The 72,089-nt window shown below is 44.2% G+C and overlaps 1 protein-coding gene across 1 annotated transcript; it reads right to left on the reverse strand.

Annotated features, from left to right (window-relative positions):
* Positions 1-2,169: 2,169 nt before the first annotated feature.
* On the reverse strand, positions 2,170-34,107 carry HRH3 (histamine receptor H3). Its single transcript, XM_084848405.1, has 3 exons — positions 33,861-34,107; positions 17,742-17,908; positions 2,170-3,057 (listed from the first exon to the last, which is right to left on the reverse strand). Exons 1-3 carry the CDS (start codon positions 34,105-34,107, stop codon positions 2,170-2,172), a joined length of 1,302 nt encoding a protein of 433 aa, XP_084704531.1.
* Positions 34,108-72,089: the final 37,982 nt, after the last annotated feature.

Raw genomic sequence — 72,089 nt, forward strand, 5'->3', positions numbered from 1 at the left:
CCCACATTTCTTTATTGCATTTACCCCTACAGGCTGCTTCCAATGAGCAAAATTAAGTTGTTGTACTTTCTTAAACTGTACTATCTTTTACACAAATAAGTGCACAGAGAGAGAGCTGTAGAATGTTATGCTCCATCGCCAAGCCCACTGTGGTTGTGGGAATAGAATTGCCTGGGGCAGAAAAGGGGAAGCTGATCGATGGGAAATGGAGAATCAGTTGGAGACTGGAACAGTTATGGTTATGCTGTTTTATTGTGACAGCTCACTCTATATCATTTTTTTTTAAGTTGGCTCAAAAAGAAGTGATAAATTGTGTAGGGCTTCAAAGAAATGATGAAATGTATTATACAAGCACAGCACACACAAAAATATCCTCTAATTAATTAATTAATTAATTAAAAGAACCAGTCAGTGCAGGCTGGTGGCTCCAATATTAGTGGGGTGGTAAATGCACTCCAGGTTTCAGCCAGAACTGAAGCACCTTGGATAGCTCCTTTAGAGTTCTGACTGGTTCTGATTGAAACTTGGAGCGGATTCACCACCCCAATGATATTGGAGGCACCAGCCTCCACTGATTATATGTGGTGATGCTGTGAGAAAGGTGTTAAGTCTGGCTACCAGAGTGCCCAGTTTAAGACCTTTGCTGTCTTATAGTCAGTCAGCAAAACATCTTGGTTGAGCACCTCAACATTGCTTTCCCTTGTTTCTGGGATGGATCAATGCCTGTTTAACTACTTAGCATAAAGTGGGGATGAGCAGACTTTAGGCTTCTGGGATATACTTTTTTTTAACAAGATCGCTGAGATCCACTAACTGGAGCCACATATTTGCATAGTGGCTCAGTGGGGCAGGTATACACTTGGAATTAAAGAAGTTTGAACTGTGGTGTTGGAGAAGACTCTTACAAGTCCCCTGGACTGCAAGGAGGTCAAATCAGTCCATCCTAAAGGAAATCAACCCTGACTGCTCATTGGAAGGACAGATACCGAAACTCAAATATTTTGGCCACCTAATGCGAAGAGAAAAGTCACTGGAAAAGACCCTGATGCTGGGAAAGACTGAAGGCAAAAGGAGAAGGGGACGGCAGAGGATGAGATGGCTAGATAGCATCACGGATGCAATGAATATGAACTTGAGCACGCTCCGGGAGAGAGCGCAGGACAGGAAGGCCTGGCGTGCTATGGTCCATGGGGTCATGAAGAGTCGGACACGACTGAACGACTGAACAACAACAAAAGGTACCCCTGAGCACATTCTTGGCTTGGGACACTGATTTCATTCCCAGAACTGAGCTCTCTCTCAACCTTTTCACAAAAAAATACTGCCCTGATTTCCCTCCCCATAGAGTTTCTTTTGTTTCAGCAAGCAGAGAGAGAGAATGTTAGCTGTTGCTATTGTTAAACAGTTGGAAGTCAGAAACCCTTGGTGATCTTCGGCAAGTCACTCACAGACCTACCAGTAGATCCCAAACTACCTTTTGCCCACCCCAGGAATAAAGCTCTGTTCATAATATGTGTGGATTTGGAGAACATATACACATGCCCCAAACCAACTGAATGTAATCTTTCATTGTGTATCCACATCCCATTAGAGCTGGGCTCTCCAACATGGTGCCCGTGGGGGAAAAAATGTTCCCACAGACAGCTCTCTGGGCACCTGTCAGGCTCCTTGACCCTTCTGAATTATATTTTATTCCTCAAGATTTTATTTTATTTTTTTACTCAGAGCCTGGCATGCTCCAAGGTGAAGTTCTGCCCTCCAGCACCATCTTAATTTGGGTTCAAAAGAGTGGTTTTGTGTTTTGGAGCTCAGACCCAACCTCTGCCTTATACTTAAGCTCTTTGACAAGTTACTTTTCTTTTAGTCTCACCAGTTTGCCTTCTGGGAAATGAATGTTTTGCGACTGGCCATGCCTGCCATGGTAGCCATTTTATGAATGGGCAAGCATCTCCCTCCATGGCAGCCATTTTGTGAGAACACCCACAACACTCTATCAAAATTCCAAATGTGGGCAACAACCCAAAATGTTTTTGGGGGGGCTTCACTAGAGAGTATAACATTGGTCCCAGGTCCTAGCAGCTCTGTTGTCAAGTCTCTCAAAAGAAGCAAACTACTACACAACAACATGACAGAAGTTGTTCTTTCTAACCTGCAGTGGTTCGAACCAGCTTACTTCCAGCATTTCTGGAGAGAATTGTGAGGTTGGATCTTTAATTTCTTGGGGCACAAGAGTTTAATGAAAGCTCTCCTGAAGCTGTAGTGACAGAGTGGGTAAAGAACTGGATTGATAGCAGAATTGACCCATAGAAGCCAGAAGGACGTCTCATACCAGTACTCAGGGATACAGTGACTGTGACAAGCAGCTCGGATAATCATGAGAAGTGTGTATGGAGCCCAACAAAGGCCAAAAATGCCCACAATAACTGCCAGAGATTTGGCTACTTTTTTGTCCCTGGTGAGCCTAAAACGTGTCATGTTTTGGGAGGCCATCTTCATTGGTTTCTCTAAAGAGTGAGTGGACTCTTTATAGCTCCTTTTGCTAGAAGTCTTCAGTTTGCTGTTAAAAGGCCCAGTGCTCTCTGTGTTAGCACCCTGCAAATATTTTACATTCGTACTGTCTTTGGTGCTTTCCTCTTTGGCATCCCACTTTGGAACATCCAGGGTTTCTGCTGGATCTCTCTGCTCCCACTTACAGCATTTCATGGAGACCTTGGATTCTGGACTCATTTCTATCTCTTCCATGAAGTTCTGGCTCTGGGGCTCATGAAGTACATCCAAGCGGACCTTGGTGCGTTTCTGGATGTTCAGGTAAATGCTCAAGTTGAAAAACATCACACTGATGAAAGGGGTGAAGAACTCAATTGTGGAAGCCGTAATGAGAAAATACCAGTTGTAGAAAAATTCAGCATAGCATTCCCCATCCGGTATGATGCTTCGACCAGATACATATTCCCAGCTGATAATTGCAGGTCCATATAGCAAGAAGGCTAAGACCCAAACCATCACCATCTTGAACACGGCTTGCTTGGTGTCCCCTTGCTGAGCTCTATATGAGACCTGCAAAGGGGAAACATGGAGGTACTTTCATTAGATATTAACAAAGCACATCCACCAGGAGAATCCCAAAGACATAAAATCCAAAGATAAAGCATTGATTATTCAGTCAAACACCATTCCCGCCACCTGTGGCCTCCTGTATTGTCTTTTCACCACACTCTCAAACTTACCTGATCCCTATGCTATCCCCCGCTCTCAACCTCTAGCTGTCCTGTTCTAATCTAGAGGAACATCCTAGGACTCAACTGAAATGGACTTTGGACCCAGTTCAGTGCAAAGTGCTTTTTCTGATCCACTCTGCTGCATTCACCAGGAAAAAGCAAGCCAGGCTTTATAAATGCCTAAGGAATTATGCAGTCAGCCTGCTTATTCATATTACCTTCTTATAGTCGGGGACCTATGGCCAAGACACAGCAACTTGCCCAAAGCTACATGTAGGAACATAGGCTTATTCTCGATGTTTGGAGGATGAAGACATGGACTCTGAGAAGCAGATTTATTATATTTATTTTATTTCCACCAAAAATGGCACTCAGGGTGGCTAACAATAAGAAAATACAGGTTAAAAACAAAACCTCAATTAAAACATAACATAAAAACAGTTCCATTAAAAAAAAGCAATTATGAAATTTATATCCCAGCTTTCCACTACAAACAGTGGTCAAGGTGGCTAACAACAATAAAATATAAGATAAAGTACAACACTGGAACATAGGAAACTACCTCATATGGTCTGACTATTGATTCATCTAGCCTAGCACGGACAACACTGACTGGTAGTGGCTTTCCAGGGTTTCAGGCAAGATCTAGCCTTAACTGGAGTTGCCTGGGATTGAATCTGGTACTTTCTGCAGGGAAAGCATGTGCTCCACCACTGAGCTATGGCCCTTTCCCTTCCCCTACAAATTATAATTAAAACATAAAAGCAAATCAATAAAAAAACTCATGAATAAAAAAGAAATAAACAGTACCCACAAGTTAAACCTTATTCCAGGTTATTTATTGGAGTGGGGCAGGGTATTGCCCTCAGGTCTGACTCGGGTTGACTCCACCTCCCAGAAGACCCAGTACACAAGGAGCGCAGGAGATTATGCTCCCAGCACACTTGGAGTCTGAGGATTCCAGCCCAGAAACCACAGCCAAGCCAAAGTTCCTACAGTGCTGTCATAGAATCATAGAATAGTAGGGTTGGAAGGGGCCTACAAGGCCATTGAGTCCAACCCCCTGCTCAATGCACATAAGTTGCATTCCTCATCTTGAATGCCTCCAGTGTGGGAGAGCCCACTACCTCCCTGTCACTAAATCAGGCAAGGCCCCTTTGACTACAGAAATCTTCCCCTAGCATTGGCAGGACTACCCATCAAGACTGAGCTACAGCCTTCTTTAAGCCTAAGTCTAGAATTCTCTGTAGCTGAAGAAACCTCTGAGCTTGCTATGCTCCTGTGTCAGTGTGCGTCTCCAGCTTTTCATATGGAGCTGTCCAGGGTCCTGCCTAGACCGAAACGTTTGCCTGAATCAAAAGACTCACTTGGATCTGAACTCCTGCTGGATCCCCTGAGCTTGAACCATCATCCAGCTGTGATCACCCCCTGAAACCGAACACTGATACCAAGTCAAAGCATTTGTCCATATAGCCGCTAGATCTTCACCCAACATGGTCAGCTCTGGAGACCAAGAGTGTTGGTTAGAGTGTTGGACTGGGACTTGGGAGATTTGGATTCTAGTTCCCATTCAGTAATGAAACCCAGTGGGTGACCTTGGGCCAGTCACTGACTCTCAGCCTAATCTAACTCACAGGGTTGTTGTTAGAATAAAATGAGGAGGAGGATCATGCCTTGGGCTCCTTGGAGGAAAGGTGGGATAAAAATGTAACAAACAAACAAACAAACAAACTCTGACTAGCAGCAGCCCTCCAAGATCTCCAGAAAAGAGCTTTTCCACCACCTGCCTCCTGATCAACTGGAGATGCCAAGGGTTGAATCTGGGACCTTCTATATGCAAGGCATGCACTCTGCCACTGAACTTTGAGCCCTCCCCTAAAGGTGCAACCCTCTTCTCCCCACTTGCATGAGCTTCTCTGGGAATTAAGCCTCAGACCTTTCACACCCCAAATCATGGCTCCCTAGAGCACAATCATTTTTACACTGGGGACAGAACAGGGATATAAATGCTGGTTCCTACTGTATGTGTCCCATTGGCCCATAACTGGGGTGTTGCATGTCTGGTGACAGACATGAGCAAAGCAAATGGCTTAAAAACAGACTTGCCTATATTCTGCACTGCAGAAATCCCAGGATTTCTGGAGCATGGACTCTGCTCCAAGAATACTCATGTTTTGTACTCAAAAGAAATTATCAACACGTTGCATTTGCATAAAAGCAATGTTAATTGTATCATTGATTTTAAAAGGCTTTCAACCTCCTCTGAACTGTTACATACCATTTATTAACATTTGGCTTTTCATAACTCAGTCAATTACTTCATTAGTTCTTATGCTGAAAAGCATGATGTTTTATGTGTGTGTGCGTGTGTGAGAGTGTATCTCACCTTTTTTCCTCCAGGGAACCCAAGGCAGCTTACATGAGCTTCCTCCTCTCCATTTTATCCTCACAACACCCAGTGAGGTAGGTTAGGCTGGGAGTCAGTGACTGGCCCAAAGTCACCCAGTGAGCTTCATAACTGAGTGACGATTTGAACCCAGATCTCCCAAGTCCCAGTCCAACACTCTAACCACTACACCACACTGGTCATGTACATAAAAGAGTCATGTCTTGGGCCAAGATCACCTTACCACTACATACCCTCCCACATTTCAACAGATGCAAACCTATTTTCAGAATTATTACTCATCACTAACGTCTCTGCTCTGCCGGCTGGCTTCATTGACTCTGCAATGGCCTGACCACCACAGATCTAAAGGCTTCCAGATGGATAGCCATGTTAGTCTATTTAAGCAAAGACAACAGACTTGCAACACCTTAAAGGCTAACACATTTTTTCTGGCATAAGCTTTCATGGACTATAGCCCACTACTACAGATGCAGAAAATCTCCCCCTGTTGAACACACACACATGATGGCTAGAACACTTAGACAGAAAGTTCTCTTTGGCATCAGTGTGAAGTCTTTATCTAAAAGTACTAGTGATGCAGGGGTGATTTTCTTTCCAATCACACTAGGGAAGGAAAAGATAAGCTTCCCTTCCCTGTGCATTGCATTCCAAATAATGATCAGCCCCCCTCCCAGAATTACAATTCATTAGAGTAAAAACAAGGGATGTTGCTGCATGCTATGTATTGAGCAAACATCTTTGGACCCCAGAGAATTCAGTTCTAGAGATACTGAGGATGAGCCATGAAGAATGACACAGCTCTAGCAAATTGTAATGAAGCATCTCCCAAAGGCAAAAAATAGGGATAATGATTTATCAAAGGCTGAAGGGCTGGCCCTATCATTAAGTAGAGTGAGATAGCCACCACAGGCAGCAGATGCTGAGAGGGGCCATGAGGGAATGCAGGACAGAGCTGGCCTGCTGGCCCCTGGCACAGAAGAAAACATTGTCCCATCATGAGTGTTGAATTAAGATGCAACTACCAGTTCAATCAACTTCTGGAATGAGGGGTGGGGCTCCATCTTATCCTTCACCTCAGGTAGCAAAATGTCTTGGGAAAGCCCTGAAGGGCTGGGACTATAAAATAGTGGCTCTCCCTGGTAAATAGGAACAGTTGGAGGGTATGACCTCAAAGCAGCATTTTGCGAGAAGCAGATCACTTCTTTTTTGTTGTTCTTCTTCTTACTGCCTTTGTTGAGCTCAGTTTATACATTCAGGAGAACCAAGCTGGAAAGCATTCCTTAGGCTTTATCACTGTAGGATGCAGATGGAGGTCTGCTCATTGAATACATTCAAAAAATGTCCATGGGAATGGTTGTCCAAAAAGCAGCCATCTCCTTTTGGTTAAAGACAGCTTTTCAACTGTCCCCACCCTTGGTATTGTTAGCATATGAAAATATGGGGAGAGACTCTTGGGCAGATAAGACAAGTGTGCTTATTTTCAAGGTGGGCTTTTCTCAAACTTATTTGCTTGCAAGGAGTACGATGGTCCCCGGGAAGAGATTTGTAGAAGACTATATGATGTTGATACTCAGACTGCTGCTGGGAGCAGTTCCAATATGCTCTATAGAAGTCTTATTATTTTCCTGGGGAAAGGTGCCCCCTTATTTGTCCTCTATCAGCTCACATGAGTTGAGATGGGTTCTGGCTAAATGCAGACTGAACTCTCTACAGCTGATGGAGGTGAAGGTGCACTACAGGGTTTACCATGATGTGGAAGGATACTGGCTGTCCCAAGGTAGAGGACATGGTATGCTTTCTAATGGAATGTCCCCTGTATGCAGAGTGGAGGAAGCAATATCTTGAGCCTTTAACAGTTGGGTTCAGTAACAAATCCTCTCTAAGCATAACTCAGTTATTACTGGTTGGCACAGATTACTATACATCCTATAGGACTTCCAAGTTTGTCCAACGGGCTTTGGAGAAATGAAAGCTATCGACTAGTATAGAAGATCCAGCTTGCTAATATAATATAATATGTTAATAAATATTGCCTAGACTCTATGAAATGTTTTAATAGTCCCCTATGAAAAGTTTTAATTAGCTTTGTTATAAACCCCCTCCTTAATATTTCTTATTTTGGTGCCACTTTTTCTTTAAGAGGGGTATTTTAGTATGTTTCTGTATGCATATGGCGTGATCAGTCAGCAAGCAATAAACTGAACTGAACTAAAAAAAAATCCTGCATGAAGAAAACTATCATGTCAGAAAGAAGGCTTCTTGCTGTGAACCTTTCAGAGAGCTTAGGCTATTGGGTGGTATAGAAATGTATTAAATGGATGGATGGACGGATGGAAGGAAGGAAGGAAGGCTTCCTTTGCCTGACATGTTCTTTATCTACACACATTACATCCATGTGGAAGTAAGAACATAAGAAGAGCCCTGCTGGATCAGACCAAAGGCCTATCTAGTCCAACTTCCTGTTTCCCACAGTGACCACCCAGATGCCTCTGGGAAGCCCTCAAACAGGAGATGAGGACAATAGCAGCCTCCCACTGTTGTTTACCTGCAACTTGTATTCTGAGCCAGGTGCCTCTGATCGTGGAGGTAATATTCAAACATGCAAGCAAACCTGTAGCATAAAGTGATAAATAGGAAAAGCTCTAAACATAAAATTGGAATAGCTAAGAAAAATGGAGAAGGGAAGGCCTAATGTTCACTCACCAACTATCCAATTTCAGTCATGATGCCTTATTTTTCAGAGACGTGTCCCAGGAAGAATTTCACCCAGTTTCCAGGTGATAACTGCATTGGCCTCACCACATCCCTCTCTGGTACTTAATTAGTTATGGGGATGATCAAAACTACAATTTTTGCCTAACTTGCAGTTACGTTATAAGAGGGGGAGAGAAAAAGAAACAGTTAAAATGTGTTCTGCTGATCTTATCTTCTGAGCTTTCCTATTAAAATATTTACTGCTGCATGCAAATTAGATGCTTTTATAGTGGCTAGCTCTCTGTTCCAAACCCCCCAAAGAGGCACCAAAATTGGGGAGGGCAGGTGAAAGGTAGGGGTTTGTGTAAAGGAAGTACTTCCTTTAGCCTTATACACCCACACTATGCTAGTAAATTGAAAACAACAGCTTTTTTGACTGCTGGAATATGAAGTGGGGAGGGGGGACTTTTTTGAGTGTGCAGGAAAATGGCAGACAGTACAGCTCGTACTTGGCATGAATGGAGGATTTCTTCCCAATGCAAATACTTACTTCAGAGAAGAGATTTTCCTCAGCACTGTTACAAATGTCCTTGCTTACAACTTACCCTCTATGCAGCCACACTTTTTCTAGGTCTTTCAGGCCCAAATCCAGATGGGGTGGATGGAGTGCCTGGAACCAGCAAAGATGCCCTTCATTGTCCTGATCCTTTATTGCTTTATGAAGCATCTGAACCTTACTGTATTGCTAGAGAAATCCTCTTGTGAGTTGGACCCATGCCTGTTTGTTGCTTGTAAGCAAGTACAATTTGTGATATTGCCTAACATCATTACTCATCATGGGTCACGTCTGCTAAGGCATTAGCCTTAGCTTCCAATTTCCTGGCTTTGTGGAGCTTTGAGCCTTAAGTCTGGTCTCAAACTGGCAGCTTTTTATATATATCATTGAATTTCCTTGATTTTAAAAAAGGAAATGTATTATTACAGTGTTCTGGAAAAAGCAAAACAAAAATACAAACTTGAAAACAAAACACAAACAAGTCATTAACTGAGTAAATGTGTACAAATTAATAGATATGTCCCTCTATGTTCACAATAGCTTACTTCTGAGTAAGCCTGAGCAGGATTCCAGCATAGCTTTTTCCTTTTCCTTTTCATCTTCATCAGTTATCTGTCAGTCAGCTAGAATGATTCCCTCAGCCTTCAAATTACCTCACTTATCTGAGTTGACAGTTTCCAACTACTTCTTCCCCGCTGCCAGCATGCTGATAGGAACACTGGAATTCCTCTCAAAACACTGGAGTACTGGCAGCATTCTAGCATCATAGTGAAATTGAGCATGGCTGACATAATTTTGCCAGCAGTTGCTGCCATGGGCTTTCATGGGGAAGAAAAACTTTGATAACCAACTGCTTAAGTCTTAAACCAACCATTCTTAAGCCAGTCTTAAACCAACTGCTCAGAATTTCACTAAATCAATGAAAAGCACATCTCCTTGACAAACCTGAATAAAGTATATCAGTAGTTTCCCCCTGAACTGGAAAGAAATATATGATATGATATCATATATCATATGAGAGAGCCAGTGTAGTGTAGTGGTGAGAGTGACGGACTGGGAGCCGGGAGATCCGGGTTCTAGTCCCCACTTGGCCATGGAAGCTCACTGGGTGACTTTGGGCCAGTCACAGACTCTCAGCCCAACCTACCTCACAGGGTTGTTGTTGTGAGGATACAACGGTGAGGAGGAGGATAATGTAAGCCGCCTTGAGTTCCTTGCGAGAGGGAGAAAGGCGGGGAATAAATGCAATAAATAAATAAATAAATAAATAAAATATAGCTTGGAGTAAAAAGTTTAAATGTGTCAATTTTCAGCACAATGTAACTTGCTTATCTGTGGCAATTTGTATCAGATCAGTTTGAAATTTTGCACAATTGTAGTGCTCATCAGGTAAATTATGGATACCAAGTTTCAAGTGATTAGGTCAACAGGTGCTGTAGGCAGTAGAACTTTGAGGCTTATAATGGCATAACTATTTTTTTCAGCTCACCTTCACTGAAGGGTCCCTTCCATGCCCCTTTAATACACTTGGAGACAAACCCTCAGGATAATTTGCAAAACACATTAAAGGTCAGTCAGCTGCAATGACTGATGTGCTGGTCGTATATGTAGGAAACCCACATTTGTATCCCTCATGTGCCATTAAGTTCATCGGCTTGTATTTAGCCATGTCATTCTGCAAGAACAAAGATTCTACCACTTGCAGAAAACTCATTTTCATCCTTGCACAAGAGTCAAAAGAGTCAAACTTTGATTCTGCTTGCACAAGCTATTTCACAAGCTATTGCACTGGTTGTTGCACAAGCTGTTAGGAACATAGGAACCTGCCTCATACCAAGTCAGACCTTTGGTCCATCTAGCTCAGTATTGTCAACAACCATTATTGGCAGCAGCTCTCCAGGGTTTCAGGTAGGAGCCTTTCCTAGTCCTACCTGGAGATGCTGGGGATCAAACCTGGGACCTTCTGCTCGCAAAGCAGGGGCTCCACCACTGAGCTACAATCCCTCCCACTAACCACTTCACTAATTTCACAAACTTTTTTTACCAGCTGTTGCACAATTCATTAATACTTCATTGGGCCAGCTGTTGATTGTGCTATTTGTTCCGTTAGTGGTTGCACAAGCACTACACTAACAATGCTGCCTATTGTACTTTTTTCTGCTAGCATAGCATTGGATACAACCCATTATGTAAATCACTCATTCTCAGCCTTACTGACCTCATGGAGTTTCTCGTGAGTCTAAAATTCTGCTCTGAGCTGCTTGGCAGAAGGACATTATACAAATACAATAACTGAATAAAATCAAGTGAAAGGGAGGCATTTGATGAGATAATAGATATTTCACTGGTACATAGGTCTAGTGTGTGTGTTTGTGTGTGTGTGTGTGTGTCTGTTTTTAGATATCTCTGCTTACCTCCTAGGGAGATAAGTGACTTTGTAGCATGCGCACAGTAATTCCTCTTAAATATCATATTTGCTATTTTAAATCCTCCATCATCTTTCTCTGTACCACAGGCTTTGATTGTCTATTTAAAATTTCAGCTATGCCCTTTCCATGTTTTCCTTCTTCTTTTTTTGTTAGTTTTAATTTCAACCTGCTACTTGTTATATTAATAATATGTTCTCTACTATTGGAAATGTTTTTCTGTAGCAAAAAAAGGAAATCTGATTTTTTGCATAGAATCTAGTGGACATTCCCCTCCCCATAATACCATTAATCCCAACTGTCAGAGTTTTAAAATAACTTTCTAGTCCTCATGATCCTACAGGAAGTTCTGAAAAAGGGTAGACAGTTTCCCAAAGGCTAATAAAACCCAAGGCAGTCGTGATGGAGGGCTTATGATTAGAGGATAAGACTATCTCCATAGTTCCACTCTTTTTATTCCCCATTACAACTTTTTTCTTTCTTTTTTCTTTTTTGCTAGCTTGAATAATTTATTGGGATGGCAAGTTGTGCAGAGTGTTGGCTCATTCAGAATTCTAGACTCTGTGTGTGTGTGTGTGTGTGTGTGTGTGTGTGTCTGTCTGTCTGTCTGTCTCTCTCACACACACACACAGGCAGACTGCACATGAAGCAAATATTAAGCTTTAATTTCTGAAAGTGACCCTTCCTCCATCTCCTGAAAATCTTTCTTCTTGGAACAGGGATCACTGTTACAATATTCGGAAGAAGCTTCCTGCTGTATTCTAATAATTTTTCTTCAAGCAGATTTCCTCTGTTTGGTGAAGGAACATGTGAGAAGCAGCTAGAATTATAAGGGATTTTAAAATGTCCTTCTTAAGGAATTGTAGACCCCTCCCCCAAAGGGAAAACCTGCAAAAAGGGAGTGTATTTAGGAGGAACAGAGGAGGTGTCTTATACAGGGTCAGACCGTTGGTCCATCTAGCCCAGTATTGTCGACACTGACTGGCAGCAGCTCTCTGAGGTTCCAGGCAAGAACTAGCCTTATGTGGAGTTGCCCAGGACTGAACCTTAGACCTTCTGCATGCAAAGCATGTGCTCTAACACTGAGGTACAGCCCCTCCCAATTGAAGTGTGCATCAGCAGCAGGGGTTTATTGGGGAAGGATACTAGAACTGGTTGGGATTCCCATTAGAAGTCCCCTGGCCTGTACACTAACCACCTTGGTGATGAGCCACTTGAGGCTACGAAGTAGAAGAAGGGAGAAGAATTCCTCTCCCAGGCACCAGCAGAGAGCCACCTCCATGGCTGCCCATTAGTTCCTCTTGGCCTGGACAGGCTATAAAACAGGGGTGGGGAACTTCTTTCAACCCAAAGGCCAAATTAATTTTTGGAGAAGCTCTTGGGGGCTGCATTCTGGTGTTGGGCAGGGCCAAAGACAAAGAGAGTGGGGCCAAAGCTAAAAAGGGTAGAGCCAACATCCCCAAAATACAAGCATATTGTAGCTTAAAGCTCATATTGCCAGTAATGTAGCCTTCGGAGAGGCATTTCAGCCTTTTAGAATGGGGAAAGAACTGCACAAAAGCCAGGAAACCACCAAACAATTGGTGGCTGGGGAAAAGGAGGTGTGGCCAGGGGAAGGGACATGGCCATCTGGGGAGTCCTGGGGATATTTTAATGAACTCAGCACAATGATAAGTAAGGTCCCATAGCAAGCAACTCTAATGAGAACAGGAGTCCAAGATGTGTGGGAGCTTTTAAAAAAGGAAATTCTCAAGGCACAATTACAAACAATTCCAACAAGAAAAGAAGGCGGAAGACAACAGAAGAAGCCAGTGTGGCTTCACAAAAAGCTTAGAGATGACCTGAAAACAAAAAAGGACACATATAGGAAGTGGAAGGAAAGCCAAGCTACAAAGGAAGAGTACAGGCAGGTAGCACAGAATTGCAGGGATGGCGCCAGGAAGACTAAAGCTGAGAATGAGCTGAGGTTAGCAAGGGATGCTAAAAACAACAAAAAGGCTTTCTTCAGATACATGCACAGTAAAAGACAGAGGAAAGAAATGGTGGTTCAACTATTAAATAAGGATGGCAAAATGATAACAAATGACAAAGAAAAGGCAGAAGTGCTCAATTCCTACTTTGGCTCAGTCTTCTCCCAAAAGAGGGTCTATGAGCCCCCTGGCAAAGGCGAAGTACAGGCTGAAGGGGCAGGATTGCAGTTTGAGATTGATAGGCATATGGTCAAGGAACACCTAATCACTTTGAATGAGTTCAAATCTCCAGGGCAGATGAACTGCATCCTAGAGGAATAAAGGAACTGGCAGAAGAACTCTCAGAACCACTGTCTATTATTTTTGAGAAATCATGGAGGACGGGGGAAGGGCCAGATGATTGGAGGAGGACTAATGTTGTCCCTATCTTCAAAAAGGGTAAAAAGGAGGAACCTGGGAACTACAGACCAGTCAGTCTGACATCAATCCCTGGGAAAATTCTGGAGCAGATTATAAAGCAATCTGTCTGTAAGCATCTTGAAAACAATGCAGGGATTACTGGAAGCCAGCATGGATTTGTCAAGAACAAATCCTGCCAGACGAATCTGATCTCATTTTTTGATCAGGTTACCTCTCTTGTGGACTGTGGGAATGCTGAGGACATAATATACCTCGGCTTCAGCAAAGCTTTCAACAAAGTGCCCCATGATATCCTGATGAGCAAACTAGCTCAAAGTGGGCTAGATGAAACAATGATCAGGTGGATCCATAGTTGGCTACAGGATCGGACTCAAAGAGTGCTTATCAATGGGACCTTCTCAAACTGGGGAGAGGGAACAAGTGGGGTACCACAGGGCTCAGTCCTGGGCCCAGTGCTCTTTGACATTTTTATTAATGACTTGGAGGAGGAGGTGCAGGGAATGCTGATCAGATTTGCAGATGACACAAAATTGAGTGGGATAGCTAATACCTTGGAAGACAGAAACAAAATTCAAAGTGATCTTGATAGGCTGGAGTGCTGGGCAGAAAACAACAGAATGACATTTAATAGGGATAAATGCCCAGTTTTGCACCTAGGAAAAAGAAACCAAATGCACAGTTACAAGATGGGGGATACATGGCTCAACAACACTACAAATGAGAAGGATCTTGGAATTGTTGTAGATCACAAGGTGAATATGAGTCAACAATGTGATGTGGCTGCAAAAAAGGGAAATGCTATGTTGAGCTGCATTCATAGAAGCATAGCTTCCAAATCCCAGGAAGTACTAGTTCCCCTCTACTCAGCACTGGTTAGGCCTCATCTGGAGTACTGTGTCCAGTTCCGGGCACTGCCCTTTAAGAAGGATGCAGGCAAGCTAGAGAGGGCTCAGAGGATGGCAGCAAAGATGATCAGGGGACTGGAACAAAGCCCTATGAAGAAAGACTGAAAGAACTGGGCATGTTTAGCCTTGCGAAGAGAAGACTGAGGGGAGATATGATAGCGCTTTTCAAGTACTTGAAAGGTTGTCACAGAGAGGAAGGCCAGGATCTCTTCTCAGTCAGAGTGCAGGACATGGAATAATTGGATCAAGTTACAGGAAGCCAGATTCCGGCTGAACATCAGGAAAAATGTCCTGACTGTTAGAGCAATACAACAATGGGTTTCATGACTGAATGGGAGCTAGAATCCAATTCTCCCAAGTCCCAGTCCAACACTCTAACCAACACTCTTGGTCTCCAGAGCTGACCATGTTGGGTGAGGATCTGGCAGCTATATGGACAAATACTTTGACTTGGTATCAGTGTTCGGTTTCAGGGGGTGATCACAGCTGGATGGTGGTTCAAGCTCAGGGGATCCAGCAGGAGTTCAGATCCAAGTGAGTCTTTTGATTCAGGCAAACGTTTCGGTCTAGGCAGGACCCTGGACAGCTCCATATGAAAAGCTGAAGACTCACACAGGAGCATAGCAAGCTCAGAAGTTTCTTCAGCTGCAGAGAATTCTACTTGTTGTTGTTCAGTCGTTAAGTCGTGTCCGACTCTTCGTGACTCCATGGACCATAGCACGCCAAGCCTTCCTGTCCTCATCTCTCTCCCGGGGTGTGCTCAAGTTCATATTCATTGCATCGGTGATGCTATGTAGCCATCTCATCCTCTGCCGTCCCCTTCTCCTTTTGCCTTCAGTCTTTCCCAGCATCAGGGTCTTTTCCAGGGAGTTTTCTCTTTGCATTAGGTGGCCAAAATATTTGAGCTTCAGCTTCAGGATCTGTCCTTCCAATGAGCACTCAGGGTTGATTTCCTTTAGGATGGACTGATTTGACCTCCTTGCAGTCCAGGGGACTCCTAAGAGTCTTCTCCAGCACCACAGTTGGAAAGCATCAATTCTTCGGCGCTCAGCCTTCCTTATAGTCCAGCTCTCACAGCCATACATTACTACTGGGAAAACCATAGCTTTGATTATATGAACCTTTGTCGGCAAGGTGATGTCTCTGCTTCTTACTATGCTGTCTAGGTGTGCCATAGCTTTCCTCCCAAGGAGCAAGTGTCTTTTAATTTCATGGCTACAGAATTCTAGACTTAGGCTTAAATAAGGCTGTAACTCAGTCTTGATGGGTAGTCCTGCCAATGCTAGGGGAAGATTGTCAAAGGGGCCTTGCCTGATTTAGTGACAGGGAGGTAGTGGGCTCTCCCATGCTGGAGGCATTCAAGATGAGGCTGGACAACCCTCTGTCAGGGATGCTTTGACTTGGATTCCTGCATTGAGCAGGGGGTTGGATTTGATGGTCTTGTAGGCCCCTTCCAACCCTACTATTCTATGATTCTATTTGAAAGGGCAGATTTGGCATCCAGGCCTGAGGTTCCCCACCCTTGCTATAAAAGCTTCTAGGTCAGGCCTACATATCAGCCTGAATAATAGTTTACTTGGTCTCTTGCTTTCCAGCCTATGTTTCCTGCTCCCCTGCTCCCATTTCCTGTTACCTGACTCCTGATTGTACTTGTCACCCTTGGTTCAGGTTCCTTTCCTCCCTGGCATACACTGCTAGCTCTGCACTAGGAATGGGGAAGAAATGTATTGATTCCCATTTCAATGCAAACTTACCTAATTTCATACTTCCAAAGCAAAATTCTGTGATCCTTCCAAATTTGCACTTCTCCAAATTTTGTGATTGAGTTCTCCAATCAAAAGAATCATGTTCATTGGAGGAAACGTGCACACAGAAATGTGTACCTTTGTAAAAATAGCATTAAAATGCATTCTATTAAGGGAAATTGCTTACCAAAATGCATATATTCACTGAAATTGCACACATAGGAGAAGTGCAAACAATGCATATGGATTTTCCTGCAGTTTTTTTTTTTTAAACCTATGGAAGTGGGATGAACTGAAGTTAAGTTTGGAGAAATGAGAAACTGAGAGAAACCTAAATTGACAGATTTGCCTCTCCCTAGTCTATACTAGTATCTACCTGGCTGAAACCTCAGCTACTCCTGCTCTTGGTTTCATACTGTGGCTTGGAACTTGTCATGGATCAAAACCCTAAACCCTCATCCTCAGAGGACCCCAACCAATTGTCCTTTGAAGAAGACGCTCCATAGTAAATGGCCCAGAGAGAGGATTCAGTCATGGAAAGGTGTCATGAGGCTTCCACATCCCCAGGACTCAGTTCCCCAGAAGGATTCCAAGAGTCAGCTCCCCTGCATTCAGAGGAGGTTGCATTGCTTCTTTGGCCTCTTGAAGACTCTTGAAGACTCTGAGGACTCTGGCCGTAACAACAGTAGCATGCCACCGCCTCTCCCACATCATTGCAGCTTAAGGCTGCTAAAAAGGCCAGGCAGCTTTATGCCACCAAGCCTCAGTTAGTGTGGAGGCAGAGCCAACCAGTCAAAGGAAGCCAAACTCTTTTTTAAGGCTCAGTCTTGATCTGTTGCTTGTTGTAGCAACATGCAGACAACTCTATCTGGCATCCAGCCTGGCACTACTTGGAGCTTTCCATGGTGCTGATCAATTCCTGTCTGGCTTCCCTGTGAAATCTGGCCTACTCAGACCCCTGCTAAAGATCTGACCCCTAGTAGAACCCTGCAATCCAAGCTACAACAATGCCCAGTTGAAACCATCAGCAATGAAACTATCACCATAACTGAGGCAGCACAGGGCATCAACAGGATACATGGCCTGAAACAATACAGAACTACATTCACCTCTCTTTGCTCTCCTGCCACCTGCCCCCATGTCCCAGCCAGCTCTGCTCCCTTTCTCACTGGGGCTGATGCTTTAGCTCTCCTTGTGCTCAGTTTGCCTTTGGTCCAGCACCAATAGTGGGTTTGGTTACAGCATAGCCGGAAATGTAAATCTTCCTAGCCAAAAGCCTTTCAAATTTCACAAAGGACTCCAGAGAAGCAGGTGATAAGTTGAGTAGTTCTGGAGCAAGATTAAGGTGTGGACAGGCAAAAATGGTTTGTCAGCTCTTTTGCACAGTTGGCACTCACCGCTCTTGTCACAGAGAGGAATCTGTCATAGCTAATCAACACAATGTTGAAGACGGAAGTGGTGCACAGCAGATAATCAACCACCAACCAGAGCTTGCAAAAGCTTCTTCCAAAGGTCCATCTCCCAGTTAGTACATAGGGTACATACAATGGAATACAAAAGGCACCTGCAATGAGAGAGCTTGGTTAATGTTTTCAAGTGTTTGTCTGTTGCACTCTGGCAGCATAAAAGGGCACAGACTGAATAAAGCTCAGGGAATTTATCTCATACATGGACAATAAAGAGTGGCTGCTTACTGGAATGTTACCAATGTCAAAGGGGATGGAACAGTCATAGGATGTTGATTTATTTATTTATTTATTTATTTATTTATTTATTTATTTATTTGAAATATTTGTGTCCCATCCTATATCATTAGGATCTCAGGGTGGCATACAGATAAAATCAATTTAAACAATATAAAACAGTAAATAATTTAAACAGCTGAAAACACATTAAACCATTACACAAGCTAATACCAATTAAAATCTAAAACAATAAAACAGCTAAAACAGTGTGCTACTTTAGGGAATGCATTTAGCTTTGGTAGAAAGCCATGTTTTTACTTGGCACTGAAATGAGACCAATGTCTGTGCCAATCAGGCCTCCAAGGGGAGGGCATTCCACACCTGGGGTGCCATGGCTGAGAAGGCCCTCTCCCATGTCCCACCATACTGTATGTCTTGCACAGAGGAGGGCTCCTCCAACAGATCTCAGTCCTTGGGTAGGCATATATAATATCTGCAATTGCTGTGATGGAAGTAGAAGCTCATTTGCATTGGAGGGGAGAAAACTCTGATAGGGCTGAGAAAAAGAAATGGAGTTTCACTATTACGGTGAAGGCTAAGAAGCTAAGAGGGATAGGTGACCAAAGAACCAGGGGATTGTAGAAGAACATCTCACAGGCACTAGGATCCTTAGAAGCTATGTTCTTGTGGTAACATTCAAACCAACACAGACAGAAAAGGAAAAATATCCCAACCCAACCAACATATGCATTATAGTAATTTGCTAGCTTACAGTATTCTTTGCTCAGAGCCAGTTTGCAAAGGAAAGACAAGGTTTTCCTATTGTTCATCACTCTCATAAGTCCTTACCTCCTCCAACCTCCTAGCATGGGTGCAAAAAATGTTTGAGGAGTAGTACCTACCTCAAAACATCCATCTAGATTAAAAGAAAAAAGAGTTGGCACCCCCCCCACACACACACACACCATAATCAACACATCTCACAAATCAATAATTTAACAAGCCAAACAATATGGTAATTCAAATGCACTGAGTGTAAATCAATGCATAATAACCAGAGCAACATATAGCCAGTACCTGAGTAAACTCTGAACATTCAGATTTCACAATTATTAAAAGATCAATATGTAGCTGACTGCATCAATTAATTAATTAACCAGTCAAGTTGTGATCCCGATGACACATCAGGAGGGGGGGGAAAACCTTTCCTGAAAAATTGTATTTGTTTGGTGGAGTCAGATAGGGCTGTACTTACTTCCCCCCTCCCATTTGTTTGCATGAATTATTATGTCACTGATGTTTTTTAGCTGTTAATCTCATCTCTCCAAGATAAATGACCACTTGGTAATTCCAGATAATATATGTTTTTATGTGTTTTTTTATGCTGTATGTATGTATGTATGTATGTACAACATTATATATGTGTGTGTAGTTATATGTGTGTGTGTGTGTGAATATATGTTTAATATATGTTTTATGTTTTATGCTATATGTTTTATGGATCCCAACAGACACTAAGCTATTATTGTTCATCACTGGCGAATCCTGCAGCAAAGAAAACAAAGGATTATAAGCTCCAATCCAGTAAAAGTTGGTCCACAGAAAGGCTTACCTTGGTCTTATTTTAATGTCTTTTTGGTGCCAGGAAAAGTACTTCAAAGGTATTTTAAGGCTGCAGTCCTATGTACACTTACCAGGGAGTATGTTTGATTGAACTCAATGGGGCTTACTTCTGAGTCGGCTTGTATATGATTGCACTGTAACTGTATTTAAAATTATGAAATCATTTTAACTCATTGAAATGTTAATTGCTGTTTCTCACTGTGGTTTTGTGTTTTAGCTCCACCTGGATGTGCTATGTCTCTCTGCATTTTATTATTAGACTGTGGCTAAACGGTATGAACTCTCTTCTGATATGATTTGATATGGTTGTTTTTTGGGATAGCTGTGCAGCTGTTTGACATGTTTTACAGGATGTGTGACTTTAATTTCTTTTAATTGCTCATTACCCAGAAAACTGCTTTATGGGATGTCAGATAAATGTAATAAATAAAATTAATAAAAGTCACCATCATCATAGCTGTTTAAAGTCCCATTGTTTTCAGTGGGAGCTATAATGCAAGCATAGGCATGGTTACTCAGAAGTAAGTCCCACTGTGCTTCAAGGGACTTACTCTCAGGTAAGTTCAGACAGGATTACATTTTTAGACTGCAACCCATGCACACTTACCTAAGAGTACAGTTGAACTCAGTAGGAGTTCCTTGTAGACATGCATAGGATTTACTTCCTTGTAGACATGCATAGGATTGTTCTGTTAGGGTGCAATCCTAACTAGATAGGTGGCTGCCTCTGACCTCAGAGGCGACCGCCTATCCAAACCAAGGCAGGAAGGCATGCAGGGATCGTTCCCTCCACGCCTCTCCTGCCTTGCTATTTTTTGCTAGACAGCTGTTTTCGGCTGTCTAGTGGCGGGGGGGGGGCGACTGGGGGAGGAAGTTGCCATATGACACATTGGATGGGTCGTACACACAGCTCCACTCTCCCCACCCTGGAATGCCCCCCAGAATGCCCCTTTTCAGTCACTCCACACTCCTCTTCTTAGTGCGGAGGACTGGGCTTCTCCACACTGCCTTGGAGGCAGCATGGACGAGGGGGGAGGTCAGTTTTTTGGGAACCAACCTCAGAGCATGGGCTCTGAGGTTGGTTCCCAGAAAACAACATATCCTATGGCCCTCTAGACAGTGTCTAGTGGCCATAGGATTGCTCCCTTAGTCACATAGCTAATTTCAGTGGAATTGAAATTTCAGTTGGATTGAGGCCATGCCAATAATAAATATGAATAGAAGCTTAATGAGACAAGTATCTATCTTTTCTTAGTAGTGACCATTCCCACCTCCTCCAAATCTAGCAAGTGGTTTACGATGTAGACCATTAATATTGTTAATTAGATGAAAGCAGCAGCTTCAGAAATTAATATATTCACCAATCAATATGGTTTCAAATTAGTGTCTTCAACCATTATAAATGCAGAGGCACAGGAATGGAGCTGAGATTTGAAGATTGGCTGAGCTTGCCAATCATTTCTTTCCCAAGAAACAACACATCTTCCAAATGCTTTCTCTGGAGATCTAATAATAAATGACAGAGAGGTACAACAGAGAAGGATAAAATATGAGCAAATGCTCGGGGGTCTTAATTTTATGCAAGGAAGATGGCATCGTTAAACATTGGTAGTATGAAAGGCTTTAGCTCACTGGTAGCATGAATCACAAGAGATATTAAAGCACTCAGTTTCAGTAGAGTCTTTCTTTCTTTCTTTCTTTCTTTCTTCCAAGAAAAGCCCCATTGGATCTCATACAGAGTCCATCTAACACAGTATTCTGTTTCCAGCAGTGGTCAGCTATAACCATGTGATTAAGCAATACAATTGGGACACAGTTGGTCAGAAAGACCTTGCCTTCAAATTAATTTAAAAAGCATCCAAAAAGGATACTTTATGTACCATGTACCAGGGCACTCTAAACAGAGTGAAAAACCACAGAGGATATAGTGGTTCATGCAGTGAAAGCATTTCTTAACACAGTGCTGGAACCAAGCTATTGAGGGCATTGTAGGCAGTAACCAGCAATTCAGATTGGGCTTGAAAGCTAATTCACTGTCAGTGAACTGACTGAATATGCTTTTGTTTTTCTGCCCTGATGGAAAATGGGCTCCTGTGTTCTGTACCAACTACAGCTTCTCATCTGTCTTCAAGGGTAACCGCACATTGAGTGTACTGCAGTAATACGTCTTTGAGGTTACGTAGGCATGGCTACTTCAAATGAGTTCATCTTCAGGGCCAGATGAATTAAATCCCAGGATGAAGAAGTTATTTCAGAGCTGTTGTGTGATGTGGCTGCTAAAAAAGCCAATGCAATCTTAGGATGCATTAAGAGAAGAGAAGCATTGTATCCGGACCATGAGAAGTAATCGTTCTGTTTTATTCTGTGCCAGTCAAGATGCATCTAGAGCAGAGGTAGGAAGAAGATAGATCTCCAGATGTTTTGGACTTCAACTCACAGAAGCACCTGCCAGCATGGTCAATGGTCAGGAATGCTGGGAGTTGAAGATCTATTTTCTGCCCACCCCTGATCAAGAGCACTCTGTCCAGTTCTGGGTGCCATATTTTAAGAAGGACATTGACAAACTGGAGCATGTCCAGAGGAGGGTGACCAGGATAATGAAGGGTTTGGAAACTAAGGGCTGTATCCAATGTTAGACTTGCATAGAGTAGATCCATTGAAATAAATGATACGTAAGTCACAACTAACTTGTCCCATTCTTTTTAATGTGTTTACTCTACATAGGACTAAGATTGGATATTATCCATAGTCCTATAAAGAATGGTTGAAAAAGCTGGGTATGTTTAGCCTGGAGAAGAGACTATTAAGGAGAGACTTGATAGAGGTCTTCAAATATCTGAAGGGCTGAAGATAGAGCAGACTTGTCCTTTGTGGCTCCCAGGGGTGGCAACAGAACCAGTGGGTGGAAATTAAAAGGAAGCAAAGTTTGGCTAAACGTTAGGCGAAACCTCTGAATGGTAAGAGCTGTTTGACATTGGAACAAACAGCCTTGGAAGGTGGTGGACTCCCTCTCCTTCACTAGAGGCATTAACACAGAAGCTGGATGAACATCTGTCAGGGATGCTGTGGTCACATCCTCCATCGCAGATCCTGAACTGAGCAGGGGGTTCATAGAGCAAAGCTATGATTGTGATTTTATGGATTTTACTGCTAAATCCATTTTCTCCAGTGGCAACTATGTTACCCCACTTCCCTTTCACTGTTTAATATCTAATGCCTCAGAGCATGCATGCATAACAGGGGGTGCATTGAGCTGAACACAGCCATGTATTAGGATCTGCCCTGACAGATGCTGGGTGACACCACTGTTAGGAACATAGGAACATTGGGAGCTGCCTTACACTGAGCCAGACCACTGGTCCATCCAAGCCCTGTGTTGTTGACATTGACTGGTAGTGGCTCTCCGGGGTTTCAGGCAGGAGTTTTTCTGGTCCTATCTGGAGACGCCAGGGATTGAACCTGGGATGTTCTGCATGCAAAGCAGGTGCTCTACCACTGAGCTATGGCTCCTCCTCAAAACAGATGGGACTGTGTTTGCAGTTCTACCTGGGCAGTGTCAGCAGGAGGCTTATCAAGTCCCTGGCGCATGGCTGGTGTATTCTGTTTGGTTTCTCTTCCTCCACCATGACCACCAAAGACTAGACTGAAGGGAGATTATGCAGTTCTGCCACATAAACTAAACAGAGGTGCCCTACTAAGCTTCCTGGATGGGAGAAACTGCCTAAAGCCCCCTTCACAGGAGTAACATGTGAAGGCATGATGCCGGTAGAAAGGGGTTGCAAGGCCCTGCCTGGATCTACTGCCTTCCTGCCAGGACAACACTGGAACTACTTCTGAGAGGAGGGGGGGTCCTGTCATTAGTCCTAGTGGTTGTGAAGATCAGGGGAAGTCAGAGGATGCAGATAGCCCTCTCGAGCCCACCACTGGGAGTTATATTCCATTTTATGAGGCCCTGGCATTAGAAGAACTGAAGCATCTGGACTGATCCCATTCCCGCCCCCCCTCCGCATTCCACTCCTACCAGAATCACCCCCAGGAACCCAAGAACAAAGGTGGCAGCATGTCTGGACACCAGCCTAATGCTGAAAGTGCAGTGCCCATCTGGCAGCACATCATATATCCTTGAGTTGTACAGTGGAGGAAACATGCTTGGGATTGGGGGCTTTAATGTCAAGGAGTATGGCATCTGCTGTTGTTCAGTTGTTCAGTCGTATCCAACTCTCGTGACCCCATGGACCATAGCACACCAGGCCTTCCTGTCCTGCACTCTCTCCCGGAGCGTGCTCAAGTCCATATTCATTGCATCAGTGATGCTATCTAGCCATCTCATCCTCTGTCGTCCCCTTCTCCTTTTGCCTTCAGTCTTTCCCAGCATCAGGGTCTTTTCCAGAGAGTTTTCTCTTCACATTAGGTGGCCAAAATATTTGAGCTTCAGCTTCATTATCTGTCCTTCCAATGAGCACTCAGGGTTGATTTCCTTTAGGATGGACTGACTGATTTGACCTCCTTGCAGTCCAGGGGACTCGTAAGAGTCTTCTCCAGCACCACAGATCGAAAGCATCAATTCTTCAGCGCTCAGCCTTCCTTATAGTCCAGCTCTCACAGCCATACGTTACTACTGGGAAAACCATAGCTTTGATTAGACGGACCTTTGTCGGCAAGGTGATGTCTCTGCTCTTACTATGCTGTCTAGGTTTGCCATAGCTTTCCTCCTAAGGAGCAAGCGTCTTTTAATTTCATGGCTACAGTCACCATCTGCGGTGATCTTGGAGCCCAAGAAAATAAAATCTGTCACTGCTTCCATTTCTTCCCCTTCCATATGCCAGGAAGTGATGGGGCCAGATGCCATGATCTTAGTTTTTTTGGAGCCTAGTCCTTGCTGAAGCAGCACTTTCTTGCTGGACAGCTCCCCTGCTAGCCTGGCCTTCCAGGTAGGGATGGACGAAAGTCACTTACCTGGTCCCGCAGCTTGCTTCGTGGTGGGGGGGAGGCGCTCTGTCCCTCCCCGCCGAAATTCTGGCCGGGGGGGAGTGCCCCGCCTCTCCGGCTGCAGAAGTTCTTCTCCTGCCGGGATGCAAATGGCGGCGGCCGTAGCCGCCGCCGTTTGCGTCCCTGGCCTGCAGTCAGCCATGATAGGCTACATAAATCTTTACGTAGCCTATCACGGCTGATTTAAAAAAAAAAAAAAAGTGCTTACGCAAATGCGTTCCTTATTTTGCATTCCTTATTTTGCGTTCCTTACAGCATTGCCCTTATTTTCGCCGTAGTCTACGTAAATATTTACGTAGACTACCCGGGCCAAAATAAGGAATGCAAATGGCGGCACCCATGGGTGCCGCCATTTGCATACGGGCTTTTTTTTTTCAAAGTCAGCCGTGATAGGCTATGTAAAGATTTACGTAGCCTATCACAGTGTTTTTTGAAAATCTAGCTGTGATAGGCTACGTAAATCTTTACGTAGCCTATCACAGTGTTTTTTGAAAATCTAGCTGTGATAGGCTATGTAAATCTTTATGTAGCCTATCACGTTTGTTGTTGTTGTTGTTTTTTTACTTGGAAATGGCGGCGGCGGCAGCCGGTCGGAAGACTGGCCGCCGCCACCACACCGCTGCTGAACCGCCACCGGGAGCCGCCGCCGCCAGGGACATTCACCGAAGGTAAGTCCCATCCCGGGGGGGCGGACCGTTTCTCCACCAATTTCGGGGGGGCTGAATCCGTTGGCATTTGGCATCCCGGAGATTCGTGGAGAAACTCTCCAACATCCCTATTTCCAGGTCATTGAACCACAGGCTCCTAATAAGGCAGGAATTAGCCTGGATGGTAAGGATGGGACACCCCGATAATATGCAGCTCCCTCTGGCCTCCACCCCACTGTCCATGCATTAGCATTGGTGTTTGAGGTGTATACTTCAGATGACCACTTCAGATGCCCACACAAACATGTGGCTAGTGGGAGCAAAAGGAACTGTGCATCATCAAGGGGGCAGGGGGCCTCAAACAGCCCTTTTCTACATATGTTCCCCTTCACACAAGTAACAGGAGGCTTTGGAGCCATCTGTGTACTGCCAGGAGTGCTTTGAAAGAAAAAGAGGGCAGAAGTACATATATAACTACATAGGCCTGCAACTGACCATTTAAGAATGTTTTGACTAATCGTCCTTTTCATATAGGGATTTTGTTCGGATCTGAGGAAGCTTGACCAGTAAAAGCGAGGAAAAAGTAATAAATGAACCTGCCAAATCAGACAGGGTTGCCAGATTCGCAGCTGGAGAACATCAGTATGGCTTTCCTTACCCTGATGCAGCAGGAGATCATGCAGCTGCGGCTCCTCCTGCCTGTTTTCTTCCGGTCCTGTTAGCCATCCTCCTTTTCCCTGGTGTTTAAGATAAAATGATCTTAAGAGAAAAAGCTCTCGATCATCCCAGAGTGCAGGACCCAGAATAATGGGCTCAAGTTACATGAAGCCAGATTCCAGCTGAACATCAGGAGAAAGATCCTGACTGTTAGAGCAACACGACAATGGAACTAATTCCCTAGGGAGGTGGGGGGCTCTCCCACACTGGAGGCATTCAAGATGAGGCTGGACAGCCATCTGTCAGGGATGCTCGGACTTGGATTCCTGCATTGAGCTGGGGGTTGGACTCGATGGCCTTGTAGGCCCCTTCCAACCCTACTCTTCTATGACTCTATGATTCTATGTCTGTAATCAATCTGGGTTCCATGGATGCCACATGGCGAGTGAGGGAGGGGGCTGGACAAGAGGAGCCACAACTGTGTATCTCCTGCCACATTGGGGGATAAAAGGGTGCACATTCTCTGGTGTTGAATATGGCAACCTCAGAGCCAGTTCAAGAGTCCATTTATCTCAGTACTGCCTGTTCTGACTAGCAACCAGTGGAGGCTGGTGGCTCCGATGTCAGTGGGGCGGTGAATCCGCTCTAAGTTTCAGTCAGAACCAGCAGAACTCTAAAAGAGCTCTGCATATTGGATAGCACCTTCACAGTTCTGACTGGTTCTGGCTGAAACCCAGAGCGGATTTGCCGCCCATGACATCGGAGCCACCAGCCTCCGCCACTAGCAACACATCTCCATAGTCTCAGGCAGAGATTATATCCAGCCCTAGTGTTTAAGATAAAATGATCATAAGAGAAAAAGCTCTGAGGTTCTATGCCAAGAACTGAACCTGCTACTATGCAAAACCTATTCTTTCTCTGCCCGCGGGCTGTTGTTGTTGTTGTTGTTGTTATCCCACCTTTCCCCCAATACTGGGACACAAGGCGGCTTTACAACATTAAAACGTGTACAATTAAAACCTATAAATAGAAGTATAAATAGAAGTATACAGAAGTTTAAAATATAATTAAATCATCAATAATATTAAAATTGTATAAAACATCAAAACATTAAGAGACCACAAGAAATATAGGACCCATCCGTCTTATTCTCACAAGTCCAGACTAGCTATCCCCAAAAGCCTGCTGGAACAAAAAATAGGGCTAGGCACCCCTCCTCATACAGCTGGGTGGCTCTGCATCCCAGTTTCAGAGTCAACCACTCACCTGGAAATGGGAGTGCAAGGGGCCCTGTATTTTGCCACAAGTGTACTGTGAATTGTGATCTCTAGGCTTCCACCATGGAAGAATTCCAACCCACCCACATATTTTTATTTCATGTTTAATGTTAAAGATGTATACCCTGCCTATCAACAGCAAGGCCCCCAAGATGCCTTGCAACATTTTTTTTAAAAGTCAATATACAATACAATCACAATAACACAAGCAATAATCAGAGAGCTATAAGAAGCAGGGGTAGCAATAAAACAAACTACCACAGCAGGATAGTAAGCAAAGCAAGTGTGGCAAAACAGGAATGTCTTTACTGCTAGCCTGAATGCCGGGGGGAGGGGGGCTTTGGCTATTGGGTGGTATAGAATTGTAATAAATAAATAAATCAAAATAACCCTAACCCTAAACCAGGCTTCCCAAGGGAGAGAGTTCAAGAACCTTGGTGTCACTGCCGAGAAGGCCCTGCCATGAATCTAAGCCATCTAAGCCTATGAAGACAGAGGGGATGGAGGATGGTTTCCATGATTAATGTAGTGCATGGGAAAGCTCATAGGGGAGCAAACCATCCTTCCAGTAAATGGATCTCAAGCCATTTAAAGCTTTATAGGTAATAGCCAGCATCATGATTTGTGCCTGGAAAGACACTGGAAGCCAGTGCTGCTCACATAACACTAAAGGAATATGTTTTGCAAACCTGACGCACTGAACACTCTGGCTGCTGCATTTTGCACCAGATGAAGTTTCTGAATGCTTTTTCTGGCCAGCCCCAGGTACAGCACATTGCAGTAATCTAAGATGGATGTGACCAAGGCATGTGTAACTGTGGTGAGGTCTGCCTTCTCCAGGAAAGGATATAGCTGCCACAAAGCTGCGCAAAGGCACTCCTTGCCACAGAGGCTGCCTGAGCATCCAGGAGCAACACCCCCAAGCTACACACATGATCCCTTGAGGGTAAGTATATCCCCATCTAGAACAGGCTGCACACTCAGCACTGAATTAGCTTTCCTGGTAACCAACAGCAGCTTTGTTTAGTCTGGATTAATGCTCAGTTTATTTGCTCATATTCAGCCCATTTGAAAAATGGAATGGTAGAAAGCTTATAATGCTGAAAATTGTGTCCACAAAGGACTAGGGTTATTAACCTTTTGCTGATTAGAATACTACTTCCAGGAATAAAAAAAAACAATATTCTAATAAGTAATCCTCTATGTTCCAAAATCAGCTGGGTGTATCTGGACATTTTCCCAGGGAGGCATCCCCCTGTCAGCCTGATGATAGATAATGCTTGGGCGGGCAGGAGATTTGGACAGAAAAAGCAGTTCACTGGACGCAAGCTTTTCTAGTTGAAAATGAAGAAGGGAAAGACACTGTGTCTGGCTGAAGATACTGAAGAAGATAAGTTTCTCTTAGAATCAAATCGCGATCCTTCCAGTAAACATAAAGTGGCCTTGAGTTTTCTAATATGAAGTGTATACATAGAGTGGTGTAAAAAAATAGGTAAAGCCCAGTGTTTATCTCTTTATAAGAGAAGTAGGAAAAGACATTCTTGCATAATTAGGCTTCTTAAATCACAACAGGATTAAGAATGGTGAAATGAGTCTCTGCAACATTTCCGTTCGCTTATATTTCCAGTCAGCTCTCTGATTGCACATTGACCGGTTTTCTCTGTAAACTGTTAAATAGGGCTATGTAATGTATTAGGTAGAGGTGCCAAAGGCATAAAGAATGGGATGATGTTGATAACACTGCTACAGAGATAAACTTGCCCCAGGTGGCATCCATGGTTTACAGAGATAAACTTTGCCCTGACCTGATTACTCTGATGCATTGGACATGGGGCTGCCCTTGGAGACTCTGAAACATCATTTGGTTTAGAATACCGCAGTTTGATTAGTGACTTGAACTGGCTGGTCAGAACATCTCTCTCCTTCTGTGGCTTCCACTCTGCTTCTGACCACAGTTCACAATATTGGTTTTGACCTATAAAGACCTTTATGGCTTGGGAGCAGGATATCTGAAGGTCCTGATACCATATGAATCTCCCATTAATTAAGATCCTCATCAGAGGCCCTAAGTTGGGTATCCCTGCCTTTGGAAGTAAGGCAGGCAATGGCCAAGGGCAAGGCCATTTCTGTGGTGGCACCCTGGTTTGGGACACCTACTCTGTTGGCCTTTAGACACCAAGTAAAGAGCATTTCATTCTCCCTAGAGTAGATCATTCATTCATTTATTATATTTCTACATTGCTCCATAGCCAAAGCTCTCTGGGCAGTTCTCAAAAATTAAAAACCATTAAACACATTATACAAAGTACAAAAAGAAAAGCATTTGTATAAGATCATATAAACAGATAACACAGACAACATATATCTAAAAACAATTGATTAAACCTTCAGCCAAAGATGATCCAAAACCTAATTTAAAACTCATTGTATGTTGCTAAATGCCTGAGAGATGAGGGTGTTTTAACCTGGTGCTGAAAAGATGACAATGTTGGCACCAGGCAGATCTGCTCAGGGAGATTATTCCATAATTGGGGGCCAACATCAAGAAGGCCCTCTGTCTTGTTGCCAACCTCTGAGCCTCCCTCCAAGGGTGGATGCTGAGTGTAGTGTACAAGTCGGTTCCTGTCAGGAGAGGTGCTCCATCAGGTATTGTGGTCCCAAACCATGTAAGACTTCATAGGTCAAAACCAGCACCTTGAATTTGGCTCAGAAAAATACAGTACAAGCAGGCCAGTGCAATCAGGCCAGAATCGGTCTTATATGATCTCTTTGATTTCTGGCTTGCTGTTTTATTGCTGTATTGAAATTCTTTCCATTTTATTGCAGGTTACTTTTTAGTCATAGAATCATAGAATAGTAGGGTTGGAAGGGGCCTACAAGGCCATCGAGTCCAACCCCCAGCTCAATGCAGGAATCCAAGTCAGAGCATCCCTGACAGATGGCTGTCCAGCCTCGTCTTGAATGCCTCCAGTGTGGGAGAGCCCACCACCTCCCTAGGTCATTGGTTCCATTGTCGTATTGCTCTAACAGTCAGGAAGTTTTTCCTGATGTTCAGCTGGAAGCTGGCTTCCTGTAACTTGAGCCCATTATTCCGTGTCCTGCACTCTGGGATGATCAAGAAGAGATCCTGGCCTCTCTGTGACAACGTTTCAAGTACTTGAAGAGCGCTACCATATCTCCCCTCAGTCTTCTCTTTGCAAGGCTAAACATGCCCAGTTCTTTCAGTCTCTCTTCATAGGGCTTTGTTTCCAGTCCCCTGATCATCTTTGTTGCCCTCCTCTGAACCCTCTCCAGTTTGTCTGCATCCTTCTTAAAGTGTGGTGCCCAGAACTGGACACAGTACTCCAGATGAGGCCTAACCAGTTCTGAGTAGAGGGGAACTAGTACTTCCCGGGATTTGGAAGCTATGCTTCTATTAATGCAGCCCAAAAGAGCATTTGCCTTTTTTGCAGCCACATCACGTTGTTGGCTCATATTCAGCTTGTGATCAACAACAATTCCAAGATCCTTCTCGCTTGTAGTGTTGTTGAGCCACGTATCCCCCATCTTGTAACTGTGCATTTGGTTTCTTTTTCCTAATGCAGAACTTGGCATTTATCCCTATTATATGTCATTCTGTTGTTTTTTCTGCCCAGCGCTCCAGTCTATCCAGATCACTTTGAATTTTGTTTCTGTCTTCCAAAGTATTAGCTATTCCGCCCAATTTTGTGTCATCTGCAGATTTGATCAGCATTCCCTGCACCTCCTCCTCCAAGTCATTAATAAAAATGTTGAAGAGCAATATTCTGTTGAACATAGAATATAGAACAATATTCTATTGTTGTTAGATGTTCACCCTTGTGATTTCAAATTTTTGTTGTTATCCACCCTGAAACCTTTTAAATAATAAAAATGAAAATGTAGTTGTTTTGAGTTGTACTTTTAAATGCATGCATTCTTAAAATGCACTTTAAAAACAACAACAACCCATAAGTGAACCTTTGGATCTTCCTGGGTCTTTTTGTCCTACACTGACTCTGCACCATGCAGCTGAACTCTGAAATGGCATCCTGATTCCTATGGAGCCCAACTCTGCACAGAACTACAACCAGAACCAATTATTTACTTTGCAATCTATGTCTGATGGCTGTTTTATACATGATATATTTGTGTGCATGCCGGAGTCACACACAGGAAAGTATATTATGTGATAAAGCAAAATACATCTGGCTGAAAAAACCTCCAAACAACCAAAAATTCTTCAACCAGCTCTGAAACCTGAAGTCAGGTTTACACAATGAAAAAATGATATTACTCCTATGTAATAGAAACATGGTTCTGTTTTTGTATATACCCTGTGTTAATAGTATATTCCTTGATGCAATAAAAATACTCTTTTGTTAGGCTTGCTGTTCCTGAGGGATAATCATGGCACCCCCTTTATGCTTGTAAATAACTTGGCAGGAAGCTAGTCTACCTTGTACCTTTTTGGTAAGCATATAATCCACTTTGGCACACCATCCAGCTAGCCTGGCATCGGTAGAGAAAACTGCACTGACATCCACTTTGCTTAATCCTTATTTGCCCAGGCTGACTGGCACAACCATCAGTCTGCATTTTGGAGACTTTCCACCAGGAGACTAATCCCAGCCATATGGAACTCTGCCTCATGGCATCATAAGGTGAAACTCAGGCTTGGGCAAAACAAATGGGATGATTTGATGACTGATGGGATGTTATCATCAGTCAGTGGAGGGGAGATATTACTTTTTGTTGGGGAGGGGGAGGAAAATAAGACACACTCTCCACCTATGTCTGGAAGTACTGGAAGTCACCCCAGGAATGAGTCACAATGTTGGGGTGGCTGTCATGGATGTCTGCAGAATTTCATCTGTCATCTGTAACATTATAAATTCAGTTAGGTACCAGCATGTTCATATTCTATCAGACTGTCATGCCAGATCCTCCATATATATAGGATTGGATCCAGGATCTGCCTTCCATGAGTGAAGGGACCTTCCGTGAGAAGATAGGCTCCACTCACAAAAGGTTCCTCCACCCAATTTTGTAAATCCCTCCTCCTCCTCACACTGCAGCTCACCCCATTCAGGAGGGTCTTCTGAACCTCTATGTAGAATTTTCAGGGAGCTAAAGGGTCTGCCATGGGGAGGAGGAGGCGAGGAAATCTGTGCAGTTAAACCAGCATAAATCTGTATCGAACGCATAACATTTAAGATACTGATCTGATTGACACCACTGCAACCAGTAGTCAACGACTTCCATCAAGTCAATCGCAATGCCCAGTGGTATTCCCCTATGTGCAAATGTAGGAGTCACAGGAGTGGCATAGTCACTTCCTGTGTGTGTAAAGTTGGCTGCCCATACATAGTTGCCTTGAAAGCTTTATAGATTTATTCATTTTGCAGAGGCAAAGTAGGAGTACCTCTACCTTAGAAAAAACAGGAGTGTGACAGAATGATCTATGCCTTCCTCCTCGCCCAAAACTGTCAGGAGCCAGGGGGATGCATGCACATGGCTCTCAAGAGGTGCAGCAAAGAGCAGCATACAGGGGCCAGCCACCTCCCCAGCCATCCAGGGCTGGGAGTTCAACAGAAGGAAGGGAAGCAACTAGCCTATGGCTTACTTCCCCTCAGCCTAAGGGTGTGTGTGATGAAAATGGGCTTGGAGATGCAAGTACTGTGGTGCATGCACCTTCAGTTGCAAATGCACCCATGCCTCTTCCAAGTCCAGGTCACACCTTGATCCCTTCATTGGCAGGGCCTTGACACCCCCCACCCATTATTCATGGTTAATTACTTGTTAGGGTATATTGCATATCTGCAAATGTACATACAAATACATTTGATACTCTAGGGAGGATGACCTGCAGTACAATAGTTAATCCAAAGTTCCTGGACATAACCACTTTATTTCCACTTTATTTGGAAATAAGTCCCTTTGATATTGACTTTTAAGTCAATCAGTTTGGGATTTTGTACCGAAAACAATGTGGCCATTGGCTTAAAATCCAAGTTATTCAGCTGAAATCTGTTGTGAAGTGGACAAAAAGTGACATTTCCCCCTAGATTGTGGCTACATTGTGGAAGGGAACTGTCTAGTTATGTAAGTTCAGTTTGATAACTATAGTGCTCATGCTTTGCATGCAGAAGGATCAACAGCTGGCATGTCCAGGTAGGGCCGGAAAAATTGAAATTCCTGCCTGAAACCCTGGAGAGCCATTGCTGCCAGTCGGTGTTGGCAGTACTGGGCTATAAGGACTAATGGTCTAACTAGGCATAAGGCAGCTTCCTATCCTATGGTAGCATCTGACTCTCTCCCATTTGAAATGCTTTAGCCTGGAGGGTAGGGGCAGGGGGTGGATTCTTTCTGGATCTAAAAGGCATCAGCAGACATGCTGGTCTGTCTGAAATTTGAAAGTAATTTTAAACATATTTTAACTGTGCGCCAAGAGGGAGGGAATCAAAAAGCCTGCCTTGAGACCCCTATTCACCTCTACCTGAAAATTATTCGAAGAACGAAACTAAATGGCTTCTGCCAACCAGCTTTCCCTACACCATCTGTTTCTAACTCGGTTGGCTCAGAGGATGAGAGGATGATTCATGGATGAAAAGAGGTGAAACCGAGGTGGGGTACTTTACCTACTAGGAAATCGGAGATGGCCAGGTTCAGGAGGAAGTAATTGTTTTGCGTCCTCAGACTCGAGTCCACCACAAAGGCTAGCATCACCAGGGCATTGCCAACCACCGTGGCCACAATCAACAAAGCCATGAGGACTGCCAAGGCGATAGTCCACATGGTCGAGAACCTGCCCGGGAGCTGATCTCCGGCTGCCTTCTCCTGGCTCCCGGAGACGTTCAGGGGCCATGCGGCCGAGGAGCTGTCCATTTCAGCACCACGCGGCTCAGCGGCACAGACGGCTGGGGGGAGCTGTCCACATCATATCCAGCTGGGAGCGGGACTTTGCACTTGCCGGCAGGCTGGAATTCTGGCGGGCAGACTCAAAGCCAACGATCTCCTCATTCTAGACATACTAAGCCCCCTCTCCCGGGGCTCAGCAGCACTCCACAGGCTGCATCGATCCCCAAGCAGTTTGTCTCCTTAAGCGCTCAGCTGGCAATGATAAAACAAAACAAAACAAAGAGCTGCTGTTTCTTTTGCTCTCCGGTTCTTTCTCCTGATGAGGCTGCCGGTCCTTTCTCTGAGACTTAGCATTTCCTGCCCATCACTGCTTCTTCTGCTGCTTCTCTTTCCCCCCACCCCCGCCCTGAGAGAGGAGGAGAGGGAAAAGCAGGAGGGGAGAGTAAAGGGCAACTTGGCTAGATTTGGGAGTGCTGATCCTTGCTCAGCATTCAGAAGGGACTGGCTGGCCTCTGACAAAAATGAAGATTTGCTTTCAAAAGGTGGAGCTAAGCTTCTAACCCTAGAGCTAAAAATCGCTGCTAGAAGAGAGTTCGAACCAGACGAGCTCTGCTCTGTGGACAGCTCCAAGCCAAGTCATTGGCTCCCAGACTCCAAAACGGGCCCCCACTCTGCTTCCTTCCCACCTGCTTTCTTATTTCTATCTTTCAGACACTGCCCTGTGAACTCCACATGGGGTCAAAATACAGGCAGCGCGTTGTACGAGGCTGCACTCTTTGCTTTGGGACCATGAGCATGGATTGCATGAATAATCAATATGCTGAGGTGTGGAATAAATTGGCTAGAGAAATGAAACTATGCATTGCTGCTGCTGCTGTTTTATGATTCCTGTCGAAATAACTTCCCTCTTTGTACTACAGGTATGTGATACAATCTGTGCTCTTCATATCATATCCACTCTTTTACAGTTTTCTCCCCTCGCCAAACATCCATCTAAATAAAGGCCATTGTTTTCTTGATCGATGTTTTGTGTTAATGTTTGAAAACTTTAATTAAAAAGGTTTGTGATATGATGACCTGCTAATTTTTATTTATATGGCACTTTATATGACACTCCAAAGCCCATTGCAAGCATTATTGTGTTTTAGCTTCAAACATCCTTTTTGTAAAGTTGGAGAAGGTGCAGAAAGGGGCAACCAAAATGATCATGGCACTGGAGCAACTCCCCTATGAAGAAAGGTTACAGCTTTGGGGGCTATTTAGCTTAGAAAAAAGCAAGTAAGGGAAGGGAAGGAATGATAGAGATGTATAACATTATGCATGGTCTAGAAAAAGTGGATAAGGAGAAGTTTTTTCTCTGTGTCTCATTATACTAGATCCTAGGGTTATCCAATGAAGCTGCATGATGAGAAATTCAAGACAGACCAAAGTACGTACTTTTCACACAGCTCATGACTAAATCATGGAACTTACTACCACAATATGTGATGGCTGCCAGCTTGGACAGCTTTAAGATGAGATCAGACAAATACATGAAAGTTAAGGCAATCAGTGGCTAAAAGTCATGATGGCTCTATATTACCTCCAGTATCAGAGGGGAACATGAGTTGGAGGGTGCTATTGTGTTTATGTCCTGCTTGTGGGCTTCCCATAGCTTTCTGGTTGGCCATTGTGGGAACAGAATGCTAGACTAGGTAGGCCTTTGGACAGATCCATCATAAATTTTCTTTTCTTCTTGTTTGTTGTTCCCATTTTACAGATGGAAGAATGAGGCTCAGGAAAGTGCCTTTCCCTTAAGGCCACATAATGAAACCACAACAGGAATGAGATTTGAACCCATGTCTTTTGAACATAAGTTTGATTTATTGGACCACACTTGCCATCAAAATACATTGAGATTCTTGCTTGAGACAAATAGGATCCAAAGTACCTCAAATGATCTTTTAATGGTGCAGCCATGTGGGTAAAGGAGCAGTTCAAACCAGGCATTCATGATGCGACAGAAGACTTCAAGTGTATGGCAACTGTGGCTGCCACACCATGTAAGGGAAAAAACCAAGGTAGGGTTCCAGCTTCTTCCTTTGGAGGAAGTGGACAAGGTGCTTTCATCTTTAAGGCCGACCATCTGCTTACTCGATCTTTGCCCATCTTGGCTCATTATGAGCTTCAGGGAAAGACTTGGGGAGGGGATCAAGGTGGTGGTGAATGCCTACCTTGAGGAGGGAGTGATGCCATCAGTCCTCAAGGAGGTGGTGATAAGAACACTGTTAAAGAAGCCCTCCTTGAATCCCCAAGACTTGATCAACTTTCACCCAGTCTTGAATCTGCTGTTTTGGGGCAAGTGATTGAGCGGGTGGTGGCTTTGCAGTTGCAGGCACACTTGGAAGACACCGATTATCTGGATCCATTTCAATCAGGCTTCAGGCCTGGGCATAGGACAGAAACGGCCTTGGTCGCCTTGGTGGATGATATGGGGAGAGCTCTGGATAGGGGCGAACGCTCCTTCCTTGTTCTCCTCGATCTCTCAGCGGCTTTTGATACCATTGACCACAGTATCCTCCTGGACTGCCTGGAGGGGTTGGGCATAGGGGACACTGTATTATGGTGCCAGAAGGTAGCTCTGGGGGAGGAGACTTCAGACCCTTGGCTGCTCACTTGTGGGGTGCCACAGGGTTCTATTCTCTCCCCGATGTTATTTAACATCTATATGAAGCCACTGGGGACTATCATCAGGAGGACTGGGGTGCAGTGTCACCAATATGTGGATGACACACAACTCCACCTCTCATTTAAATCCTCACCAAGGTTGGCTGTAGAAACCCTCTCCAAGCGTCTCGAGTCAGTGAGTGGCTGGATGGAAAGGACTAAGTGAAACTGAACCCCAACAAAACCTTTTTGTGGGAGACAAGGGGAGGTTGGGTGATGTTGACCTGGTATTTAATGGGGTGCAGCTACCCCTGAAAGACCAGGTCTGCAGTCTGGGGGTCATTTTAGACTCCCAGCTGTCCATGGAGGCTCAAGTGTCAGCCGTGAGCCGGGCAGTGCTGTACCAGCTCCATCTGATACGGCGGCTGCGCCCCTATCTCCCTAACCATCTGCTCCCATCAGTAGTTCATGCCCTGGTCTCCTCTCACCTAGACTACTGTAACATGCTCTATGTGGGGTTACCCTTGAAGACAGTTCAGAAGTTGCAGCTGGTGCAGAATGCGGTGGCCCGCCAGATTAAAGGCAGCCATCGGTGAGACCACATCACTCCAGTGCTGAAGGAGTTGCACTAGTTACTAGTTGTTTTTTGGGCCCAATTCAAGGTATTGGCATTGACCTATATGGTTCTGGCCCAGTCTATCTTAAGGAGTGCATCCAACAACACCAGGGATGCCACTCAACGAAATCGGCCTCAGTCTGTCCATCAGCCAGGACAGTTAGGCTGGTGAGGACTAAGGAGAGGGCCTTTTCTGTGGTGGCCCCTACTCTGTGGAATGCCCTCCCTAGTGACCCATGCCCCCTCTTTGATGAACTTCTGCCAGGCTTTGAAAACCTGGCTGTTCAGGCAGGTATTTGGGGTGGGTTAGGGTTTTTTAGAGCAGTGTTTTGCTATTTTTGTTGTTGTTCAGTAAACTTGTTATTAGTATCGTACACCGCCTAGAGTGGCCGGGTAGCTGGCCAGATGGGCAGCTAATAAATCAAATAAATACATACATACATACATACATACATACATAACCAGACCAAGTGATGATCATGAAAGAGACCCAAAGCTACAGAACTGGTCATATGCAAATTCAGTGTGTGGCTGTAACACCTCAGAAAATTTCCTCTTGCTTTTTCATTGGCTGAGAGCCAAGTCAAGAAGCCACAGTGAATCATTAGTCAAGGTCTGATAAGCAAGGCACAGCAACAGGGCTCCTGAATCAACAAAGGCCTGACCCCAATGGATGGCATGTTGTGAGCTGCTGCAGCTTCTTAAAGGGATGGGCCTGAATGGCTACCTCGTCAGCCCCTTCAGCAACTTCTTTGGGATCCAACCTGGGTTCTTTGGTGCTGTGTGCCTGACAGTCAAGCCTTGCCTTGCTGTGTGTGCCTGTTTCTAAGCCAGTGGAGGCTGCTGGCTCTGATGTCAGCGGGGCAGTTAATTTTTCCTGGGTTTCAGTCAGAACTCTAAAGGAGCTATCCAAGGCACTGAAAAGTGCGTTTCCCTTAAGGCCACATAATGAGACCACAGCAGGACTGAGATTTGAACTCATGTCTTTTAAACATAAGTTTGATTTATTGGACCACACTTGCCATCAAAATACATCCCCAAAATAGGTTCAGCACCATTGATAGCTCCTTTAGAGGTCTGACTGGTTCTGACTGAAATCCAGAGTGGATTTCCCGCCCCACTGACATCGGAGCCACCAGCCTCCACTGTCACAATCCATATTGCAGAGGTGGTGGAGCCAAAAGCAAAAGGGGTGGGACCCAAACCCAAAAATATTTTGGGTTTATTTAAGCTTTATTTTAGCTTAAAGCTCTTCCTGCCAGTAACAGAGGAGAGGCATTTCAACCTTTTAGAATGAAAAAAAGATGCACAAAACAAAAGGTGGGAAGCCACTAAATGATCAATGGTTGAGAGAAAGGGAGTGGGGACAAGGAGAGGGGTAAAGCTTTCTGTGGACCCTGGGGGGCTGGATTAGAACCCCTGGAGGGCTGAATTTGGCCACTAGGCCTGAGGTTCTACATTCCTCATCTAGTCCAGCATTCTGTTCACATACATCAGTGATGCAATGCACAAGGGTTGATTTTTCCCTTAAAACTCCCTCCCCTTTGGAACTTACAGAATTAGTTATATGTAAGTTTCAGATCTCATCTTCAGAAAAGTTTTAGGAGTGACAGTAATGGATTTTTTCAACTTTGTTCTCTCCCTCTCTGAAAGTATGACTAGCCGTGACATTGATAGATTCTCTAGCTTTGTCAGAATTCCACCCCAAAACATGTGTGGGGGAAGAAACATTACTGGGAGTGACAGCGATGGATTCTCAGTTTTCTCTCCCCCCACTCCACTTCTGCAAAAATTGAACGCTTTAATTCTCATCATGGAAAGATTAAGCAGAGGTGTTTCTCCAGCTTTCACTCTTCCCCATGATTAGCAGGAACAGAATAAAATTATGCAAATTTGTATAAATTATACAGACCATAGAATTCAGCTGTTTGGGTGGCAGAATTTGGGTGAACTTAGTTAAATCAGTTAACTCCTGATTTAAGAACTTAAGAGCCACACTGAATCAGACCAAGAAGCTATCTAGTCCAGCATTCTGTTCACACAGTGGCCAACCAGCTGCCTGCAGGAAATTCCCTATATTTAGATTGCCTACCAACCTTGCCTTTGGAACTGACCCTGACTAATTCCCTAGAGATCTGTCCCTGCGCTACTGCAAGCCAGACAGGCAGAATGACTGAGCTATCGTGGGAGGAACTGTAGCTCAGCAGTACAGTGGAAGCTTTGCAAACAGAAGGTTCCAGGTTCAGTCCCTGGCATCTTCTCTAAAGAGAATTGCATATATTCTCTACACAGGTAAGCTCTGAGACCCTGGAAAGCTGCCACTGGTCAGAGAAGACTGTTCTGGGCTAGGCGGCTGATGGGTAATGTTTAAGGCAATTTCATATATCAGCAGGCCCTACAATGTGCTAACTTCTTCATGGTTAATCTGAGAATTGTGTTTCAGCTTAACTGCATCTGTAATTACTCTCCAGGATCAGCGCGTTCTATGCTGCCTTGCTGATGTCTCTCAAGGATCACCGGAAAAGATTCATAACTTTTGGTAACGCAGCCAATGGGAATGAATTCAGACATCATGAAATGTTATGAGAAGAGTAGTTTGGTTCACATATACGTGTTCTTCCCACGTTGGCTGAAGTGCTGTGATTGCTTGCATGTGTGAATGAGCCAAGATGTATCTAGCAACACACTTTGAACTGAGGCCGCCTGAAATGCAGTGTTTTTCACTGGAGTCCGTCCATGCATATATTTGGCAACTGGTCACCATGTGTAGTGCGAAGAGAAAACTCCCTGGAAAAGACCCTGATGCTGGGAAAGACTGAAGGCAAAAGGAGAAGGGGACGGCAGAGGATGAGATGGCTAGATAGCATCACCGATGCAATGAATATGAACTTGAGCACGCTCCGGGAGAGAACGCAGGACAGGAAGGCCTGGCGTGCTATGGTCCATGGGGTCACGAAGAGTCGGACACGACTGAACGACTGAACAACAACAACAACACCATGTGTAGAGCAATCAAGTGTAGAGAAATGCGATGCTCCTGCATGCGTGAACTAACCCAGTGTTTCTTAAGCCACCGCAAACAGATACCTAGTCACTTCCCAAGACAGTAAACAAAACAGCATCCACCATCGAACAAAATTGTTGTCTGCTTTCTGCTTCTACCTGGGGCTTTCAGCTGCAAAAGAAGCTTCCTTATCTGCATTGGTTGTGCTGCTGGAGAATGCCCAGACCTACGTAAGCTTCAGAAATGCCTTCACCACCCATGCTGAAGACTAAGCTTACTGACTCCACCTCAACTCAGTGCATGCCCCTGTGCAGTGTCACTTCAATAGAACAGGCAGCCTTTGGACAAGCAGACATCAATAATTCTTGTGTCTGTTTGGGGGAAGGTTGTTTGAGGGAGGTGTCGGTTTTGCTTGTTTTTAATGGCAAGAGAGTTTGTAGCAGCAGTTGGAGGTGGAGTCAAAAGGATTTGATTGTTGCAATGTATTATTTGAAAGGAGAAGGAAAGCTTGTTGTGAGCAGTCAAACTGCTGCTGGACCAGCTATTGATGGCACTGCCTGTTTTTGCTGTTGCTGCTTGCATATGTGTTTATTGCTCATATTCTCCTTCCCCAACCCGTTAGCTAGTAACAGACCATCTGCATCACCAGAGTGATTGTGCTTGGAGGGCTTCTTGTTTTAAAAAACATATATTTTGGCTATAATCCAGTGCAGAGTTGTTGTTGTTGTTGTTGTTGTTGTTGTTGCTGTTGTTAAGATTTTACTAATTTTTCAAATACAAGGACAAACATATGAGAAAGAAAGAACAGAAAGAAAGAAAGAAAGAAAGAAAGAAAAGAAAAGAAAAGAAAAGAAAAGAAAACCACATCAAGTTTAAATCTAGCTGTTGGCAGGGGGTAGTATGCTTAACATATTTTCCCCCTTCACAGGCAAAAAGATATGAGTGGGATCCATTGGCTGCTTGGAGGTTTTCATTATGATTCTTCATAATAGCCAATTATATTTCTCTTTTCCACAATGAGAGGAAAATGATGTTGCTGCACATGGCCCTGATTTGTATATAAAATAAAACCATACCATGTTGTATAAAAATCAGATATTTACTGTTGCCTTTAGCTAACTTAATGCGTCATTTTTTCTGCTTTGACTATTTGCCACAGCTCCGTGTGCCAAGATGTCAATGTGCATGCATCAATCCATTGATTTCAATGAGATCAATCTTATTTAAGTCGATATGCTGGATTGTGGCTCCCTTTCCCATATTTTTTATTGTTTTTGTCGGGCAGGTGAGTGGAACTTTTGAAATGTGGGCGAAATGGGAGGAGAGTTAGTATGGTGAGGAGGAAAAAAGGGGGGCTGGATAAATATTAGGGACACAGACCCAGATGACATGGAGAGGAATCATACATCTGTCATTCTTCTCCCACTGTAATTTTAAACTACTTGGCCTCTTTACCACAAGCACCAAGGAATTAAAATTTCTTAAACAGTGTAGAAGCTCTTCAGGGACAGCAAATGATAATTTTAAATAGATATAACTGAAACCTGCCCTGACCCCTTGGTCCAAATAAATACATGCAGAAGCAATAATACCACTCTGCACTAGAAGCAGAAAAGTCCAGATCTTCTGCAGTCATATTACAACTTGGACAGTGGGTGTCACTCTCTACTTTTACCACCATGGCAGTTTAGGCACATAAGCCAATTAAAATGATAGGGGAACAGATAATCAAAGTAAATGAATAAGAAAAACAAACTGTTTACAAAGTCTGTTCCTGCTGGTAAGTAATGCTGCTTGTGTAGATGTCAAAGATTCTCACCAGCAATGATAAGCTATGAAAATGATTTTATTTAATGAGATGCCTTATGATTTAAGCATTTCTTTGTCCCAATACAGCTGGGGCTCAGTTTAGGAGCCAATTCTAAATTTACACCTTATACCCAGGAACATATATCCAGATATAAAATATATGTGTCATCAAGCAAAGTTCAGTATTGCATAAGTGAAGAATTAGATATATGTTTTTGAAGAACTTTTGTTCAGCTAAAATGCAAGTCTAGTCTCTTTGATGGAAGGTGGGGATGGGAAAAGACACAAATCCAGCAGATATTTAGTTATTATGCTTGTAGAGAGGTATTTAGCAAAGCAAGCAAGCAAAATTTTATTGTAATTAGCAGCCAGCCATTATAGAACTTCACATAGATATATTACATCCATCCCCTTGGCCTTTGCACGTGAGTACAAGGCCAGTACAAGAAATTTAGCAGTTCTAAAAGTTACATATTTGTTAAAATCATTTAATAAAAAAGACAACTTTTCAATAGGTGACCATCCTTTCATCCAAACCAACAAGGGAAGGATATATATTTTCCTAATACCAGAATAGGTGTCACATTCTAAAATAAAATGGGTAATGTCTTCCAAAATTAAAGGATTACAAGAGCAAATTCTGCCTTCCGTGGGGATATCCTGAAGGCACCCCATACAATCTGCCAGTGGAAGTACCTTTAGCCTTGCCCAGGAAATGACTGATCTCATCTTACTAGAGGGTAAATCAGCAAAATAATTCGGATGTTTAAGAAAAGAAGGGACTAAATTCACATATACCTTGCTTGATAAACAGCTTCAAATTTCGGCCAGTTGGGACTGCATCTTGATATTGTTCAGACATTGCAATAATACTGATTTTGGTCTATCATAACCCAATGTCAGTAAGAAGGGTATAGAAAACCTCATATTTGCAATAATTTGTCTCCAAGAATTGCAGCCCATTTTCTCAACTGCAGTCAATACAAAGTCAGACGTCTGCTTAATAACACCTTTAGCCAAAAAACCAATTGAAGGGCTTCAACTTTTATTGACATAAGTCCCAATTCAGCATGAATTGTTACCAATTTAGTAGAAAGTGTGGCAGAAAGAAGTCTGTGTAGAAATTTATTTGGGGCTTTTTCAATTGGATCTAATTTAGCCAATGCCCACAATGGGGCCCCATATAGTATTTGTGGCAGGACGCTAACCTGATAAAGTTCTAGCACCAAATGCACAAGTTTACCTCCTTGAGTACAATGGAAGTGTAACAGCCTATTAAGAATCTTATCAGCCAGCACAGCGTTGGTTTGTATCTGGAGGGACCAAGACCCTGATTGCTGGAGTATGACGGCAAGATACATAAAAGAAGGGACTTGTTCTAAACTGTTCCCATCCATTTTCCAATTGTAAACATGCCTTGATTAACCAAACATAATTATCTTAGTTTTACTGTAATTAATAGAAAGCTGTTCATTTCTACAATAATGGCTAAACTGCCTTAGCAGTCTGTGCAATCCTACCTGAGCATGAGATATAAGGATGGCATCATCTTCATAAAGGACAGAAACCTTGTTGTGACCAACTTTAACTGGAAAATAGCAATCCCCCTTTAAAAAGTCTACAACATTGTTTAAAAAAAGGTTAAAAAGAAGTGGAGCCAGTAAGCATCCTTGTCTAACTCCTTTTGTAACAGACACCATATTAGATACTAATATGTAACAGATACATATTAGACACCCTCTTGGCCTACTCTAATTTTAAGAGAAGTCTCCAAGTATAGACCCATAATACAATTTAGAAGTTGTGCATCAATTCCTAAGGATTGTAACTTAATCCACAGACGTTTCCACAAAATAGAATCAAAAGCAGCTTTTAAGTTGATGAAAGCAACAAAAATCTGTTTGGTGAAAGCCAACAAATATTTATCTGTAATATGTTTAAGTACGAGACAATGATCAAGTGTTGATCACCCTGCACAAAATCCAGCCTGCTCTGGAGTGAGCAAAGCCTTTTCCTCAACTGAGTCTTCCAGTTTCTCTAAAAGATGCCTGGCATAAATTTTCCCTGCCACATCAAGAAGACTGATGGGCCTATAATTTGCTGGGTCGTCCTTAGGACTCTTTTTATAGATGGGCACCAGCACAGCTGAAAGCCAGCTGGGTCAGGGGGATACCAGATTGAGAACAGCGTTGCAAGTATAGGTGCCCACCAATCTGGAAAAGAGATAAATAATTCTGCGGGGAGGCCATTTTAACCAGGAGCCTTCCCTTTCCGTAGACTTAGAATCAATGCTTTGGTTTCATCTGTCGTAACACAATCCCAATGCAGGGCCCAGTTAGAGACAAAGGCAACTTTTGAGTCCATTACTTGAGTGGTTGGATCATAAAACACCTCCCTAAAATGACTTTCCTATTTGGACATGGAAATATAGCCATCAAAAACTGGGACTGACCTCCCTTCCAGCTTAGACACTAAGGCCCAAAACTTTCTAGGATTTCTTTGAAAAAGGGCCAGACACATTTCTCTCCAATGTTCATTATTATAATGTATCTTCTTTTGTTTAATTAATTTCTTATAAGATCTTCATAGCTCATAGAAGGGGGGATTGATGATAAATTCCTATTCCTATAGCAACTGAGTGCATTTAGTATCTGTCTTTTCAGTCTTTTAGAGTCCTCATCGATCCAATCTTTTCCCCAATTAAAATGATACTTCTTGGGGACAGAAACCTTTTTGAAAAAAGATGTTTCAATGAATCCAGCAGTTGTAGGAATAGTGATATTGCTGTGTTTATATCAACAGCATTCATTACACCATGCCTTAACTTCATAAAATCTCCCAAATATCCAGATCAGAATGTAACAAAGAATTCCAATTAATCCGCCTATCTGTGGACAATACCATTTGCTCAGAGTTCATCTGGAAGAAAAACTAGATGGAGGGGGATCAAACCATTGAAGCGCAAACTTAAGCCATTCGTGGTCACCACTTACTACACAGCCTACCATAAAATATATTATTGCAGGGTAAGAAAAATGGGAGATCATGGCATAATCTACAATACTTACCCCTAAGCAGCTTATATAAGTAAATTCACCCTGTGAGCTGTCCATTTCAGCTTCATTAATAATGACAAGATTCTGTCTAGCTGCCATGGCAATAAGATCCAAGCCAGATCTATTAATCTTTACATCCTTAGATCACCTAGGTCCTATATTTTGCCATAGATCCCCATAAAACCCTGCTGCCTCCTCAACATCACCATTATGGGATCCAGTATGTGCATTAAAGTCACCAGCAGCCACCAAAAAGGCAGCAGGGTACTGGGATTCAAGATCAGACAGAAAATTTTCCAGTTTGTCCCAGCAACCTACATCAAAGTATGGTGAGGCTCATGGTGGCATATAAATATTAATAAAAACATATGCGACTGAGTTACCTTTAACCCAAGAGACATAGCCCAGGGATCTAATTGTTTAACAGGCAAAACTGAGGCACAATGGGAAATAGAAACCAGAATGGCTATTGCTCCTCTTGGTCTACTGCCCTTAGGATGCTTAGATGCTGGTCAAAAATAAGCTTCAAAGCCTGGTAAGCCAATATCATTCCACAGCCAAGTTTCTTGGAAAAGCAACATTTGAAAATTATTGATATAGTTTAAAAAGTAGTTATCTTCCAATTCATTCTTCCAGCTGGTCAAATTCCATGAAACACAGCAAAGTACACTCTTCGCTTGTGCTTTTAGCTGTCAGATTTCCATCAAAAGCTTTATCTCATCACCACTCCTTTCCCTCAACACAGCACCATTTGGGAAGAGAGTGGGATTGGGGTTTGGATAGGGGTGTATGAACCCCACTCACCTGTCCGGTCCGGGGCATCCGCTGGGGAGGGGGAGGCAATCCGTCCCTCCTCCTGGAATCCTTCGCGGCCGGCTCTGCTCCGTGGCGAGTCTGCGGAGCCACCAGCCGGGCCCATCCACAGCCAGACTTCCATCCACTGCCACACAAATGGCGTCTGGCATAGCGGACACCATTTGCATCCCTGCCCTTGGCAATAAATATTTACTTAGCCTATCATGGCCAAGGGCAGGGACACAAATGGCATCTGCTACACCAGATGCCATTTGCGTCCGCAGCCCGGCAGCGGATGGCTGTGGACGGCAGCGGACGGACCCGGACTGGCTGGCGCCAGGTAGGGTCCGTCCCTACCAGACTTCACAGGGTGGCGGGGGGGGGAGGAGTCCATTCTGTCATGGACTCCAGGGGGCCAGATTCTAAAGAATCTGGCCTCACTGGAGTCCCTGGTGGATTTCTCTGCTATCCCTAGTTTTGGATGATGGATTTCTGCGGAAACACATATATTTCTTCTTTTTCTTTCACAATTGCCCAGCTCATGCAGTTCTACTTCCCTCATTGCCCACCAATTTGCAGAAATTTGAGATGCTTGGTCTTGAGCAGAGCAAGCCATTCTTTTGTTTGTTTCAGAAATAATATGAGTGGAGTCTCTTTCAAGATTATATGGAATATGAACTTCTTTGATTTCCACTCCTAGTGGTAGTAGATTGTTGTGTGGATTTCTAAGGCAAATAAGTGTCTCTTGTAAACTTGTTAATCTGTCAATTATCTCTTCCTGAGATTGATTTGGAAGAGCAGAGAAGGAACCCCGCAGTTTTTCTTCTTCTTCTGGGACAAGACAGATTCTTGTCTTCTCAGTATAAAGTGGCTCCCGCATTAGACTTAATAATAATAAATTGCTGTGATAGTCATTTATATGTGAATCCTCCAGATTTCCAATTTCACTATTTTCATTTTTTTTATATACAGTTGTTAGATCCTTTTCAAATAGAGGAGTAAGGATTTTATTCTCGAAAAATCTCACCACCTGAAGGCCCCACATTGCAAATTTGGCTTAGTGTAGACTTCTTTACTAGTTTGCCAGCTCTTAAAAGTCACGTGCTGGTAATCATAAAATAAATAATCTGTTTCTCGTATATTGCTAATGTCAAGTGTCTGAGGAATTACTTTGTTTATTACTTCTAAGAAAAAAAAATTCTGTTGAAAAAGACCCGAGTGCCGCATGACGGAGTGAGCTCCCGTCTTCAGTCCCAGCTCCTGCCAACCTAGCAGTTCGAAAGCAAGAAATTGCAAGTAGATAAATAGGTACCGCCTCGGCGGGAAAGGTGACAGCGTTCCCTGCACCTCGGTGTTCAGTCATGCCAGCCACATGGCCACGGAAGCGTCTTCGGACAGCGCTGGCTCTTCGGCTTGGAAACGGGGATGAGCACCGCACCCTGGAGTCGGACACGACTGGTTGGGGACACCTTTACCTTTTTACCCCCTGGTTTTGGGAAGTTTAGAAATATCAGCTTGTGGCAATTTACAACCAGGTTCCATGATTGAGATAATATTAATGGAATACGTTTTTGTTCTGTCTCCTGCTTCTTAGTCTTTGGACCAATCTGCATGTCATTAACATATTGCCAAGGACCTTGAATTCCATCTACATGGATCCTTGATTCTGTATTCTCATTTGGAGTTGTCATAGAATCTGACTCTCTCTGAGGTACTTCACAGTAGGTGACTACTCTCTGAGGTGACTTCACAGCACAAGATTGCCCTGTAAAACTTTTCATAGTACTCTGGTTCGATGACCTTGGAAGCACCTTAGATATATCTTCTAACAGTTTAAAAAGTTTACTAAAATTCATTTTCTTATATTGATGGAACTTCTTCACATTTTTTTTGTATTTTTGCTCTTTTTCTGCAAAGCTACCTTTTGACTTTTTTTTTTTTTTTTGCAATCTGTGATGGTATTGGTACAGTTGATTGCAAGAAGACATCAGATGCATTTCCAATTTGTGGTTTAACAGGGCCATCATCAGTCACTTTCCAGCACCCTTTCTTTTTAACCAGTCTCTTACATGCCTCATTATTTAACAAAAAGGGACTGTTTCTTGATACCCCAGAAGTTCTTGACACCATTCTTGGATCTACACCATCAGAATCCAGACCAACATTTTTGTGAATTTTGATCAATATGGTGAGAAGGTTATTACATTCTGAAAGAAAAGATTTAATATGTTCCAAGTCCTTCATCTTCATAAGGAACCAGCCTTGAATTGGAACAGTTAGAGTGCTATCTCCATTTGGGGAGCTATCTGCATTTAAAGGACCTTCTCCTTTAGGTTCCTCATGCAGTTTCAAGAGCTCTTCCTTATTTGCATCCCTATCACTACAGGCCAGCTCTGTAACCTGTCTAAACATCAACTCCTTCAGCTGGGAGTCTTTTTCATTAATCTGTATTAACCCTGAAACTGCTGTTTTTTCAGCTATTGCTAGCTCTGTTGCAAGATTCACAAGGCCTGAACCCTCATTTAAATCTACAGTGTTCCCTTTAAGGTCCAAAGACCAGTCAAACATGGAATTTGGAGAACTTGGGGAGCATGTAGATTCTTCCACTTCCTTTATATTTGCTCCAGTTTAGATAGTGGTTGGGAAGAACTGAGTAATTTTTGATTGTCTTCTCCAGTCATTTAAAAGGGTATTCCCTACAGAGAGAGAAATACCAAGGACACTACAGCCCTTTCTGGTGAGAATCATTTTCGTAGTTTACAATTTACAATCAGTTGCAATCAGTTATGAACCCTTAAGTAGCAACTGAGAAGTAGCAATTGGGAAGTTTCTCTCAGCCAGGCAGCATTTGTTTTTATAAGTTAATTAATTCAAACTTGTCTGTGGAAACTTGCCTGCAAAACTGACGTAGTAACAATGCTGAAAGATGCAAGAAGTATTCAAAAGATCAGCTTTCTGGTGCATTTAATATCCAAAATATCCAGAGTGGGAGTCAGCAGTCTCTGCAGTCCTCAGACAAATGCATAGAGGAAACATAGGCTTTCATTCATTCAACTAGCCCTGAAAATGGATGGCGCTGGAGTGTCAGGCCCATACCCGGCCATCGCCACCGCAGTTGTATCTGGTAAACAAAGCACAAAGTGCTTCTGACCAGAAAAACAAACAGGTATACACAATCTTAACCAGAAAAACAAACTATATATAAAATTTAAAGAGAAGGAAAAGTAAGTGTACAAATATAAAATTTAATTTAAATTAAAGAGCCAGCGTGGTGTAGTGGTTAGAGTGCTGGACTGGGAGCTAGAAGATCCGGGTTCTAGTCCTCACTCGGCCATGGAAGCTCACTGGGTGACTTTGGGCCAGTCACAGACTCTCAGCCCAACCTACCTCACAGGGTGGTTGTTGTTGTTAGGAAAATGGAGAGGAGGAGGGGGATTATGTATGCCGCCTTGGGTCCCTTAAGGAGGAAACAAGGTGGGAAATAAATAAATAAATAAATAAAATCAGGGATGTTGAATCTCTTTCAGCCCAAGGGCCAAATTCCATTTCAGAGGAGCTCTTGGGGGCCTCATTCTAGTGGTTATTGTTGTTCAGTCATTCAGTTGTGTTCGACTCTTCGTGACCCCATGGACCATAGCATGCCAGGCCTTCCTGTCCTGCACTCTCTCCCAGAGCATGCTCAAGTCCATATTCATTGCATCAGTGATGCTATCTAGCCATCTCATCCTCTGTCGTCCCCTTCTCCTTTTGCCTTCAGTCTTTCCCAGCATCAGGGTCTTTTCCAGAGAGTTTTCTCTTCGCATTAGGTGGCCAAAATATTTCAGCTTCAGCTTCAGTATCTGTCCTTCCAATGAGCACTCAGGGTTGATTTCCTTTAGGATGGACTGATTTGACCTCCTTGCAGTCCAGGGGACTCATAAGAGTCTTCTCCAGCACCACAGTTCGAAAGCATCAATTCTTCGGCGCTCAGCCTTCCTTATAGTCCAGCTCTCACAGCCATACATTACTACTGGGAAAACCATAGCTTTGATTAGACGAACCTTTGTCGGCAAGGTGATGTCTCTGCTTCTTACTATGCTGTCTAGGTTTGCCATAGCTTTCCTCCCAAGGAGCAAGCATCTTTTAATTTCATGGCTACAGTCACCATCTGTGGTGATCTTGGAGCCCAAGAAAATAAAATCTGTCACTGCTTCCATTTCTTCCCCTTCTATATGCCAGGAAGTGATGGGCCCAGATGCCATGATCTTCATTTTTTTAATGTTGAGTTTCAAACCAGCTTTTGCACTCTCCTCTTTCACCCTCAACAAGAGGCTCTTTAGATCCTCTTTGCTTTCTGCCATTAGAGTGGTATCATCTGCGTATCTGAGGTTGTTGATAATTCTCCTGGCAATCTTAATTCTGACCTGTGATTCAACCAGCCTGGCGTTTCTCATGATGTACTCTGCATATAAGTTAAATAAGCAGGGTGACAATATGCAGCCTTGTCGTACTCCTTTCCCAATTTTGAAGCAATCGCTTGTTCCATGTCTGGTTCTTACTGTTGCTTCTTGACCCTCGTACAGGTTTCTCAGGAGACAGGTAAGGTGGTCTGGTACTCCCATCTCTTGAAGAATTTGCCACAGTTTGTTGTGATCCACACAATCAAAGGGTGGGTGGGTCTAAAAGTGAAGGGGTAGAGCTAAAAATACCAGCATATTTTAACTCAAAGTTCTTTCTTCCAGCAACTAAGGCTGTGTTTACACAACAACAGAAGGAGAAGCTAATGGAGGAGTACTGGACTTTTTAAAAGGAATCAGCTTTGCTGTGAGCAAGGTTCCATGAGCAGATTCTCTGCAGCAGTAAAAATTGCTTCACAGAACATACTTCCTGGTGGGGATGGGGGTCGGAATGAAAGTCATCTGACTGGCAGGGGATGCTCATCCAATAAGAGAGGCTTCCCCCTCCCCCCTTTCTGCTTTCCCCTGAAAGTCCAGATGCACCTACATTTCAGAAGCAAGCCTCATTGAGCACAATGGGAGTTACTTCTGAGTAGACACACATATGCTTGTGCTGGGAAAGAGTGGAGGAGAACACAAAGATGGAAAGCAGCCCCCATTTTAACCCATAGGACCTCATTGACCACAATAGGAGTTACTTCTGAGGAGACAGTAATGGGTTTGTTGTGGGAATGAACCAATCACACTGCTAAGCACTGTCTATAAGCTTCTCGAAAGGCTTCTGCATAATAGAATCAGCCAGAAGATACTCCAGATAATTCCAGTGGAACAAGCTGGATTTCGCCCCACACAAAGCTGCGCTGACCAAGTGCTTTCACTAACAACCTATATAGAAGCAGGATATCAGGCGAAGCAAAAAACATCAGTTGCTTTTATAGATTTAAGTGCAGCATTTGATACAGTGTGGAGACATGGACTACTTTATAAATTAATAAAAGTCACTTCATGCCAAAAAAACTACCTGATGTATTGATAATATGCTTGCTGGAAGAACTTTCTCTGTGACTATAGGAGAGGATACTAGTGTCCCTAAAATTTTAAACAATGGACTACCACAAGGCTCGGTTCTTGCACCTCTCCTTTTCAATCTATATATAGCTGACATACCACACACAGAGTCGAGGAAGTTTGGCTACGCGGATGATTGGGCTATAGCCACACAACATAAATCCTTTGAGACAACTGAAGATGTCCTCACTTCTGATCTAGACATACTGGATAAATATTTTCGTAAGTGGAGGTTACAGCCCAATCCAACAAAGATGGAAGTAACATGCTTCCACCTTTGTAACAGATCAGCAGGCAGAGAGTTCAATGTTCAATTTAAGGGAAACCGGCTCAATCACAGCATGAATCCCAAATATCTTGGGGTCACACTGGATAGGACACTTTCCTATAAAGAACACTTGATGAAGACTGCTGCCAAACTGAGAAGTAGAAATAACATTCTACACAAACTATGCGGCACTAGCTGGGGCTCAACAGCAGATACGCTGAGAATGACCGCACTGAGTCTGGTTTACTCAGCAGCAGAGTACTGTGCCCCAGTGTGGCTTAATAGTCTGCACACGAGAAAGATTGATACACAACTGCATGAGTCAATGCATATTGTTAGTGGGGCAATACGATCTACTCCCACATACTGGCTGCCTATTTTGAGCCATATACCACCTCCAGATGCAAGACGAAAGAACGCCCTTCTTCAAGAATACTGGAAAATTATTGACAGTCTCCAGCTACCAATATTAAATGATGTAACTTCTTGGAGTGAAACAGGTTAAGATCAAGACATCCAGCCATTTCTACTGCTAAAGCTCTTCTAGAAGATGATTTCAATATCCACAATGCGTGGAAACAACACTGGCTAGGAAACTGCCCTCCATAGTGCCAAAGCTTGCCCTGCATCTTGGAAAAACCACCTGGATTTGACCAGCCCCATGCAATATAGACAACCTTGAACTGAATTTGCACGGGTCATGGTAGATGTGCAGATGCCCTTTATAAATGGGGCAAAACAACATCATCAAATTGTGATTGTGGGGCTGAAAAACAAACTATCCAACATATAGTGACAGAGTGTCAAAACTGAGCCTACAGTGGAGACTTTGCTGATTTCCTGGCTGTGACAACTGAAGTAAAAAAACTATATCTGTAATCTAGACATACATTTGTAATATTCCTGTCTATATTTTATATTTTACATTTCATATTTATTATGCTCTATTTTTTATTGTAATGCAATGTAAATGTGCCATACGATAAATAAATAAATAAATAAATAAATAAATAAATAAAGTGGGAAAGAGACCAGTAAACACAAAGACAGAAACCAGTCCCCATTGTAACCTTCAGAATATCTGTAACGAAGCTGTGAAGAGGTTACTTCCTAAGGTAATGAATTGGACCCTTGAGATCAGGCTTGATCGCACTTAAGGAACTGGGCTTTAAATTTCAATTGAGGGGGAATCTCTGTAAGTTCTGATGTGGGCATTCAAAAGCAAGCCTCATTGACTGCAAGGGGAGTTACTTCTGAGGAGACACTAATGGGTTTGTTGTGGGAAAGAGACTGAAACCAGCCCCCATTTTAATGCACAGGATCTCTATAAGGAAGCTGTGAAGGAGTTACGTCCGAAGGCAATGAATCGGAGCCTCGAGATAGCACCTAATCACATTTAAGAAACTGGGCTTTGATATGTGCTGTCAGCTGAGGGGCTTCTCTGTTATTTCTGTGGTCATTGAGAGGGCAAGCCTCATTCAGCACGATGGGAGCAAACACCCCTTGACTGGGGTCACCCCTGGGCAGGGCTAGCATATCTGAGGTCAATGCGGGGGTTGGGGCATACAACACCTATACCAGGGAGAACCTGACTTAAGGAAAAGAACCATACTTTAAGCAGTCTCAGGAAATCTGGTTTTTCCCTGATAAGCTCCAGGGTGGCTGCTGGATGGCTGCGACATCATGTATCCCTAACGACCTCAACACACAGCCAGCTCGGAGTAAATCGCTGGTGGGAAACCCCCTAAGTCACAGGAGAGATATTTCAACCTTTTAGAATGGGGGGGGGGAACCACACAAAAGTTGGAACATTACCAAATAATTGGTGGTTGAAGGAAGGGTTGGGCCAGGCAAAGGGGATGTGTGGCCATCTGGGAAAGCCTAGATGGCCAGATTTGGCCTGTGGGCCGGAGGTTCCACACCCCTGCTTTAAATGAACCAAATATAAACTAAGCTAAACTACCTATCTGTCCTCATCAGTGCTTGGGTGTGTGACATCTGTGTCTAGGTGGCTGCTCTCTGACCCCCTCACACCTCAAGAACTCCAGCAACCACCAGAGGGTCCCCCCGCAGACTGTGTGGGCTCTGCATGCTTGAACGTCTGAGATGCCTTTTTCAAACACTATGACATCCACCTGCCTCCCCCCCCCCCCCCGATCTCATTTCTTTTCATTTGGAGACTCTCAAACTGTCAAGATTGCTCTTGCACAAAAACTGATGTGGCTATTGTTCTGAAATGTGGCAGGTTTGATCTCTCAGAAGGGACAACTATCTCTGCAATTCTCGTGCAATTCTGCCAAGAAATTAAAAACATATATAAAGGTGCATAGCACAAAGACCATTACATACACAGGCACACGCACTACACACACTGCTGCTTCTCTTCTCTGTTCCCTCTCAAATTAGAGCTGTGAGAAAAGGGCCTCTCAAAATTCTCCAGCGTATTTGTGGGCAGAGAAATTGGAGGGACAATTTCACTGAGTTTCTCCTAGGGGAGGAGAAATTCTCAAACAGTTTCTCACAGATAGGGCTCACTATTGGCAGGGGCTGTAGCACAGGTTCTTTCTTTTTTTTCCCTACGGGTTTTTGATTTATCATGCTGCTTCTGTAAGTGGCAACAGCATCAACTGTGTTGTGGCTTCCACTTTTCTGAGGCAAAGTTTTGAATTTCTTTTGGTGGTATTTTTGAGCTTAGCTAATCACTGTGAGGTGGCCAAAGGTGCTGTGTGTTTTCTCTCTCTCTCTATGATACATCTTTCCATTGCTCTGCAGCCTCCCAGGCCACCTGCATTTTCTGAACTGAAAAACCCCCACAGGAGGAATTACCTCATGACATCTTCCTCATGACGGCTTTAACTGAAGTATGGGACACCGAGGAGGCTACAGACTGCCACAGGGATGACTGCACAATGACAGACAGGACACTCACGCACACTCCTCAGCCACCTCATAAGTAAGGTAAGCACAAGAACCCCAAATGTAACCCATGAGAATTTCTCTGAAATTTCTCCTCCTCTGAATTTCTTTTCAAAAGCAATGTCTTTTCTATCCAATCGAATGAGAATGGTCAAAAAAATGTGGGAGCAATTTTCAACATGGCACCGTCTCAAATTGCTTCTCCATCTTCCAAATAGCAGGCACAGTCCACAGTCTTTTCCTTTCTTGGTCCTTCGAGCTACTTGCCCTCACTGAAGCTGAACATACATACCCCTATACTTCACTGTACATATAATCACATATTCTTTCCCTGCCTACCAATAATTCCATTCTCCCCTCCTCTGTTTCCCCTGTGTGTGTTTGAGATTGTAAGCCCCTTGGGGTAATTCTACCTGTTCTCTGTAAAGCACCATGCACATAAAAGCAGGTCTGGCATCAAGGCTAGGCGTGGTTGGGCACCTGCCAAGGGCCCACACCCCAGCAGGGGCCCACTGACAAAGAATCCCCTGGGCATCTTCTTCCTCTTCATTGCAAACTGCTTGCTCACCTGTATACATGTAAATAAATGTACAACTACTATTACTAACAACAGCAACAACAACAGCAGTGAAGCAGATAATTTCAATGTGATATTATATACAAATAAAGAAATATCAGTAGTCCAAATGGATTTCAACCACAAGAGGTCTTCAGCAGGAAAATATACAAAGATTAAAAAAGCAATCTCATATAAAGTCATAAGGAAAAGAATTTTAATTCTTGTGACATATGTAGTACATTGATCAGTTGTTCTTGGTGAGGATCCATTCATATTTGTACATGCATGAAGAAAGGTCTATTTGGTCTACTTATTAGCAGGAGGGGATAGGATCCCCCCAAAGAATCTGTCCTATATGCTCCACTTAGGTCAGCCTTTCCCAACCTGGTGCCCTTTTCCATTCCTTATTTTGGCACGTCTAGTCTACGTAAACATTTACATAGACTACCGCGAAAATAAGGGGAACGCAAATAGCGTAGACGCTATGCTATTTACATTCCCCTTATTTTCACCGTAGTCTACGTAAATGTTTATGTAGACTAGACATGCCAAAATAAGGAACACAAATGGCGGCGCCCATGGGCGCCGCCATTTGCGTATGCGCGGTTGTTGTTGTTTTTTTTACTCAGCCGTGAGAGGCTACGTAAACATTTACATAGCCTATCATGGTATTTTTTAAAATCTAGCCATGATAGGCTACGTAAATCTTTACGTAGCCTATCACATTTTTTTGGTTGGTTTTTTTTTTACTGGAAATGGCGGCAGCGGCGGCAGCTGGTCAGAAGACCGGCCACTGCCACCGCCACCGCCGAACTGCTGCTGGAGCCACCGCCGCCAGGAGGATTCACCCAAGGTAAGTCCCCTCCCGGTGGGGGGGCAGACCATTTCGCCACCAATTTCGAGGGGCCGAATGCGTTGGCATTCGGCGTCCCCGAGATTCGTGGCGAAATTCTCTGACATCCCTATACACAGCAATCTCTAGCCCATTTGGGAGTGACTAGATGTATAGTTAAGGGGTCACGGTGGCTTAGTGGTTAAGATGCTGAATTGCAGACCAGAAGGTCAGCAGGACAGCAGTTCGAGACCCGAGTGATGCGTGATGGAGTGAGCTCCCGTCTTCAGTCCCAGCTTCTGCCAACCTAGCAGTTCGAAAGCAAGAAATTTCAAGTAGATAAACAGGTACCGCTTCAGCGGGAAAGGCAACATCATTCCGTGCACCTCGGAGTTCAGTCATGCCGGCCACATGACCACGGAAGCGTCTTCGGACAGCGCTGGCTCTTCGGCTTAGAAATGGAGATGAGCACCACACCCTAGAGTCAGACACGACTGGTTGGGGACACCTTTACCTTTTACCTTTTGTTTAGATGTATAGTTACGTGCTAATGGCAGAAAGTGAAGAGGATCTAAAGAGCCTCTTGTTGAGGGTGAAAGAGGACAGTGCAAAAGCTGGTTTGAAACTCAACATTCCAGTTGCTGGAAGAAAGAACTTTGAGTTAAAATATGCTGGTATTTTTAGCTCTACCCCTTCACTTTTAGACCCACCCACCCTTTGATTGTGTGGATCACAACAAACTGTGGCAAATTCTTCAAGAGATGGGAGTACCAGACCACCTTACCTGTCTCCTGAGAAACCTGTACGAGGGTCAAGAAGCAACAGTAAGAACCAGACATGGAACAAGCGATTGCTTCAAAATTGGGAAAGGAGTACGACAAGGCTGCATATTGTCACCCTGCTTATTTAACTTATATGCAGAGTACATCATGAGAAACGCCAGGCTGGTTGAATCACAGGTCAGAATTAAGATTGCCGGGAGAATTATCAACAACCTCAGATACGCAGATGATACCACTCTAATGGCAGAAAGCAAAGAGGATCTAAAGAGCCTCTTGTTGAGGGTGAAAGAGGAGAGTGCAAAAGCTGGTTTGAAACTCAACATTAAAAAAATGAAGATCATGGCATCTGGCCCCATCACTTCCTGGCATATAGAAGGGGAAGAAATGGAAGCAGTGACAGATTTTATTTTCTTGGGCTCCAAGATCACCACAGATGGTGACTGTAGCCATGAAATTAAAAGACGATTGCTCCTTGGGAGGAAAGCTATGGAAAACCTAGACAGCATAGTAAGAAGCAGAGACATCACCTTGCCGACAAAGGTTCGTATAATCAAAGCTATGGTTTTCCCAGTAGTAACGTATGGCTGTGAGAGCTGGACTATAAGGAAGGCTGAGCGCCGAAGAATTGATGCTTTCGAACTGTGGTGCTGGAGAAGACTCTTACGAGTCCCCTGGACTGCAAGGAGGTCAAATCAGTCAATCCTAAAGGAAATCAACCCTGAGTGCTCATTGGAAGGACAGATACTGAAGCTGAAGCTCCAATATTTTGGCCACCTAATGCGAAGAGAAAACTCTCTGGAAAAGACCCTGATGCTGGGAAAGACTGAAGGCAAAAGGAGAAGGGGACGGCAGAGGATGAGATGGCTAGATAGCATCACTGATGCAATGAACATGGGCTTGAGCACGCTCCGGGAGAGAGCACAGGACAGGAAGGCCTGGCGTGCTATGGTCCATGGGGTCACGAAGAGTTGGACATGACTGAACGACTGAACAACAACAACGTTACGTGCATGTACCCCATTTCCAAACAGTGAGAACTTTCAGAAGTTCCAGCGCTTACCCAGGAATCAGCTTCCTTAAAAGGGAGACACTGGAGACTTATGGTGCTTCTGGGATTTAACATTTACTTATGCATATGTATATGTACATGATCTCTGTCTCTGTCTCTGTCTGTCTCTGTCTCTCTGTCTGTCTCTATATCCATATCCATATCCATATCCATATCCATATCCATATCTATATGCTGAACATATGCTGGCCTTAACACCCCAACAGATTCCTGTTTTCCATCCAAGATACAGAAGAACCCATAGTGTCACAGGATTTCTGGCAGAGAGCAAAGTCACCTCTCTGCCTCTTTTTCAGATCCACTTCCAGCACAGACTGATGGCCACACACACACACAGCTCATTTCTATTGCTTTCACCCCAGACTCAATTAGCACATTCCTTAGGGAGCAGGGAGAGAAAGGTAAAAGATGAGTCATCTCCACCCAAGACCCACATCTTCCTCTTCTATGACTGCATTTTAAATCACATGTTTTCAATATAATCAATGTGTATATAGAAAAATATTACAACTTTTCCAAATATCAAAAGACATACATTACATAAGAAATCCAGTTACAATTAACAGGAATCACAGGAGTTTCAATATTTTAATAATGTTATATTTATCCACAGAAGTTCATCGGGGTTTAAGATTTAGTTGTAATTACCTAAGGGAGCAATCCTATGGCTGCTAGTCAGTGGCTAGATGGCCATAGGATATCTGGTTTTCTGGGAACTGACCTCAGAGCCTGCACTCCGAGGTCGGTTCCCGGAGAACCAATCTTCCCCCCATTCTGAACAGCCCCAAGCTCCATGCTCAGAAGAGGAGTGCGGAGTGGCCAAAATGGGGGCATTCCAGGGGGTGTTCTGGGGCAGGGAAGGCGGAAATGCCGATACAACACATCCTATGTGTCATCTGGCAGTCTCTTCCCCCACTCCACCTTCCCACAGCTAGACAGCTGAATTCAGCTGCCTAGCCACAAATTCAGGGCAGGAGAAGCGCAGAGGGAATGATCCAATGCCTTGCATTGGATAGGTGGTCGCCTCCAAGTTCAGATGCGGCCACCTATCCCATAGGATTGTGCTCTAAGGGTGCAATCCTATGCATGTTTAGGATTGCACCCTAAACGTATCTTTCCATATCTGTCCATGACACACTGCTGCTTCTCTCTGGGAACCTTGTTTGTTAATAAAGTCAATAAATGTATAACAAATTTTATGGAAGATGTCAGTTTCTTTTTGTTGCCTTTGTGCTCTTATCTGTTTGGTTAATTTTTCACCTAACACAATGTTCCAAAGATGTTATACCACACGACTATTGACAGATCTGTAGATGCTTTCCAATTATTTGCTTTCAGTTGATGGGATGCCACCATCATTAAAGTCAGCATTTCTTTGTCTGGTAAGTGTTCATTAGGGCCACTAAAGATAGATAACAGTGCCAGTTTAGGATCCATTTGTATCTCCCCTCCTATTATATTACTGCATTTTTTAAAAACCTCCCTCCAAAAGCTGTGTGTCCATGTTCCCACCACATATGATGGTGCATACCAAATGTATTACATGCCTTCCAACAGTTCAGTGATATTGTTTTGTATATACGACTTAAAGTTATCTGAGTTAAATGCCACCTCTGTACTACCTTAAAAAACCAGATTTTATTCCATTTCTTTTCCTCCACCTTTTCTTGTTTTATTCATTCATTCATTCATTCATTCATTCATTTAAAACAGTTTTATCCTGCTCCATATCATTAAGATCTCAGGGCAGCGTACAGATAAAATCAATTTAAACAGTATAAAACAATGAATAATTTAAACAACTAAAAGCATATTAAACCATCAAACAAGCTAATAACAATTAGAAAATCTAAAACAATAAAACATTGTGCAACTTTAGGGAATTCCATAAGCCCTCAAAGGCTTTGGTGAAAAGCCATGTTTTAACTTTGCCCCAAAACAAAGCCAATGTCTGCACCAATCAGGACTCCAAAGCGAGGGCATTCCACAGCTGGGGTGCCTCAGCAGAGAAGGCCCTCTCCCACATCTCACCATAGTGTATGTCTCGGACTGGTGGGATGCAGAGGAGGGCCCCTCCAACAGATCTCAGTTCTCAGCCAGGCATATATAGGGAGAGGCACTCCCTCAGATAATGAGGTCCTAAGCTGCTTAGGGCTTCAAATGTCATCACCGAAACCTTGAATTCCTACCAGAAGCATATTGGCAGCCAGTGCAATCACTTTAAAACTGGTGTTATATGATTTTTATGAGATGTTCTGGTCAGCAGTCTAGCTGCTGCATTTTGTACTAGCTGCAACTTCTGAGTCATCTTCAAGGGCAGCCCCATGTAAAGTGCATTGCAATAGTCTAATCAAGAAGTTACCAGGGCCTGAGCTACTGTGGCTAGATTATCCATGACCAGGAAAGGCCATAGCTGGTGGATCAGCTGAAGCCCCAAGTACTCTGGGTCACGGAGTCCACCTGGAGCTCCGGTGACAGGAATGGATCCAGGAGTATTCTCAAGCTGCGCACCTGCTCCTTCAGGGGGAGTGCAACCCCATCCGTGGCAGGTCGCTTACCCAGTTCCCGGCTTCAGGAACCACCAATCCACAGAGCTTCTGTCTTGTCAGGATTTAGCTTCAGTTTATTGGCCCTCATCCAGCCCATTACAGCCTCCAGGCACTGGTCCAGTACCTTCACCGCCCCAGCCGACTCTGACAACAAGGAGAAGTAGAGCTGAACATCATCAGTGTACTGGTGACACCCCACCCCAAAACTCTTAATGACCTCACCCAATGGCTTCATATAGATGTTCAACAGCGTAGGGGGGTAGAATAGAACCCTGTGGCACCCTGCAGTTTAATAGCCATGGGGTAGAACAGGAATCCCCCAATACCACTCTCTGGAATCGGCCCTGCAGGTAGGAGCAGAACCACTGTAGCACAGTGCCCCCAACTCCCACCTCACAGAGCAGTTCCGGTAAGATACTGTGATCAATGGTATCAAAAGCTGCTGAGAGATCCAGGAAGATCAGCAGGGTAGCACTGCCCCTGTCTTTCACCTGGAGTTGGTCATCAGTCAGAGCAACCAAGGCCATTTCAGTGCCATACCCTGGCCTTAAACCAGACTGAAATGGGTCCAGATAATCAGTTTCCTCCAAGAACATCTGAAGTTGCCCAGCCACCACATGCTAAAACACCTTGCCCAGAAAGGGGAGATTGGCAATGGGGTGATAGTTCTCACACACCTCTGGGTCCAGGGAGGGCCTCTTCAGGAGAGGGCACACTACAGCCTCTTTCAAGGTGGCAGGCACCACCCCCTGACAGAGTGAGGCATTACCACCCCCAGGACCCACCCAATCAATCCACCCTGGTAGATCATATTCGCCAAGATGGACAAGGGTCAAGCTTACATGTGGTGGGCCAGACTGATTCAGGCGTCTTGTCCACATCATCAGGCTGCAACAACCGAAACTGGTCCCAGGAGACACAACCAGATGGAGCACTGGACACCTCCCCAGACTCTGCGATAACTGCGGCAACAAGTTCTGAGAGAATACAAGTGACTTTCTCCTCCAAATGCCTAGCAAATTTATTACGGTGAGTGACTGAGGGTTCTGATCCTAATTTCTCTGAGCCTGAGCCAGATCGCAACAGGTTCTTCACCATTCAGAACCAACCTTCTGGGCGACATTTCGAGGATGAGATAACAGAGGTACAATAAGATTTTTGTGCCATCCTCACTGCTGCATGATAGGTACAACCAAGAGTCTTTGCTAATTTTCGGTCGTATTCCCTCCAAGACCTGTGCCACCTGCACTCTAACTGTCATCCCACCTGTTTCATTGCCCATAGATGTTCTGTAAACCAAGGTGGATTATGGGCTCCACAGCACCTGAGTGGGTGCTTGAGAGAGATTATATCGATGGCCTTTCCCATCTTACTATTCCACGGTGAGACCAAGGCCTCGACCGAATCGTCAGCCACACTCCCACATTTTATGTCACATTTCCATATTTCTTTCAGCCCTATGGTTGTTCCCACTGATTCCATAATTAATATCCTATATGTGTTGGATGTGAGGCCTTTGGCTGAGGGTTCAGATACAATCATCAGATGTTCAGACCCGCATCTTCTTGGGCCATCCCAGCTCCCATTAAAACACATACACAGAATATTACAGCTATCAGCTCTCTATGTTCAGGTCTTTGAGAGCTGTTGCCTCAAGCATATACACTGATCGCTCTACTGAAAGAAACCATAGAATCAATAATTATTTAGTTGAAAGGGACCCTGAATCTCTTTGAAATCACAGGTACTGGGCTGTAAGGAATCCCTGAAAGGTCATTTAGACTCACCCCTACAACTTAAGTTTGCCTGACAGTAGGTTACGACTAAGTCATTATACGCTTGTTGATAGGTATTTTGGTTTAGTTAGTGTGGTATAGTGGTTAGATTGTTGGGAGGCCCAGGTTCAAGTCCTCACTTGGCCATGAAGTTCACTGGGTGACTTTGGACCAGTCACTGCCTCTCAATCTAACCTATCTCACAGGGTTGTTGTGAGGATAAAAGGGAGGGAGGGAGGAAAAATTGGAAAACAAATGTAACAAATAAAATAAAAAATTACTTAAATTAAAGGGTATCTCTCTACAGTTTGCCCCACCCCCCATGCCTAAGTTTTATGTTTATCTTATAGAGAGGTATTTAAACATATGCATACAGTTTATTGGATAGATTGGGTGATGTCTAATGTTCAACATGGCTATTTGCCCTCCCCACAAGGTCTCTGCTCATAGTTTCCCACCCACCCACACATCCCTTCTGTGAGCTAAGTACTCACTTGGCTTTGTTCATGAGTTTCTTACTGCCTCTGTTTTGTTCCCTGCCAATCCTTCAGCAGCAGAAAACATTGGGTTCAACAGACTGAGCAAATGTGTTGTTTCCCTTCTCTGCTTCCCCAAGTGATGAGAAGTTGGAGGGACAGATTTTCCAGGGCCAATTTCCTCGAGGAGAGCTTCCTTGGAGACTGTTAAAGCCTTCCATAATAGGCAGTTTCTTTACAAAAGCCAAGTTTGAGCCAATGAGATGTAAACATACATTAAAAGGCGAAAACATTGGACTAGCATGTCACTATCTAGACCAGCCTCCCCAACCTAGTGCCCTCCAGATGTGTTTGACTGCAGGTCCCATCTTCCCCCTTGCTAGCTGGGAATGATGGACTTGTAGTCCAACACATCTGGACGGCACCAGATTTGGGGAGGTTGATCCAAAAAGCTGCCTCCCAACAAGTGCAAGACTCTTTCTCTTCTGCCCACATTCAAACGGCAAAACTTGTTTCTTGTCCACATTTTCTCACACGAGAAACGATGTCAAACAAGCAAAAACAAACTGCTTTTTTTCCAGTTCCTCATTCTTGTGGGCTCCAACTGTAGGTTTAATTTGCCCAGATAATCCCCTTATACGCATGGCTTGATTTAATGGTCTCTCCTGTGACTCACACACCGAGATTTATATGTTAGGCCCTGCAAGCTCAGAGATGATCCTAACAGCTTAATATTATTCAGAAGCCTCATGTCTTTCCCCCCTAAGGCTAACCCTGGCAAGATGGATATAATTCATCATTCCTTCTAAGTGGAAGTCTCTTTTCTCCTATGGAGTAAAAAAAAATGTTTTGCTTATGTTTCTAATAGGGGAACCAAGATCCAGGGCCAGCGTCAAGGGTAGGCATGTTTGGGTACTGGCTGAGGGCCCATAGCCCAGCAGAGGCCCACTGAGAAAATCTTCCAGAATCACTCCTCTTTACCATGGCAACTTGCTTGTTCACCTGCCTCTTGCTCTGGCCCATTCAATGGTGGTGGTGAGGAGGAGGAGCAGTAGATAGAATCATAGAATCAGAGAATAGTAGGGTTGGAAGGGGCCTACAAGGCCATCGAGTCCAACCCCCGCTCAGTGCAGGAATCCAAGTCAGAGCATCCCTGACAAATGGCTGTCCAGCCTCATCTTGAAGGCCTTCAGTGTGGGAGAGCCCACCACCTCCCCAGGTAATTGGTTCCATTGTCGTATTGTTCTTACAGTTAGGAAGTTTTTCCTGATGTTCAGCCGGAATCTGGCTTCCTGTAACTTGAGCCCATGATTCCGTGTCCTGCACTCTGGGATGATCGAGAAGAGATCCTGGCCTTCTTCTCTGTGACAACCTTTCAAGTACTTGAAGAGCACTATCCTATCTCCCCTCAGTCTTCTCTTCTCAAGGCTAAACATGCCCAGTTCTTTCAGTCTCTCTTCATAGGGCTTTGTTTCCAGTCCCCTGATCATCTTTGTTGCCCTCCTCTGAACCCTCTCCAGTTTGTCTGCATCCTTCTTAAAGTGTGGTGCCCAGAACTGGACACAGTACTCCAGATGAGGCCTAACCAGTGCTGAGTAGAGGGGAACTAGTACTTCCAGGGATTTGGAAGCTATGCTTCTCTTAATGCAGCCCAAAATAGCATTTGCCCTTTTTGCAGCCACATCACATTGTTGGCTCATATTCAGCTTATGATCTACAACAATTCCAAGATCCTTCTCGCTTGTAGTGTGGTTGAGCCACGTATCCCCCATCTTGTAACTGTGCATTTGGTTTCTTTTTCCTAGGTGCAGAACTTGGCATTTATCCCTATTAAATGTCATTCTGTTGTTTTTTCTGCCCAGCGCTCCAGTCTATCCAGATCACTTTGAATTTTGTTTCTGTCTTCCAAAGTATTAGCTATCCCGCCCAATTTTGTGTCATCTGCAAATTTGATCAGCATTCCCTGCATCTCCTCCTCCAAGTCATTAATAAAAATGTTGAAGACTGAGCCCTGCGGTACCCCACTCATTACCTCTCCCCAGTTTGAGAAGGTCCCATTGATAAGCACTCTTTGAGTCCGATTCTGTAGCCAACTGTGGATCCACCGGATCATTGTTTCATCTAGCCCACTTTGAGCTAGTTTGCTCATCAGGATATCATGGGGCACCTTGTCGAAAGCTTTGCTGAAGTCGAGGTATATGATGTCTACAGCATTCCCACGGTCTACAAGGGAGGTTACTTGATCAAAAAATGAGATCAGATTTGTCTGGCAGGACTTGTTTTTGACAAATCCATGTTGGCTTCGAGTAATCACAGCATTGTTATCAAGGTGCTTCCAGATGGATTGCTTTATCATCTGCTCCAGACTTTTCCCAGGGATTGATGTCAGACTGACTGGTCTGTAGTTCCCAGGTTCCTCCTTTTTACCCTTTTGGAAGATAGGGACAATGTTAGCCCTCCTCCAGTCATCTGGCACTTCCCCCGTCCTCCATAATTTCTCAAAGAGAATAGACAGCGGTTCTGAGAGTTCTTCTGCCAGTTCCTTTATTACTCTAGGATGCGGTTCATCTGGCCTTGGAGATTTGAACTCATTCAAAGTAATTAGGTGTTCCTTGACCATATGCCTATCGATCTCAAGCTGCAATCCTGCCCCTTCAGCCTGTACTTCACCTTTGCCAGGGGGTCATAGACCCTCTTTTGGGAGAAGACTGAGCCAAAGTAGGAATTGAGCACCTCTGCCTTTTCTTTGTCATCTGTTATTGTTTTGCCATCCTTATTTAATAGCTGAACCACCATTTCTTTCCTCTGCCTTTCACTATGCACGTAGCTGAAGATCTTTGTTGTTTTTAGCATCCCTCGCTCACCTCAGCTCATTCTCAGCTTTAGCCTTCCTGACGCCATCCCTGCAATTCTGTGCTATCTGCCTGTACTCTTCCTTTGTTACTTGGCCTTCTTTCCACTTCATATATGTCCTTTTTTGTTTTCAGGTCATCCCTAAGCTTTTTGTGAAGCCACATTGGCTTCTTCTGTCATCTTCCACCTTTTCTTCTTGTTGGAATTGTTTGTGATTGTGCCTTGAGAATTTCCTTTTTTAAAAGCTCCCACCCATCTTGGACTCCTTTTCTCGTTAGCGTCGCTTGCCATGGGACCTTACTGATCATTGTGCTGAGTTTATTAAAATCAGCTTTCCTAAAATTCAGGGTACGCGTTTGACTACACTCAGCTTTTGCTTCCCTTAGAACCAAGAACTCAAGTACAACATGGTCGCTTTCCCCCAGAGTTCCTGTAACTGCTACTTTATCCACTAAGTCATCTCTGTTGGTTAGGATCAAGTCAAGGATAGCCGATCCTCTAGTTCCTTCCTCTACTTTCTGTAGGAGGAAGTTATCCACCACACAAGTCAGGAATTTCCTGGAGGGGCCATGTTTTGCAGAATTTGTCTCCCAACAAATATCGGGGAAATTGAAGTCTCCCATCACTACTACATCATGCTTCCTTAAAACATTGGCTATTTGCTTTTCAAAAGTTTCATCCTTGTCTTCTCCTTGATTGGGTGGCCGGTAGTAGACTCCGACCACCATGTTCCTTTTGTTCTTTGCTCCATTTATTTCAACCCAGATGCTCTCGATGGGGCTACCAAGCTCCTCCTCCTGTATTTCTGTGCAGAGATATGTATTTTTCACATACAGTGCAACCCCACCTCCCTTTCTGTTCCTCCTGTTCTTTTTGAACAAGTTATATCCTTCAATTGCTGTATTCCAGTCATGAGAGTCATCCCACCAAGTCTCAGTTATACCTATCAAGTCATAATTTCCCTCTTGTATTAAGAGTTCAAGTTCGTTCTGTTTGTTTCCCATACTCTGGGCATTAGTATATAGACACTGAAGACCATGTGCTTCATAGTCTGGCTTTCTTCCTACATGTGTCTGAAGACTATTATTGGGCACTATCAGAGCTGTTCTCTCCGTTGCAGTGCATGCGCCTACGTCCATTGTTACCCCCAACATTACATCTCTCTTCCCTGTAGGATTCAGTTTAAAGCCTTCCTGATGAAGTTCTTCATGCTGTGGCCAAACACATTCTTCCCATCCTTTGTGAGGTGGAACCCGTCCCTAGCCAACAGCCCATCTTCCAGAAAGTATAGCCCGTGGTCCCAGAATCCAAATCTCTCTCGTCGGCACCACCTTCATAGCCAGTCATTCACCCGGAGTATTTTTCGTTGCCTTTCAATCCCTCTTCTAAGTACTGGAAGGATGGATGAGAAAGCTACCTGGGCCCCAAAGTTCTTGAGTTTCCTTCCCAAAGCCTCAAAGTCTGACGTGATCTCTTCGTAGCTCCGCTTGGCGGTATCATTTGTTCCCACATGGATGAGAAGAAAGGGATACCTGTCAGTGGGCTTCATGAGTGCAGGCAACCTTTCAGTCACGTCTCTAATCTGTCCTCCTGGGAGACAACATACCTGGCGAGTCCACGGGTCTTCGTGACATACTTGGGTCTCGATCCCACGCAGCAAGGAGTCTCCCACTACTACCACTCTTCTCTTCTTCTTGTTGTAGGCCTGGGTTTCATCGCCTCTGTTTGAGTGACCTTCAGCCTCTTGCTCACTCTCATGCAGGTTCCCCTGTGATTCTTCCTCTGCAGGCTGTCCTCCAGTCTCATCCGCAAGTACCTGGAATCGGTTCCACAGCTCCACTGCTTCCACTGGTGCAGAGTGGCATCTAGTTCTTCTTCTCCTAACTGTCACCCTTTTCCAAGGAGTATCCTCTACTCCATTTTTCCTCACCTCAGCATTTCCCACTGCCTCATCTTCCTGTTGCTCTTCAAGCTTCTGGTCTTCCCTTTGCTGCTGTAGTTCCCCCATTCTGTCCAAGAACTCTTCATGTTCTCTTATTCCCCGGAGGGTCGACAGTCGCCGCTCCAGTCCACTTACTTTTTCTTCCAGCAGCGTGATCAACTTGCACTTGTTGCAGGTGTAGGCCATGTTGTTCTCAGGCAAGAAAACAAACATTGCACACACCTTGCAGGTCACCACCACTGGAGAGTCTTGTCCTTCCATAGCCTCTTTCCCTTTTTGTGTCTAGCTCTGTGATTGTTCTAGACTAGCCTGTGCCTGCTCCTCTACTCAGTAGAGGTTAAAAGCAGAGTCCCACTGGTGTGGAAGTGTGTGTTACAAGACAAATAAATGGAAAAAAGTTAGTTAAAAAAATAAAAAATAAAAATAAAAAAATGTTAGGGGCCTCCCCCTTGACCTCTCCTGGCCAACTCCTGTTTGCTCCCCCTGTTCGCTCGCTCTGTTCGCTCACTGTCTGGGAGCTTGCCTGCTTCTGTAGTCCCTGGACCAGCTGGAGCAGCTTGCTCTGCCCTGCTCTGCTCTGCTCAGCTGGGAGGCGGGAAACAGACTGAAGCTTCCCGCCCAGTCAGCTGCTGGGAGTACTCAGGCCACACCCCTCCAATTCAGTTGGACCTCTCAGAAGCACTGGTGAGCTCACAGCCAATCAGAAGGATAAAGGGCAGCGCCCTGGGCTTCCTGCAGCCCACTTACCTCTTAGCCTCTGTCTCCTTTGTCTCCTTTGTCTCCTTTGTCTCTTCTTAGGGGCCTCCCCCTTGACCTCCCCTGGCCAACTCCTGTTTGCTCCCCCTGTTTGCTCTCTCTGGTCGCTCACTCTCTGGGAGCTTGCCTGCTTCTGTAGTCCCTGGACCAGCTGGAGCAGCTTGCTCTGCTCTGCTCTGCTCTGCTCAGCTGGGAGGCGGGAGATGCCATGGCCGACTTGCTCACTGGCTCTCTGCCTGTCAAGCAAGCAAGTGGTAGCAATGAAGAGGAGGAGGAGGAGGAGGAAGAGGAAGAGCAGCTGGTGACAATGGCAATGAGAAGGTAGGCTCGCTGAGGGAGGGGACCTATTGAGGGTGTCTTGCCCAAGGACCCTCAAAAACATGGAGCTGGCACTACCAAGACTTATTTCTTTATCAGCAATATTTATATTGCTAATAAACAGGCTCACCTGGCACAAACATTGTTACCTTTTTGGCACCAGGTGAAGACTTTTCTCTTTCCCCAGGCATTTGGCAGTATGTGATGAGTTTTAATTGATCCTGGATTTTTTTTATGGTGTGGCTAATTACTCCATGTTGTTTTTAGATATATGTTGCCTCTGTGTATACTGTCTGTTGGTGTGTGTTTTTATTATTTTAAATTTTGCATATTGTATTTTTAATGTTTCTAACCTTTGTAAATTGCCCAGACAGCTTCAGCTACAGGGCGGTATAGAAACGTAAATGATGTTGACGATGATGATGATAATATACCACTTCTCATTTGAAACAAATCTCATCTCAAATCTCACTTCTCATTTGAAACAAAGATGCAAAGGAGGAAAGAGCTCCTGTAGTTTTGACAGCTGTGCAGATGAGCGAATTCCTTACCCAAGCTAGGGCCGGCCCAAGACATTTTGCTGCTTGAGGCAAAGGACAAGATGGCGGGCGCCCTGTCCTCATTCCATATACAGAACCCAAGTGGATTGGCAGTTGAATCTTACTTCAACACTGGCGGTGGGATCGTGTTCTCTACCACACTAGAGCCAGTAGGCTCATTTAGTGAGCCCAGGTCAGGTTGCGTGGCATGCACAGCTCTGTCCTGCAACAGAGGGAAACAGCTGGAAGGCTGCTACTGCTGACCCTGTAGCATCTGCCACCTAAGGCGACTGACTCACTCTGCCCAGTGGTAGGGCCGGCCCTCGCACAAGCACATGAAAAGCTATCCTTTAAAATGGTCTACACATCTTTAAAGAACATAGGAAGCTTCCTTATACCAGATCAGAATATCTGTCCATCCAGCTTAGTATTGTCTGTTCTGACCGGCAGCAGCTCTTCTTGGTCTCCATGGTCTTTCCCATTCCCCGCTATTTTAACTGGCAGTGCCAGGGATTGAACATGGAAGCTTCTGCGTGTAAAGCAGGTCTGCTTCCACTAAGCTGTGGTCCCTCCACTGCATTTGAGCTTCCTAGTTTCTTAGGGTGCATCTATATTACAAAGTTATCTGTGTTCAAAAAGGCCAGAACGTACATTACAGGCATCATATGGAAACAGCAGATCTCCGTCGGGTGATTCCTCCTGCACTATCACATGGAGGGCATCATAGAAGCTGTAATGGTGGTATGGCATCTCTCCATAGTAGGTGCCAGAATGACATGATGGCTGCATGATACCCCATGTTACAGCTGCACTGGGAGAATATGTTGTGACAATATATGAAGCCATTTCCACAGGTCTCTGCAGGAAGCTTCTGTTGTCAGCTCCAGCTTTAATATTCTAACGTAGGTGGCCACGTGTTAACTGCAGACAAGAGGACATGCATCACCAAAAGAGGACATCTATTTGCATAAAATCAGAATATGCTAATTTATATGTATTGATGCAAATTTAGAAGTTATTATTATAATTTAAATAGAAATAGAGTACATCTCATAGAGTGTGGAAGAGAGTGATCTGGTGATCTGTATCTGTCTGTCCAGGTGCTGTTGATGAGCAGCTTCAAGGCCCAGCTATTCGTTCTGATGGTTCTCTGCCTTTAAACTGGACTTGGACTGGACAGCCTTTCAGATAGAGAACACCTTCAAAATAGAGGACAGTCTTCTGGCAGTCCTTCAAAGAGAGGACTGCCCTCTGTATAAGAGGACACAAGGCCACCCTAACTCACTGTCTTCAGTGGTGCAGCTTGAGGTCGAAGTCCAGCCCCCCTCCCCCATGTAATGGCTACCCAGAGAGCTACAGGTGTGGCAGTACACCCCCAGCGTCAGGATGACTCTGCTCACCACAGCATCCTTTCTTCCTTCTTATTTGTAAAACATTTTATAGTCAGGGGGTGGCTGATGGGGCATTTGCATGGCTACAGATGCTCATTTAATTGAGACAGAGAGAAGGGGGGGAGGGAGGGAGAATGAGAGAGAGGTTGGTATAAAGGGGCAGACAAACTAGAGAGGGTTCAGAGGAGGGCAACAAAGATGATCAGGGGACTGGAAACAAAAGCCCTATGAGGAGAGACTGGAAGAGCTGGGCATGTTTAGCCTTGAGAAGAGAAGACTGAGGGGAGATAGGATAGCGCTCTTCAAGTACTTGACAGGTTGTCACAGAGAGGGAGGCCAGGATCTCTTCTCCATCATCCCAGAGTGCAGGACACACGGAATCATGGGCTCAAGTTACAGGAAGTCAGATTCCGGCTGAACATCAGGAAAAACATCCTGACTGTTAGAGCAATAAGATGATGGAACCAATTCCCCAGGGAGGTGGTGGGCTCTCCCACACTGGAGGCACTCAAGACGAGGCTGGACAGCCATCTGTCAGGGATGCTTTGACTTGGATTCCTGCATTGAGCAGGGCGTTGGTCAGTGGACTCGATGGTCTTATAGGCTCCTTCCAACCCTACTATTCTATGATTCTATGAAAGTAACAAGGAGGCTATGGATCCACTGTGGATGCCATCAGTCTTAAGGTAATGTATAAGAAAGACAGAAAGACCAACAACAGAGTGTTCAAAATACGTCTTAAGCTAAATGTTTCGGCTTCTGCCCTCATCAGTAGCTGTGCTGTTAACTGAGTACCTGGAGTGGCAGTTTGGAATGCCTGGAGATTAACATTCCTTAGGAGGAAAAACAGAGGTATGATTGGTGTAATGTTTAGCTTAAAATAGTTTTTCTCTCATTCATATATACATATATATATATATATTCCTTTTCTACAACAAAATGGTGCTAATTCCCTAGTAAATGTGTTTAGCATCAGGGCAACAGAAACAAACTCCATTTTATTCCTGTAGTCATGATGTTGCTATGATTTAAGTGAGTTTAACAGCACAAAGCCCTTTCAGCGAATGCCAATGCCTCTTCTGGAACATGCAGGAACCCCCTGCATGGTTTCCTCCCTCCTTCTGAGATAACAGAGACAGGGTCAGGCCATTGTGCACTGCCACTCTACCATTGCTTAATTTTACCTATGTCCCTATTTTTATATGAGCATCAACTTTTAATCTCTTGCTCCAGAAATAAATAAATAAATATGCCGTGATCACTATATATGAAGACCTTCCATTTTCAAAAGCATGACTTTATCCTGACTTGCATCTACGGTCAGAATGGTTGGCTGAAATATGCCACAACCCTTTGTCTATTTCAAGATCCCAGGGTTTGTTTTTTCTACAATTGTCTCTCCCCATGAGTCCTTCCCACCAATTTGGTCTGTAGGTTGTTTGGAGCAATGTCATCTTCTGGCCCAGCAACACGTCAGTGGAGTTTCTCCAACTCGTCTTTTTTGAGGCAGCCTCAAGGCATCCTGCTGATGGCAAGCTAATGAGTGGGAAAGTG

The sequence above is a fragment of the Heloderma suspectum genome, chromosome 4, assembly GCF_057233095.1.
Source record: "Heloderma suspectum isolate Gila_16-S chromosome 4, 16-S_ref, whole genome shotgun sequence".
NCBI lineage: Eukaryota > Metazoa > Chordata > Lepidosauria > Squamata > Helodermatidae > Heloderma > Heloderma suspectum.

Excerpts from the sequence above, each read along its gene's own strand:
- HRH3 (XM_084848405.1), bottom strand. The coding sequence starts at position 34,107 with ATGGACAGCTCCTCGGCCGCATGGCCCCTGAACGTCTCCGGGAGCCAG. Across the intron at positions 17,909-33,860 it reads CATCTCCGATTTCCTAGTAG|GTGCCTTTTGTATTCCATTG; the intron begins GTAAAGTACCCC and ends CTCTCATTGCAG. Across the intron at positions 3,058-17,741 it reads TCCTCTCTGTGACAAGAGCG|GTCTCATATAGAGCTCAGCA; the intron begins GTGAGTGCCAAC and ends TCCCCTTTGCAG.